General features: G+C 49.7%; 2 protein-coding genes across 2 annotated transcripts in view; one reads left to right on the forward strand and one right to left on the reverse strand.

The window, feature by feature from the left end:
- The window catches only part of GIPR (gastric inhibitory polypeptide receptor), a gene marked incomplete at both ends in the record, with an annotated part of 9,963 nt that extends 7,474 nt beyond the window's left edge, over positions 1–2,489 (reverse strand). Inside the window, 4 exon segments of the mRNA XM_080704265.1 lie at positions 58–161; positions 1,069–1,176; positions 1,675–1,774; positions 2,412–2,489. Of these exon segments, the coding sequence (XP_080560391.1) occupies positions 58–161; positions 1,069–1,176; positions 1,675–1,774; positions 2,412–2,489 (390 nt within the window).
- A 15,465-nt stretch (positions 2,490–17,954) lies between these two features.
- EML2 (EMAP like 2) lies at positions 17,955–43,692 on the forward strand (the record flags this gene model as incomplete). The annotated part of the gene is made up of 22 exons (XM_080702761.1): positions 17,955–18,102; positions 20,555–20,773; positions 20,866–20,989; positions 21,159–21,263; positions 23,248–23,276; positions 24,367–24,496; positions 25,570–25,719; positions 26,531–26,600; positions 26,681–26,791; positions 28,454–28,549; positions 29,522–29,656; positions 30,861–30,960; positions 31,874–32,028; positions 32,146–32,271; positions 35,519–35,650; positions 39,462–39,529; positions 39,798–39,886; positions 40,089–40,186; positions 40,708–40,795; positions 41,476–41,571; positions 41,911–42,041; positions 43,321–43,692. 22 exons carry the CDS (start codon positions 17,955–17,957, stop codon positions 43,444–43,446), a joined length of 2,526 nt encoding a protein of 841 aa, XP_080558887.1. The 3' UTR covers positions 43,447–43,692.
- Positions 43,693–61,572: the final 17,880 nt, after the last annotated feature.

Here is a 61,572-nt window from a genome sequence, read left to right on the forward strand (position 1 = left end):
CTCTGCCTCCCAAATACTAGGATTACAGGTGTGTACCATTACACCCGGCCTGCTCACCTGAAAGGCACCGCTTTTCTCTGGATCCTCACACTGAGTGTGGTCCCTCCAAGGTCCCCACTGGCCATCGCTGCCACACTGGCGAAGCACAAAGCCTGCAGCCACTAGGGGGAAATAAGGGAGGAAATCAGAGGTGCACAGAAAGAGAGGGAAGGACAAGACTGTGAGAGGGTCAAAGCGATGATGGTGATAGCAATGATAATAACCCCTTCTATGGCATTCTATGTGTATTAATTAACATGATACTCTTATGAGCTTATCAAAGTGGTCCTTTCATCTAACCCCATTTTACAGATGGGGAATCAAAGCATAAATAATTTAAATAAACTCTGCCTAAGGCTACGTAGCTAGTTAGGCTAGGAAGCTCACTCAGAAAAAAAGAGAGAATGGCAGGGCGCGGTGGCACACGGTTGAAATCCTAGCATTTGGGAGGCTGAGACAGGAAGATCCAGTTTCGTGGACAGCCTCAGCTAAGTAGTGAGGCCCTCTGCAACTCAAACAAACAAACAAAAAAGAATAACAAAAAATAGGGCTGGGGGTGTAGCTCACAGGTACAATGCCCCTGGGCTCCATCCACAGGACAGCAAAAAAAAAAAAAAAAAAAAAAAAAAAAGAGAGGAAATAAGAACCCCCATAATCTTTATTTTTATTTTTTGTGATTCTGGGGATTGAGCCCAGAGGCATTCTACCTCTGAACTATCCCCTCAGCTGTGTCTTTTCTTTTGTTTTGAAACAGGATCTTACTAGATTGCCGAGAGCCCTGCTAGGTTGCTGAGGCTGGTCTTGACCCTGCAACCCTCCCGTCTCAGCCTCCTGAGTACTGGAGTTGCAGCACCTGTACCCCCACGCCCAGCTCCCCGCGGACCTTAGAGTGGTAAGGAGACAGCCAGGGCTAGACACGCCAGAGGCGGCCAGCCCAGCAGGAGGGGCAGGTTCAGCGGGGAGCAGAAGGATGCAGATGGGTTTCCTGGGAGTGGCATCTGGAAAGAAAGGGTCCCAAAAGCACCTCACCGTGGCGGTGCCAGGGCAGGTACCAGGGGCAGGACGCGCGGGCAGTGGCGTTGGGTGCAGCGTAGTCCCAGCAAACATACATGTCAAAGGACCCATTACAGGCCAGGCCTGCGGGCAGACAGAGGAGCCAGCTGCTGAAAAGACCTACCGCGCCTGCCCAGACCAAACCAGGCCCCGCCCATCCGCACCTAGCCCCGCCCGTAGATCATGGCCCCCGCCCCGGGAGACCAGAATCCCCGCCCCCAGCCCTCCAGGCCCCGCCCACCCTCCGAACCCCAGCGGCGCTCCTCCCAGCCAGGGGTCCCAGCCCCTGATTCATCCCATCCCCAGAGGCCCTCCCTCCCCAGGCTCCACCCAAGCCCCGCTCCTCGAGCCAGGCCACGCCCAAGACCCCTCGGTTGGAAGCTTCTTCGCAGGCTTCTGGGGCTTACCAGGCCCCCACCCCACCCAGGAGTAGGGTCCTCCCGTCGAGGGGAGGCCAAGCTCACCCACTTCCCCGCCAATCCCACGTGTCTCCCTTTTCGGGCCCCGCCGCAGACCCCGCCTGCCTGTCAGTCCCACACCGCCCAACCCACCCCTCTCAGCCCCGCGCCCTCCCCGGCACACCTGAGGGCGGCCCCGAGGCCTCCAAGGTCTCCTGGCACTCTCTACGGTACCGCTCCCAGCGCTGGTACAGCTCCCTCGACGTCTGCCCCTCAGAGCCTGACTATGGAAAGAGAGAAGGAAGGACCCCCAGACTGACCCTGGCCTGGCTACTGAGGGCCAGGAACATCTTAGTCTTTGGAGGGGCGGTCGTGTTTTGCCCAGTCTTGGGTGGCCTAGAAACCGCCTTGAAGTCTTTTTTTTTTTTTTTTTTTTTCCACTACTGGGGATGGAACCCAGGGCCATTCTACCTTCGAGCTACACCCCAGCCCTGTTTTTTATTCTTTATTCTGAAACAGGGTCTCACTGAGTTGCAAAGGGCCTCACTAAGTAGCTGAGGCTGTCCGCGAACTGCGATCCTCCTGTCTTGGCCTCCCAAATGCTGGGATTACAAGCGTGCGCCACCACGCCCGGCTCCTTGAAGTCTTGACAGGGGAACGAACGGGTGCCTAGAAGTCGCCAGGAGGTTTGCCGTGGGAGACTGCAAACCTTTAAGAAAATTGAACAGGGGTGTCTGGACCTAATCAGGAGGGTTTGGTGGGGAGGGGGGGGAGAAGGAGGGACTGGAAGTCGATATCAAAACTTAATTCTGAACCAGCGGGGGGGGGGCAGTCTTAAAACTCTCTTTGAGGCAGAGGAAGACTTAAAACCGTCCTCAGACCTCCCTCCAAGCTTTGAACTTGTGTCTCCTGGGTCCTCACCTCCGCCCTCCGGAGCGGCAGTCCCCATAGCCAGAGCAGCAGCAGCAGCAGCACCCTCAGGAGCGGAGAGTGGGGCATCCTGAGGGCGGCGAAGGATGTGGCCACCCGGGGGGCAACTGGGCCTGGAGGGTCCCAGCGTCGAGTCAGCACCTCTGCCCTCCACCCTCGGACTCCAACCCCAGGGCCCGCCCACCTTAAAGATTCCTGCAGAGGCCTGGGAGGGCGAGCCCGGGCAGCCTGCGTGCGAGGACTGAGGGCGGGGCCCAGGGGCGCGAAGTGGGCGGGGCCGGGTCGCAGGTCCGGCGGAGGCGGAGGTGCGTGAGTGATTCCCTGACGCCCCGACTGTTGCTGGGGCAGCCGGGGTGGAAGGGAGGGGTGTTTGCGGAGAGGGCGGTTGCCCTAGAGCTGCGCGGGGCAGAAGCGTCAGTGTCACCCAGAGTCTGGACCTAGAGACTCCGGGGGTCCTGGGGGCCGCCTTGGAGGAGCAAGTAGAAGCTGTCAGCCAAGCTTGGAAAGGAGCCTGAGACGCTCATCCGAGTTCCCACTCTCCCAGCTGGAAAAAAAAGGTGTGGGAACATAGAATCGCAGGTTCGGTTCGAGGACAACCTCAGCAACCTAGCGAGACCCTGTTTCAAAAAATAAAATAGGGCTGGGGGTGTAGCTCGGAAGTGGAATACCTCTGGGTCTAATCCCCAGCACACCCCCCACACACACACACACACAACACACACAGGTTTTCGAATTGCAGATAGGAATCAGACCTTATCAAACTCTCCCTCCCCCCTCCCGTGGGTAGATAAAGCCCAGAATCAATGGGACAGCCCTTTCCCACCATCCAAATACTTAGGGACTAGAGAGGCGTTAGAGCCTGGGCTTATGTCTGCAGGGGCCCAGACACCTGAAAACATCCTCCCTTCTAACCCTCCACACCCACCTGTCCCCAGCCGCCCTAGGCGCTGACAGAGACTCCAGAGACGGAAATACAGAGGCGGAGAGTCAATGACCAAGGAACAGAGACCGAGGAACAGAGAAAGATGTGGGCTGGGGGACAGAGAAGTTAGACGACGTGGAGACACGAAGAATGGGGGGGGGTGGAGAGAGCTAGGGGTGCAGAAATAAAGCAATCTACCGGCTGAACAGAGACCAAGAGACTAAAGGCAGAGAAACCGAGAGACGGGATGAAGACTAGGTACAGAGACAGAACGAGACAAAGGAGCCGACTCGGAAACAGAGAATCCGGGCAGGGGGCGCCGCGAGCGGAGAGATGCGAGGAAGGGGAGTGGGCCGGGGTTGGGGGGCCGTCACCTGTCCCCGCGCGGGTGCTGAGCCCTGCTCGCCGCCCTCGCCGGCGTCTGGTCGAGGTCCCGGCGCCGCAGCCTGGGGCGGGGGCGGGGGCGGGGGCGGGGGCGGGGGAGGCGGAGCGAGGGAGCGCGAGCGCTGGGGCGGGTTGGGGTGCCGCAGGTGGCTTTAGTCCCCAGGCCCCGCAGTGTGCAGTCTCCCACTCTCAGAGCACACCATCCCATCCAACACCCAAGCCAGTCGCAGTGTGTCATACGCTGGAGGGGCACAGTCCTAGAACCTCACACACAGAGGGGCAGAGTGGCCCACACCTGTAATCCCAGTACTTGGGAGGCTGAAACAGGAGGACGGCAGGTTGAGGTCAGCCTCAGTAATTTTTTTTTTTTCTTTTGGCGGTACTGGGGATGGAACCCAGGGGCATTCTACCTCCAAGCTACACCCCCAGCCCTATTTTTTATTCTTTATTTTGAAACAGGGTCTCGCTCACTGAGTTGCAAAGGGCCCAAGTAGCCGAGGCTGTCCACAAACCAAGATCCGTCAGTCTCAGCCTCCCAAATGCTGGGATTACAAGCGTGCACCACCACCGTGCCGGGCTCAGCCTCAGTCATTTAGTAAGACCCTTAGCAACACAGCAAGACCATGTTTCAAAAGAAAAAGGAAACACACACTGTTATCCACAGAATCACATGTTCATTCATATTTGTGCCACCCCAGACCACACCTGGAGAGCCACAGGTCTCTCACCCACAGGTTGGCAGTGATACACGGCCACGTGCCCGGAGGCTGTGTGTAGACTCCTATACAAACACAGGAACAGAAGTCCCAGTTCCCCACAGTCTCAGTATCTGTCAATGACCCACGGGTTCACACACTTGCTGGGTCATGGCACAAACACCGCGTGTCTCCCCCCTTTAACCTGTGTGCCCCAGGAGGACAGGACCAGGAATGTCTGCCGCCCCTGGGTCCCCAGCATTGCCCAGTGATGGGGCTCAGGGCACGATTGTCGATGAAGTCAAGGGGCAGTTACCTGGTGGCCCACTGTGGCACGATCCTTCCATGACAAGCTGAGTCACACGGCGTTGGCAGCCTCACCGCACAGCCCTGCACACTCCACCTAACCTCCACACACACCCTCACACCCCAAGGCACACATTCTGCAGGTGTCACGCTCACAAGCCCTCGGTGACGTGGCCATACAGACACACAACTCTCCAGACAGCCTTGCGGTGCTCACAGGCCAAACGTTCCAACCTGAGCCACATACACCTCACACGTTCACGCAACTGTCAGACGCCGTGATCCCGCAGCCACATGCGAGCCCGCAGCCGCACGCCGCGCTGTGATCACCCGGACGCCGAAGCACACGTGTCCGTACGATCTCAACTTTTCAGTCTCTTCCTTTGCCTGGACGTGAGGAAGGTCCACACATGGGGGCGGAGGCTGCGAACCCAGTCCCAGCTCCCACCGCCCTCCTCTCCCTTCCCTACACACCGCACATTAATTATCCTATTAACAGCCGAGAGCATGTCTTCCCCTGGGACCTACAGATAAGTGGGACAGAGGCCAGTCTGCCCATTTTGCAGGGGAGAAACTGAGGCGCAGAGGCCCTAGGAGGGGCAGGGAGTGAGGGCTGGTGTGAGGTCAACACCCAGGCTGAAGTCTCGGGGTGGGGGTCCTCTCTGCATGGCCTCTGGTCACCCTCCCTGCTCTCTGCCCCACATTCCTGGCGCCCTCGGGGTCCTGGGAAAGTCTCCAGTCCCTGGAGTGGAGGAGGAGAGGGGTCTGAGATGGCCCCGGCACCTCGAGGAGAGGCTGGGGCTGGGAAGGAGCCTCCTGAGCCCCAAGGGGCCTTGAGAGTCACTCCACTTTGGAGAGGGGGAGGGGGAGGCTGGGAAGGAAGGAGAGCAGTGGAGAGGGACTGAGGTGGTGTGAGAGACAGGAAAAGAAACCACGGAGATCTAGAAAGATCTAGAAAGATCTAGAAGGGGGGGGGAGAGAGATGCTGAGACCAAAGGAGAGAAAATGGGGTTCAAGCCAGGGACTGAGGCAGAGACACAGATCCTAACTGAGAGATGGAGAGATTGGCAATGCTGGTGTTATGGGAAAAGCCTGGCAGATGGACCCTGAGGAGGGAAATGGTCCTCACCACCCTCTCTAAGAGAACACGGGTGGACGTGGAGGACCGGACGGGAGGCAGGAGGGCAGATGCAGGGAGGGCCCCTGACTGGCGCCTGCCTCTCCCGGCCAGCCTGTGTCCTCTGCAGTCTCCCGGGGGCTGGGCGGGAACAGCAGGGCTTCAGGGTGGCCACACACTCCTTTCCAGTTCCCAGGCTCAGGGCTTCAGGAAACATCAAGTGGAAAAGCAGCCACAGCGCCTTCCTGGCCACCCGGCCCCTTCCCAGCAGCCATGTGCTTCTTCGTGGCCCACCCCAGGGGACCCAGGCCCCTGTGCCTCTCACCCCTCTCCCGTCCAGTCTCCACGGTCCTTTGCTATTCTGGTCTCTAAATTTAGCATATACTGGACGTGGTGTCGCACACCCATAATCCCAGTATTTGGGACACCAAGACAAGACAATCCAACGTTGGAGGCCGGCCTCAACAATCTAGTGAGATCCCCTTCCTTCCTTCCTTCCTTCCTTCCTTCCTTCCTTCCTTCCTTCCTTCCTTCCCTCCCTCCCTCCCTCCCTCTCTCTCTCTCTCTCTCTCTCTCTCTCTCTCTCTCTTTCTTTCTTCCTTCCTTTCTTTCTGCAGTACAGGGGATGGAACCCAGGGGCATTCTACCTCCGAGCTACACCTTCAGCCCTATTTTTTATTCTTTATTTTGAAACCAGGTCTCACTGAGTTGCAGAGGGCCTCACTAAGTAGCTGAGGCTGTCCAAGAACTGGGATCCTCAGGTCTCAGCCTCCTGAATGCTGGGATTACAAGCGTGTGCCACCACGCCTAGCTATAAAATTATTTTTAAAAGGCTGGGAATGTAGCTTGGAGGTAGAACGTCCCTGGCTTCAATCCCCAGTAACAGTAATTAACTAATTAATTAAATGGTTAATTTTAGCATGCTCTGTCCCCAGCCTTCTCTCCTCCTTTTCTGCTGTGTCTCTTTCCCCCTGCCCCTGCTCATGTGCTCACTTGCTTGCTCGCTCGCTCTCCCCCCCCCCCCCGCCCTCCTTCTCATCTTACCTTCTCTTTTTCTCTGGTCTAGTCTCCCCACACTCCGTCCTTTCCTGCCGGCCAGGGCTCTTTTTCCCTTCACTCTTCCCTTGCGCTGCCTTTCTGATCTTTTCTCTTGCCCTCTCTGTTCTTGCCTGTCTCTAAATTTTCTCCTTCCTCTCTCTTCCCTTCTCATCTTCTCTCTGGGTGTCTGTCTGTCCGTTTCTCTCCATTGTCCCTGGTCCTGGGTCTCCTGTCTCTTCCCTGTCACCCTCCCTGTCAGGATGTCATGGTAGGGAGGAAGCCGGAAGGCCTGTGTCTCCCCCCATGGGGCTGCCTGGCCAAGCAGAGCCTGTGGGGAGCAGGCAGGGGCCTGGGGTGCTAGCAGATGGTACAGGAGAAATGAGGCAGAGAGATATGGGGAGAGGGGTACCCCATGGGGACTGAGGCCAGGAACAGGAGGCCAAGATGGCTCCCTGAGATTCAGGACTGCAGAGATATGAGGCCTGAAAGACAGAGACCCAGAGAGAGACACACAACACAGAGACAGACAGATAACGCCTGATGGAGGCACAGGCCACCAACATGGGGACCCAGAGAGAGGCAGAGACCTGGAGAAAGAAAACAGAAAACTCAGGAGATAGAGTCAGACAGGCTGTGATACTGGAACACAGTATCCAGGAAGACAGGAACCCAGAGATAGAAAGGTACTGATATCCAGGGGCAGAAGTCTGAAGAGAGAAACACACAAAAAATTGGGAGTCCAGCCAGGTATGGTGGCACACTCCAGTAATCCCAATACTTGAGAGGCTGAGACAGGAAGATCTCGGGTTCAAGGCCAGCCTCGGCAACCTAGTGAGTCACTCTTTCTTTCTTTCTTTCTTTCTTTCTTTCTTTCTTTCTTTCTTTCTTTCTTTCTTTCTTTCTTTCTTTCTTCTTTTTTGTGGTACTGGGGATGGAACCCAGGGGCATTCCACCTCTGAATTACACCTCCAGCCCTATTTTTTAATCTTTTTTTTTTTTTTTTTTGGGTGGTAGTGGGGGTGGAACCCAGAGGCTTTCTATCTCCAGGCTATACACCCAGACCTATTTTATATTTTATTTGGAAACAGAGTCTCACTAAGCTGCTGAGAACCTCACTAAGTAGCTGAGGCTGGCTTCGAACATTTGTGATCCTCCTGTCTCAGCCTCCCAAGCTCGGGTATTACAAACGTTCGCCACCACACCCAGCTCTGGCTTAATCTTTATTTTGAAACAGGGTCTCACTGAATTGCAAAGGGTCTCACTAAGTAACTGAGGCTGTCCATGAACCACGGTCCTCCTGTCTCAGCCCCTGAATGCTGGGATTACAAGCGTGCGCCACCATGCCCGGCTCCCCAGCCCTGTTTTTTTATTTTTTATTTTGAAACAGGGTCTCACTAAGTTGCAGAGGGCCTCACTAAGTAGCTGAGGCTGGCAGCGAATCATGATCCTCCTGTCTCAGCCTCCCATCAATTTAGAGAGACTCTGTTTCAAAAAAAAAAAAAAAGGTTAGGGTGTAGCTCAGAAGTAGAATGCCTCTGAATTCAATCCCTAGTTCAAAAAAGCAAAAAAAGAAAGGAAAAGGAAAGAAAGAAAAGCCGAGACAGAGAGGGAGACTTGGAGAGCAGGGAGATGGGGCTGGGGGTCTACTCTCTTGACACAGAGAGATGAGGCAGAGAAGCTCCCGTGCCTGAGGGGGGTGCCCGTCTCCATAGCGACCGCCTCAGATCCTGAGGACAAATATTGTCCTGGTCAGAAGCAGCGGGGCTATGTTGACATAATCTCATGCTGGGAGAGGTGGGGGCACCAGGGACCCAGAATATAGGATGGGAGAGCTGAAAGGCAGCGGGGGCCCTTAGCTGGGGTTTTACAGACTGTGCCTTTCCCCCACCTCCAAATGCCAAATGTTCTCCCTGCATGGAGCAACTGAGAGTCAAACCTGTGGGGCCCCTGGTGGCAGTGAACCATTCCTGTGCTTTCTTTTTCTTTTCTTTATTAATTAATTTATTTTAATTTTATGGTACTGGGGATTGAATCCAGGGAAATCTACCTCCGAGCTACATCCCCATCTCTATTTTTTATTTTTATTCATTTAATCAATTTATTTATTTTTGGTACTGGGGATTGGACCGGAAAACATTCTACCTTCAAGCTATACCCCCCAGCCTGATTTTATTTCTTATTTGGAAACAGTTTCACTAGGTTGCTAAGAGCCTCACTAAGTTGCCAAGGCTGGCTTTGAACCTGTGATCCTCCTGTCCCAGCCCCTCAAGTACTGGGATTACAAGTGTGCACCACCACGCCCAGCTAATTTTTATTTTTATTTATTTACTTTTTGTGTGTGGGGGGGGTACTAGGGATGGAACCCATGGACTTCTACTTCCAGGCTACACTCCCAGACCTATTTTATATTTTATTTGGAAATGGTATCACTAGGTTGCTGAAAACCTCACTATGTAGCTGAGGCTGGCTTCGAATCTGCGCAATCCTCCTGTCTCAGCCTCCCAAGTACTGGGATTACAAACTTGCGCCACCACGCCCGGCTCAGCTAATTTTTATTTTTGAAATAGAGTCTTGCTAGGTTGATGAGAACCTAACTACTTGCTGAAGCTGTCCTGGAACATGCACTCGTCCTGTGTCAACCTCCCAAGTACTAGGATTATAGGGTAGGTCACCACAACCAGCTCCTAAATCCTCTTTCTAAGCATCGGAGATAGTAGGCTGACCTAAGGATTTTCCTTAAGGATTTTTTTTTAATAGTACTGGGGATTGAACCCAAGGACATTCTATCTCTGAGGTACACCACCAGATCTATTTTTATTCCTTATTTATATTATTATTATTATTATTATTATTATTATTATTATTTTGGTGGTACTGTGGGTGGAACCCAGGGGCCTTTCTACCTCTGGGCTATACTCCCAGACCTATTTTATATTTTATTTGGAGACAGGGTCTCATTGAGTTGCTGAGGGCCTCACTAAGCATCTGAGGCTGGCTTTGAACCTGTGCGATCCTGCTGTTTCAGCCTACCAAGCACAGGGATTACAAGCATGCGCCACCATGCCCGGCTCTTATTCCTTATTTTGAAACAGGGTCTCACTTAGTTGTGGAGGGCCTCACAAGTGTCTAAGGCTGGCCACAAACCTGAAATCTTCCTGTCTCAACCTCCCAAGTACTGGGATTATAAGCATGTGCCACCATGCCCAGATTCCTTCAGGATTTTTTTAACTTGGTCTCATCTACCACCATGACCCCTCCTGGTAGGGCAACCAGGCAACCAGAGGGCTCATACTAAAGCAAAAACCTGCTTCTTCTCCTCCTCTGTTCAAAACCTGCCGTGGCTCCCCAGTATCTTCAAAAGAAGTCTTTGAGACAGGTGTGGCCCATTTCAAAATAAAAAATAAAAGTCAGGCATGGTGCTGCACACTTGTAATCCCAGCATTTGGGAGGCAGAGACCAGAGGATCGCAGTTCATGGACAGCCTCAGCTACTTAGTGAGGCCCTTTGCAATTCAGTAAGACCCTGTTTCAAAAAAATAAAAGCATTTGGGAGGCTGAGACAGGAGGATCGTGGTTTGCAGACAGCCTCACTACTTAGTTGAGGCCATTTGCAACTCAGTGAGACTCTGTTTCAAAATAAAGAATAAAAATAGGGCTGGGGGTGTAGCTTGGAGGTAGAATACCCTTGGGTTCCATTCCCAGTACGGCAAACAAACAAACAAACAAATAATAAAAAGACTAAAAATTAGGACTAGGGGTGTAGCTCAGAGGTAGGATGCCCCTGGGTTTCATCCCCGGTACCGCAAAAATACATACATACATACATACATAAAAGGGCTGGCTGGGTGTGGTGGCACATGTTTGTAATCTCGGTACTTGGGAGGCTGAGAAAGGAGGATTGCAGGTTTACAGACAGTCTCAGCTACTTAATGAGGCTTTCTGCAATTTAGTGAGACCTTGTTTCAAAATAAAGAATAAACCAGACATGGTGGTACAGGCTTGTAATCCCAACATTTGGGAGGCTAAGACAGGAGGATCAAGGTTCACAGACAGCCTCAGCTGCTTAATGAGGCCCTTTGCAACTCAGTGAGACCCTGTTTCAAAATAAAGAATAGAGCTGGGTGTGGTGGTGCATGTTTGTAATCCCAGCATTTGGGAGATTGAGACAGAAGGATTGCAGTTCTTGGACAGCCTCAGCTACTTAGTGAGGCCCTTTGAAAATCAGTAAGACCCTGTTTCTAAATAAAATAATTTAAAAAATAGGGCTAGGGGTGTAGCTTGGAGGTAAAATGCTCCTGGGTTTCATCCCTAGTACCGTATAAATAAATAAATAAATAAATAAATAAATAAATAAATAAATAAATAAATAATAGGGCTGGGGGTATAGATCAGAGGTAGAATGCTCCTGGGTTCTATCGCCAGTACCACAAAAAATAAAATAAAATGAATAAAAATAAAAAGGGCTGAGAGTATAGCTCAGAGGTAGAATGCCTCTTGGTTCAGTCCCTGGTATAAAAGGAGAGGAAGAGAGAGAAAGAGAAAGAAAGAGAGAGAGGAAGAAGAAGAAAAGAAAAGAGAATCCAGGTGTGGTGGCGCACGCTTTTAATCCCAGCATTCCGGAGGCTGAGACTGGAGGATCCCGGTTCACGGACAGCCTTAGCTACTTAGTGAGGCCCTCTGCAAATCAGTGACACCCGGTTTCAAAATAAAGAATAAAAGCCGGGAGTGGTGGTGCACACTTGTAACCCCCCACTTGGGAGGCAGAGACAGGAGGATTGTGCAGGTCTGAAGCCAGCCACAATGGCTTAAGAGACCCTGTTTCTAAATAAAAATATAAAAATAAGTCTGGGAGTGTAGCCCGGAGGTAGAAGGGTTTCCAGGAACTCAGTACCACAAAATAAATAAATAAATTAATTAATTAAATAAAAATAAAGAATAAAAAAGTAGGGCAGGGGGTGTAGCTCGGAGGTCGAATGCCCCTGGGTTCCATCCCCAGACCGGAAAAAAGAAAAAAAAGAAAAGAGAGAAAGAAAGAATAGAGGCTGAGAGAAATAGCTTGAGATCAGTAGTAATAATAATATAATGATGAGTACCATGTATTTGGCACTTGGCATGTATGTATCTTACTCCTCATAAAAGACCTATAGCAGAGATATTACCTCATTTTCCAGTTGAAGGAGCTGGGGCTGAGAAAGGGGAAGTAACTTACTCGAGGCAACACAGCCTATAAATAATGAAAGGAGGGCCCTTAGTGTCCAACTTCAGAGCCCAATTTCCAGACAGAGGCATAAAGAGAGACGGAAACAGAGGTGAGGAAGAAAAGTATCGCACAGAAGGAAACCTGGAAGCAGAGGCAGGGGACCATGAGCCCAGCTATCCCTAACCGTCCCTTCCAGCACAACGCCCGCCGCTCCCACTCCTGTTGGCCAGGCCCTTGACATCTCCCTGTGAAAACACTTGAAATAAAACTGGCTCCATTAACTGTACCCAAAGCCCGTGTGCTGGAACACTTCACAAGCATGAGCTCATTCGGCCTGCTCTTTTCCCCTGGGAAGTGGGATGGCTCCCATTTTGCTGAGACAAGCCGTGCAGCTGAGCCAAGGTCACATCAGTTGTTTTGTTTTCATCCTGGGAGTTAAACCCAGGGGCATTCTACCTCCGAGCTACACCTCCAGCCCTTTTTTGTTTTGTTTTGAAACAGGGTCTTGTTCGTTTGTTGAGGGTCTAAGTTGCTGAGGCTGGGCACGATCCTCCTGTCTCAGCCTCCCAAGTATTGGTATTACAGGTACACACCAACATGCCTGGCTTCCAACAACCTAAGTTCTTCCACCTGCTGTTTCTTTTCTTTTCTTTTTTTCCTTTCTTTTTGGTGGTACTAGGGGTGGAGCCCAGGGGCTTTCTTTTCTTTTAATATTTAAAGAAGTTTATTAGAAAGATAGAAATACAGAAAATAGAAATACAGCTCCATACCAGACTGGCATGGAGGGGTGACTCGAAATGAATATACCCAGCCCAGGGGCTTTCTACCTCCGGGCTATATTCCCTGATCTATTTTATATTTTATTTGGAAACAGGGTCTCACAAAGTTGCTGAGAGCCTCACTAAGTAGCTGAGGCTGGCTTCAGCCTGTGCGATCCTCCTGTCTCAGCCTCCCAAGCCTGGGGATTACAAGTGTGCGCCACCACGCCCAGCACCTGCTGTTTCTTAGGATAAGAACTCTTCTGCCTTCCGCAGTCTTCTAGGGAACCCTGGTAATGGCCCCTAACCCAGGACAGCCTGACTTCCTAGTTCTGTATGTAAAAGCCTGAATTTTAGAATCTGGGGATGAAGAGTTTGAGAAGCTGAAGTCTGGGAGGCAGAAAAACTGAATTATAACTTTGTTTCTCTTTCCTTCCTTCCTTCTTTCCTTTTCTCCTTCTCCTCCTCCTCCTTCTTCTTTACTAGTGATCAAACCCAAGAGTGTTCTAGTGTTCTATCTTGAGTTACACCCTAAGCCCCATTATTATTATTATTATTATTATTATTAATTATTAATTGCTGGTAGTTGAACCCAGGGGCATGCTACCTTTGAGGTACACCCCTGGCCCTATTTTTTTTAACTTTAATTTTATTTATTTATTTATTTATTTATTTATTTATTTATTTATTTATTTTGGTGGTACTGGGGATGGAACCCAGGGGCCTTCTACCTCCGGGCTACAACTCCCAGACCTATTTTTTTTTTTAATATTTTATTTGGAAACAGGGTCTCTTAAGCCAGCTGAAGCTGGCTTTGAACCTGCGCAATCCTCCTGTCTCAGCTTCCCAAGCGCGGGGATTACAAGTGTGTGGTACCACGCCTGGCTTTTATTTAGTTTTATTTATTGTGATACTGGGATGAAAACCAGATAGCTTCTACATCCAGGTTACAATCCCAGTTTACAACCATATATATATATATTTAGTGGTACTGGGGTTCCTGGAAGCCCTTCTGCCTCTGGGCTACACTCCCAGACCTATTTTTATATTTTTATTTGGAAACAGGGTCTCTTAAGCCAGTGCTGCTGGCTTTGAACCTGCGCGATCCTTCTGTCTCTGCCTCCCAAACGCGAGGATTACAAGCGTGCGGCACCATGCCCGCAACAACCATATTTTGTTTTTTATTTGGAAACAATATATCGCTATGTTACTGTGCTCAAGAGCCTTATTAAGTTGCTAAGGCTGGCTTCGAACCTGTGTCACGTCTCAGCCTATCAAATACTAAAATTACAAGCGTTTGCCACCATGCCTGACCTATTATTTATTTTTATTTTTTGTGGTACTGGGGATAGAACCCATGGGCATTCTATCTCCGAGCTGCACCCTAGCCTTATTTTTTATTCTTTATTTTGAAACCAGGTCTCACTGAGTTGCAAAGGGCCTCATTAAGTAGCTGAGGCTGCCTGTGAACCGTGATCCTCCTGTCTTAGCCTCCTGAATGCTGCGATTACAAGCGTGTGCCACCACACCTGACTATTTATGTTTTGAAACAAGGTCTCATTATGTTGCTTAGGGTCTCACTAAGTAGCTGAGGCTGGCCAGGAACCTGTGATCCTCCTGTCTCAGCCTCCAAATGCTGGGATTACAGGTGGTGCCCGGCTCCCTCAGGCCCTTCACACTTGCTGCTGTTTCTGCCTGGAAAGGTTTCCCCCAATCTCTAACCATAATTGCTTCCTTCCTGTCCTTTGCATATCAGCTCTAATGTCATTTCTCGGAGAGCACTTCCTGGTTTCCACAGTTTTTAAATTAGCTCCATCCTCCCATCCTTCTTTCATTGTTTGTAGTGCTTATCAAGACCAGAAAAGATTTTCCCAGCTTCCTGTCTGTTTTTTCCTTAGTACAGTGGTGATGGAAGTGGTACCTGTGGTAAGGACAGCTGAGGACTCGGCGCATAGTAAGTGCTCAGTACTCAGTAAATGTCAACATGTGTGTGTGTGTGAGTGTGTGTGTGTGTGGCTTCAGGCATGGTACTGGGAATTGAACCCAGGGACATTCTACTTCGGAGCTGATTTATTTATAATTTTTTTTTTTTTTTTTTTTTTTGTGGTACTGGGGATGGAACCCAAGGGCATTCTACCTCTGGCTGACATCCCCAGCCCTAATTTTTTATTTTTGAAACAGGGTCTCACTGAGTTGCAAGGGGCCTCACTAAGGAGCTGAGGCTGTTTATGAACTGCAATCCTCTGGTCTCAGCCTTCCAAATGCTAGGATTACAAGCATGTGCCACCACACCCGGCCCCCAGCTGATTTATTTTTTTATTTTTTATTTTTAGCAGTACCAGGGCTGGAACCTGGGAGCATTCTACCTCCAAGCTACACCCCCAGCCCTGTTTTTTATTCTTTTTATTTATTTTTTGTGGTACTAGGGTTCCTGGAAACCATTCTACCTCCGGGCTACACTCCCAGACCTATTTTATATTTTATTTGGAAACAGGGTCTCACTAAGTTGCTGAGAACCTCACTAAGTAGCTGAGGCTGGCTTTGAACCTGTGCGATCCTCCTGTCTCAGCCTCCCAAGCACTGGGATTACAAGCGTGCGCCACCACGCCCAGCTTTATTCTTTATTTTGAAACAAGGTCTGAGTTGCAAAGGATCTCACTAAGTAGCTGAGGCTGTTTGCGAACCCCAGCCCTTCTGTTTTAGCCTCCTGAATGCTGGGACTACGAAGGTGCGCCACCATGCCCAGTTCTGTTTTTTATTGTATTGAAACAGGCTCTCACTAAATTGCTAAGAGCTTTTGCTATATTGCTGAGGCTGTCCTCAAACCTGCAATCCTCCTGTCTCAGCTCCCAAATACTGGGATTACAAGTCTGTGCCACCACAATTGGCATTAATTAGTGCTTCTTTGGCTTGTGGTAGTTTACCTCCTCCATTAAACTTCAAGACCAATGCTCGGTGTGGTGATGCATGCTTGTAGTCCCAGTACTTGGGAAGCTGAGACAGGAGGATTGCAGGTTCGTGACCAGCCTCAGCTACTTAGTGAGGCCCTCCACAACTTAGACCTTGTTTCAAAATAAAGAATAAAGGCCAGGTGTGGTGGTGCAGTGGCGCACACATGTAATCCCCGCGCTTGGAAGGTGGAGACAGGAGGCTCGCGCAGGTTCGAAGCCAGCCGCGCTGGCTTAAGAGACCCTATTTCTAAATAAAAAAGGATAAAATAGGTCTGGGAGTGTAGCCCGGAGGTAGAAGGGTTTCCAGGAACCCCAGTACCACTAAAAAAATAAAAATAAAAATAAAAAATAGCTGGGCATGGTGGCACATGCTTATAATCCCAGCATTTGAGAGGTTGAGACAGGAGGATCACGGTTTGCAGACAGTCTCAGCTACTACTTATTGAGGCCCTTTGCAACTCAGTAAGACCCTGTTTCAAAAGTGAGAATAAAAAATAGGGCTGGGAGCCGGGTGTGGTGGCGCACGCTGGTAATCCCAGCATTCCGGAGGCTGAGAAAGGAGGATCGCAGTTTGCAGACAGCCTCAGCTATTTAGTGAGGTCCTCTGCAACTCAGTGAGACCCTATTTCAAAATAAAGAATAAAAAATAGGGAAGGGGGTGTAGCTTGGAGGTCGAATGCCCCTGGGTTCCATCCCCAGACCCGTGGAAAAGAAAAAAAAATAGGGCTGGAGGTGTATCTCCTAGGTAGAATGCCCCTGGGTTCCATTCCCAGTAACACACACACACACACACACACAACTGCAAGACACGAGAGCAAACTCAAAACTAAACCAATCACTACTGAAACTTCAGCAATAGTAGGCCTGGTGCTAGGGATTGAACTCTGGGGCATTATACCTCCAAACTACACCAGCAGCCCTATTTTATTTTAATTAGTTAATAAATTAAGCCAGGCGTGGTGGCGCACACTTCTAATCCCCGCGCTTGGAAGGCAGAGACAGGAGGATCGCGCTGGTTCCGAGCCAGCCTCGCTGGTTTAAGAGACCCTGTTTCCAAATAAAAATATAAAAAATAGGTGTCTGGGAGTGTAGCCCGGAGGTAGAAGGGTTTCCAGGAACCCCAGTACCACACTAAGTAGCTGAGGCTGGCCGCGAACCTGCGGATCTCTTGTCTCAGCCTCCCAAATACTGGGATTGCAAATGTATGCCACTACACCCGGCCCAATACTCTCTCTTCCTTTACCCCCCAACCCCCGCCCCCAACTTCCGAGCCAGCTCGGAATGGCACCGCCAGCTGGTCCAGGCTTCACAACTGGGCTTCTATCAAAACCCGGACTGGATAATGCAGTTGTGAGAGATTAGGGCTCTAGGGGCGGAGCTAGGAGCGCGCGGGAGAAAGTGGAAGAAAGGAAGGTAAGGGAGGGGCTAAAAGCCTGGGGGAGGGACCTAAATCCAGGGGGCGGAGCTAGTGCAAATCGAAGGTCCGGTCCTGGGCTCTGGGCTCTGGGCCAAGGATTACAATCCTTCCAACGTTAGGGGGAGGTGCTAATGGCTCTGGGGGCGGGAATAGAACTTTAGCGCTCCCAAGATTCCGGGGGTGGAGCTAAGTGGCCTGGAGGTGGGTCTAGATTTAATAAACAAGGACTAAGGGCAAGGCTAGAATGAGTTCCAGGGCGGAGCTAGTGGTACCTGGGAGAATTTGAGGCTCTAAATCGGGCGCTGGTTTTTGCAAAAAGGCTTCTGGGAAACGCAATAAAAGATTTAGGAGACCGTTTGGGGGCAAGGGGAACGTCCACCTCCACTCGACCCCCTCCCAAAGCTTGGGGCTACGCTTCAGGCTGAAAAGCAGAGACGGCCCTGCCCCTTCCAATCCTTCTGCATCCCTATTGGCGGAGGAGCCTGCGCGACAGGCTCTCATTGGTTCCAAATAGGCGAGGAGGGGGTCTAGAGAGAAAACACTCTGCTTGTGGGCGGGACCAGACAGTATCTAGGGAGACCTGGTCATAGCCAATCCCGGCCTGAAGATTGTGTTGGGGGGACTAGTAGAGGGTGTCCCGACCCTCCTTTCTGGGCATCCTGGGGGATGACCCCAGTGCCAGGCCCAGCGCCGGCCGCCTGATGCTGGGCTGGCCGAGCCGGGGATGCTGGAACGAAGGGCGTTGCTATGGCAACGGGAGGCAGGGCCTGGGGAGGGGACCGGGCCCGGGCTGGGGCTGGGGGGGCCGGCGGTGGCTGTGGCGGTGCGATGGCGGAGCGTGGCCCAGCGTTCTGCGGTCTCTACGACACGTCTTCTCTGCTACAGTACTGCAACGGTGAGACCCCTCCTCAGTTCTGACCCTAGACCTGCTCAGAGCTGGACCCATCTCCTGCCCCAACCTCCTTCTTCCAAGTCTCTACCTCCCGCCCCTTGCTGAAGACCCCTCCCCTTCAGCAAGATTACGCTTTTAGAATAAAGTTCCCATCGCCAGAGCCAGGACCCCCCCCCCCTTTTCCCCTGCCGCCGAGGTGGCTGGACGCAGGGAGGGAAGGGGATGGATCCACAGGAATCTGTGGTTGGAGGGAAGGAAGGCCTGGGGTTTGCTGAGCCTGGAATGCTCTCCTCCATCTCCCACCTCAAGTCTCTGGTACCCTCCCTGTTTCCCTAGCAGACAGGCAGATAAATTAGAGGAGGGGTGAGGGTGGGGTTTGTTGTTGAGTGGAGGGTAGGGTGTGGGGCTGGTAGGATGCCAGAGGACTTTTCCTCCAGGATAGCTCCCCACATCCTAAGCCCTGCCCTTCCCACCCATGAAGACCCCCTCCCTCCTCCCTAGTCAAATGTGTATGATACCAAACGGGCCTTTGGGGGTGTCAGGCCCAGATGAGGGGAACGGGTAGGGGGGAGGAGGAAGAGGGCAGGGGAGAGAGGGAAGAGGTCTCAGCAAAACAGTGGAGGCAGGGAATGCAGGGGAAGCCCAGAGCCTGAGTCATGGGGGTTGGGCTCCTCGGGGTGGGGGCTGGCTGAAGTGGCAAGGTGATCGTGCCTCTCTGTCACTCAGGGAGCCCTGAGAAAAGGCCATCTTCCAGCTCAGAGCCCCCCCCCCAGCACACACCCGACACACGTCCATGGACCACTGGAGTTGGTAGAGGACCCAGGGGGTCATTTTGCCCTCTTCTGTCCCTCTAAGAGGCAGGAGGACAGGGTGCTGGAACCTGGCAGAATCCACCGAAAGGCTGTGTGCACAAGTAGCTTCTTCAGCCTTCTGGGCTGCAGTCTTCTTCCTCTCCTAAAACGAGTAGAGGATAACACTAGAGTTCCTGAGAGCATTAGCTACCATAAAATGATAGCTAAGTCTATTCTGGATATATTCAGCGCATATCATGAACCGCGACCCAGGCTAAGTGTGTTGCATAGCCATGTCTAGCACAGGTAAGCTCGCAAGAGCAAAAACCATTTTTGTGGTGGCAAGTAAGAAGGGGCTCCTCACTAGGAAGTAATCAGGCTCCTCTACCCCACCCCCAGCTGTGTGACCCTTTTGCACAACTCTGCACACTCCTTTCCTCATTTGGAAAAGGTGTTGCCAATAGGATCCTGAGATTATACACACACACACACACACACACACACACACACACACACACACACACACACACTTTAGGGGTTCCAGGTCCCGATTGCTACCTCGGGAGGCCCCCACCTTCCTTTGCAGGTCCTGGCACAGACCTGAGAAGTCCTGCATGGGGGGGCTGGGCCGCGAGGCCGGGCCGGCGATTGGGCCGCAGAGGGAGGGGGGAGGGACCCACGGCTGCACTGCGGAGCCCAGCGGGCAGGCGGGGCGGCCCGGGACGCGGGATGGCAGGTGCGACCTCCGCGCCCCGTCCCTGTTTACGCTACTACCATCTTGACTTCCACCGGGCTGAGAGGCAGAGCCTCCTCGGCTGTGGCCAGCAATGAGTCTGGGTATGAGTGGACTGGGAGGGAAAAGGGGGAGGGGGGCCAACTAGGATCCTCTCCTTCGGGAAAATGGGTGGAGGTAGGGAAGATAGAGGAATCATCTTGGCTGTCCCCCGTGAGTTGAAGGGAAAGGGGAGAGCCAAATCTGGGGTGTGGAGTCCAGAGGCCAAATTAAGGGGAGCAGAGGAGAGGAACTTGGGCTGGGGAGGACAGGTTGGGGAGTCACCTCGGTCTGCGTCTCCCTTGGTTCTCTGGGGTGCACTGTGCTTGCCTGCAACCCCCGAGTCTGCCGCCAGGGGGCGCAAACGCTCCGTCCTTCCCGCTGGCCAAGCTCTGGGCGAGCGGAGGAGGGGAAGGGGAAGAACAAGGTATGACTTTGGGTTCCTGAAGTCTTAGAAACCGCTAGTACCCGCGATAAGAACAGCGCTGTTCGCCAGAGAATGTTGGGGGATCCGTTCTAGAACGTTGGTGTCACTATCATTAGGCTGACGTCATCTTCCCAATGTTATCACTCATAGACATTTAGCATCTTAGTCATAGAATCTTAAAATTAAAGCGAGAGGCTCCTGGGTTAGTAGAATCGGGGAAGAGGAAGGGACCTCCCCAAGGTCACACGGCCAGGGCGCTGGGGCAGAGAGGAGGTGGAGAAGGGCCGCGCATCGCTGGGGATTTCCTTCCCGCTGCGGAGCCCCGCTTCTTGGCCCATCTCCAAGCATCCCAGCCCCAGGTTGCGGGAGAAGCAAGGGGCGTGGCTGCTCCCCCCCTCCCCAGGCCTAGGAAGGCGGGAGGGAGGACCTCCGGGGCCCCACAGCCCGCGCTTCCCCGCCTTCCAGATGACAATTTGTCGGGCACGAGCGGCATGGAGGTGGACGACCGCGTGTCGGCGCTGGAGCAGCGGCTGCAGCTGCAAGAAGACGAGCTGGCGGTCCTAAAGGCGGCGCTGGCGGACGCGCTGCGGCGCCTGCGGGCGTGCGAAGAACAGGGCGCGGCGCTGCGCGCCAGGGGCACCCCCAAGGGCCGCGCGCCCCCGCGCCTGGGCACCACCGCCTCGGGTATCCCGGTTGGCTGGAGGGGTGAGACGGGAAGGGCGCGGGACCTGGACCTCACACTCACTCTCTCCCGTCCTCTGATCCCATGGCTCCAGTGTGTCAGCTTTTGAAAGGCCTTCCCACCAGGACACCCCTCAATGGCTCGGGACCCCCGCGGCGCGTGGGCGGCTATGCCACGTCCCCATCTTCCCCCAAGAAGGAGGCGACCTCCGGGCGCAGGTAAGGCGCGGAAGCCCAGGTGTCCAGTCTTCTTCCACGACCTGTGGAATACGAGGCTGTTTGTACGGGGCGGGAGGGACTCGAGCTCGCGAAGCGGGGGGCGCAGGGAGGGTTGGCTGCAGGCGGCACTCGCGGCCTCTGCCCCCAGCCCTGTGCCCTCTTCCCGCAGTGGCCGCCGCTACTTGTCACCCGAGCGCCTGGCCTCGGTGCGCCGCGAGGACCAGCGCAGTCGCACCACCTCCTCCAGCAGCAACTGTAGCGCCAAAAAGGAAGGGTAAGTGTCGGGGCGGGGCGGGGCGTGTCACCGAGGGTGGGGCCGGAACCCCGCGTAGACTGGGGGGAGGAGTGGGGGGGGGAATTCAGCATCTAGACCCCGGCCGGTCTTAGAGTGGGGTGAATTGGCTCAGAATTTGGGTGTAGAGCTTGAGCCTGGTCGAAAGGAAAGACTGGGGGATCAGGACAAAACTGGGACACAGAAGGCCTGATGGTCAGGGTCTACAGGGTGAGCCAGAGAAGTCAGGGAGGACCCAGGCTCATGGGCGTGACTATTAAGGTACCAGAGCGTCCCCACTGACTCCCAGGGTGGAGTCAGGGCTGAAGCCTCGGGGTTTCTCTAGGGAATGGAGGAATCAGGCGTTGGGATATGGTTTAAGATTGAGGATGTGGCCCGAGTGTTAGCCTGGGTGGAATTAGAACCTGGGGCTGGGGGTTCAAGGGGCTGAGACCAAATGGGAACCTGATTCCAGATTCCTGGAGCCCTGGAATGGCATCAGAGTGGAATCTGTGGGCACCAACGGGCTGAAATGGGCGTGATGTGAACTTGGGCAGGGCCCTAGGTGGGCGTGGTCCCATCTCAAGAGGCAGAGCTAACTTGGGGTCCTTCAAGGGACTCAACTCTGGGACCTGGCCACGTGAAAGTGGATGTGGTCAGAATCCCTGGCGGGGCAAGTGGAGAGCGGCGGGGACTTGGAGAAGGCCTTTAATTAAGACCGAGTCAAGGTGGGTGCGGTGGCTGAGCCTGGAGGATTGCAGGTTTGAGGCCCACCTCATCAACTTAGCGAGACCCTGTTTCAAAACAAAAAGTAGGTCTGGGGTGTAGCTCAGAGATAAAATGCCCCTGAGTTTCAGCCTCAATACCGGAAAAAAAAAAAAAAAAAAAAAAGCCTGAATCAACCCAGGGGCCAGGGTTAGGAGGAGAGGGCGGGTGTTGGGCGTGGCTAATTCTAGAGGTGGGGCCATGCTGGACATGTGGGCGGAGACAAGATATGTGGGTGGAGTCCCGGTATAGTGGGCGTGGTGAGGTACTTAACTGAGTTGAGGCGGGACCAGGGTCCAAACCCGCACAGTTCAATTCCACCGAAATCATAGCTAACACATTTGTGTGGGGCTGTTACTCCAGGCGTTTGCATGAATTAACTAATGTCATCGTCGCAACCACCCGGGAAGGAGCAAGGGGTTACCCCCATTTAAAAAATGGGGAGCCCAATATAGAGGTTGGACAGTTTGTCCACACTGCAGGAAAGAGGTCAGGCGGGCGCGCTCCGGAGCCCTTGTTCTCAACCACTCTCCCCACCCCGGAAAAAGAGCCTGGTACCGGGACTCCGCTGCCCAGGCCGTGGGGGCCCGCCCGGGGGTCGGCCGCGGAGGGCTGGGCAGGGCGGCGGCGCCGGCGCCTCCCAGGGCCGGAAGCGGCGGAGCCGGGTCCCGGCTCCTCCCCCGGCCCCGAAGCTCCGCCAGCCGCCGCCATGAGTAGCTTTGGAGCCTGGTGAGACCCTCTCGCCGACCCCCTCGTCCCCGCGCTCCCGGGGTCTGGATCCCAGGCCGACTTACCCCCAGCGACCCAGATCTGAGCCTCGCCCCCTTTCCGCCGGCTGAAGGAGTGTGCAGACACGCCCCTTCCCCTAAACCTTGCTTGAAGTTCGGGCGCTGGGGCGCACGGGCTCGGGAGCACCGAGCTGATTAGGAGGGAGGGGGCACAGGGGACTCCCGTCTTCCAGGATCGCGTCCCTGCCGCTTCGTGCTGTGTGATCTCTGGCGATCACTGCCTCTCTGGGCCTGTGTCTTAGGCTCTGCCAGATCAACCGAGCAAAGCACACGGCCTGCAGAGAGGTAGCGCTCCGCTCCTTACTCGGCCTGCATAATTCGTCAGAATCGCCCGGGCGCCGGCGGGGGTGGGGGGTGGGTGGGGGAAAGGTTCCTCCCCTTTTGTGACCAGCAGCTAAAACACTTCTTTTCTTTTCTGCATCGTTTCCTGGCAGCAAAACTAAAGAAGTTATCTTCAGCATGGGTGAGTAGGGAGAGCGGGAGGGGCTTGGCTGGAGACTTGTGGTGACAGGCCTGAGGTGGAGGTCAGAGCTACTGGACCTTTGACTCTCTGGCCTCAGTTTCTCCACCTAGTTTTGTTTTTTTTAAAAAGTGACCCCCCAAGGCCAGCATGGTAGTGCACATCTGTAATCTCAGTATATGGGAGGCTGAGACAGGAAAATCGCAGATTTGAGGCCAGCCTCAGCAACACAGTGAGACCCCCTCAGCAACTTAGGGAGACCCTGTTTCAAACTAAAAGTTACCCTGTTGTGGCCACACACACCTGTAATCCTAGGACGTGAAAGGCTGAGATAGAACAATGGTCCACAGGTTTGAGGCCACCCTCAGCAACTTAGCAAGGCCCTCAGTCACTTAGTGAGAACTGTTTCAAAAAAAGAAAAGAAAAGAAATAGTTCTGGGGTATATATAGCTCAGAGATCGAATGCCTCTGGGTACAATCCCCAGTACCACAAAAACCAACCAACAAAAACAGACAAATAAAGAAGGGCTGAGGGTAAGGTCAGAAATAGAATGCTCCTGAGTTCAATCCCCAGTACATATATATATATATATATATATATATATATATATATCAGCCAGGTGTGGTGGCACACACTTGTAATCCCAGCATTTGGGAGGCTGAGACAGGAGGATCACGTTTGCAGACAGCCTCAGCTACTTAGGCCCTTTGCAACTCAGTGAGACCCTGTTTCAAAATAAAGAATAATAAATAGGGCTAGGGTAGAATGCCCCTGTGTTCCATCCCTAGTACTGCAAAAAAAAAAAAAAAAAAAAAAAAAAGCATGGGTATGGTGGCACATGCTTGTAATTGCAGTACTTGGGAGGCTGAGACACAAGGTATAAAGCCAGCCTCAGCAATTTAGTGAGGCTCTCTGCAACTTAGTGAGACCCTGTTTCTAAATAAGACATAAAATCGGGTTGGGGGTATAACTTTGAGGTAGAATGCCTCTGGGTTCAATCTCTATTACCCTCCCCCCCCAAAAAAAAAATGCCCAAGAGTAATAGGAATAGGACTGGGTGTCCATGCCTGACCTCTGGGGGTATCTTGGCAGAGGAGGGCTCTGTGAAAATGTTCCTGAGGGGCCGCCCTGTGCCCATGCTGATCCCGGATGAGCTGGCACCCACCTACAACCTGGACACGCGCTCGGAGCTGCCATCCAGCCGGCTGAAGCTAGACTGGGTGTATCCTTTGGCTGTAATTCTCCCTTGGGGCTCTAGGCCCCCCTCAGGAGGAGATGGACCCAAGTCCTGGCGAGGGACGAGGGACTTAGTGCTGAGACTGTGGCTTCCCAGGCCTCTAGCTGAGGGTGAGGGAGACCATGGCTTAGACCTTTCTTGGGCTGAGAATGTAGTCAGTAGTAAAGACCTTGCCTAGCGTGGGTTAGACCCTGGGTTTAATCCCTAGTCTCCCCCCCAAAACCAAATTAACCTGCATGCTTGTGTGTGTGTGTGTATGTGTGGTATTGTGTATTGAACCCAGGGGCATTCTATCTTCAATCTACACTGCCAAGCCTTTACTCTTTTACTTTGAAACAGGGTTTCGCTAAGTTGCTGAGACTAGCCTTGAACCTTGTGATCCTCTTGTATCAGCCTCTCAACTATTGGCGATTACAGGCATGCACCACTGTACCTGGCTTGTTCTGTACCTTATAAGGACACTTGCCATTGGACTTAGGTCCCACATAGAATATCCAGGATGATCTCATCCTGAGAGCCCCAATTGTATCTGCAAAGACCCATTTTCCATATAAGGTCACAATCAAGTTCCAGAGAATAAGAATGGGCCTAATTTTTTGGGAGGGAGACCGTCATTTAGCCCACTCTGGGGGTAAGAGCGAAAGCAGGAAAGCCTGATTTCTATGGCCTTGCTGAATGCTGGCCAGGAAGGGCGCAGTGCAAAACACATTCTTTAGCTGGCTCTGGTGGTGCATGCCTGTCATCCCAGTACTTGGGAGGCCGAGACAGAAGGATCACAGGTTTGAGCCCAGCCTTGGCAATATAGCAAGGCCCTCAGCAACTTAGTGAGACCCTGTTTCAAAAATAAAAAGGCCTGCCGGGCGTGGTGGCGCACGCTTGTAATCCCAGCGCTTGGGAGGCGGAGACAGGAGGATCGCACGGGTTCCAAGCCAGCCTCAGCTACTTAGTGAGGCTCTCAGCAACTCAGTGAGACTTTGTTTCAAAATAAAGAATAAAAATAGGGAAGAAAAGAAAAGAAAGAAAGACAGGTTCCTTAACTAGCCCCTGGGTGTCTCCAGCTATGGCTACCGTGGCCGAGATTGCCGGGCGAACCTCTACTTGCTGCCCACAGGGGAAATAGTGTACTTCGTGGCCTCTGTGGCTGTGCTGTACAGTGTGGAGGAACAGAGACAGCGACACTACCTGGGACACAATGATGACATCAAATGGTGAGGCCTGGCAGACAGGGGACAGGACCGTGCTGAGGCCTGGCTGGAGAGCAGTCTCTTCCACCCTCCTGGGCCTCTTTCCACATGGCTGCCGCTGTGGGGGCAGGGCCTAGCTTTTGCCCTGTCTCAAAGCCACCAGCTGTGCCAGGAGGAAGTCCATGAAAAAATGTGGATTGCTTTCTTTCTTTTCTTCCTTTTTTTTTTTCTTTTTTTTTTTTTTCTTTTTTGCAGTACTAGAGATTGAACCCAGGGACTTTTACCTCTGAGCTATACTCCCAGCCCAATTTTTAAAAAAATTTGAAACGGCATCTCACTAAGTTGCTGAGGGTTTCACTAAATTGCTAAAGCTGACCTCAAATCTGCAATCCTCCTGTCTTAGCCTCCCGGATACTGGGATTAGAGGCATGTGCTGCCACAAACGGCTGGCTGATGAGCAGTATTTTAAATGTTGGGTGATGTCATGCTATGCTTGGATTTTTTTTCTTTCTTTCTTTTGAGAAGCCTGAACTGTTATTTCAGACGACAGGGCAGTGGGGTGTGGCATTGCAGATGATGGAGCGCCAGATGGAGGCGCCCTTAAGCCCGTGTGCTTTCCTGGTCATTATTTGGAGTGCAGGCCCGAGTGCTGTGAGCTCAGGAGGTCCACTCAGGCCTGGGTCTCCCTTCTCATATCCCTTTACTGCTATCGAAGTCACTGTTTAGTCCACTGGTTTGTGGGATGAAGAGTCTGACATTCTGACTTCAGTGTGCTCAGGGAGGGGATCCTGGGTCCCTGTTAGCCCTGTGTCCATTTGTATCCCTGTCTCCTCAGCCTGGCTGTCCATCCAGACATGGTCACCATCGCCACAGGGCAGGTGGCAGGCACCACGAAGGAGGGAAAGGTAAGGAGGGAGGGGGCAAGTGGAAAAGAGGGGAGGAGGGGAGCCGGGGCCCCCAAGTAACAGACTTCTCTTTCCTGCAGCCGCTGCCCCCCCATGTGCGCATCTGGGACTCAGTTTCCCTTTCTACCTTACACGTGCTGGGACTGGGCATGTTTGATCGAGCCGTGTGCTGCGTGGGCTTCTCCAAATCCGTAAGTCCTTGGTCCACCCTGAGCCAGGCCTCACCTCTAAATGCGAGGTGAGTGTGGGCCCCCGTCAACCCAGTCGCCGGGCTTGTGGCCACGTCGCAGCATGACGTCACAAAGGAGACCACGCCCCCTCGTCCATTCTTGCGGGGGGGGGGGCCCAGACACCTGCCTGGTTATGCCTTATGAGGAGCGCCTTAGCCCGAGCTGTCTGAATTGTCATCGTTCCTTCATGGATCATTTGATGCCTCTCTGCTATTTTATGCATCCCCTCCTGCTCTGGAAGGATCTGGCATTTTAAATACAGTGTGCAGCTCCCTGTACAGTCCAGATAAGCCTAGAAACTGAGAGTAAGCTTTTAGGAATTTTTAGAGCCACTGGACATTTTCGCAACACCGTGTGTGATGCATGGGCCTTTTTCCCCCTCCCTCCCTATCATTTTTTACATTTTAATCATACTTTTCAAAAATTCTGCAGTGGATTGGGAAGCAAAAAACAGGTAGTTGCTGGGTGCAGTGGCTCAAGCCTATAATCCCAGTGACTCAGGAGGCTGAGGCAGGAGGATGGCAAATTCAACGCCACCCTGGGCTACTTAATGAAACCCTCTCTCAGAATAAAAAAAAAAAAAAAGGGTTGAGCCAGGCAGGGTGACGCCTGTTTGTAATCCCAGCATTTGGGAGGCTGAGACAAGAGGATCGTGGTTCATGGACAGCCTCAGCTACTTAGTGAGGCTCTCTGCAATTCAGTGAGACCCTGTTTCAAAATAAAGAAGTAAAAATAGAGATGGGGGTGTCGCTCAGAGGTAGAATGCCCATGGGTTTCATCCTCAGTGCCACAAAAAAGAAAGAAGGAGGGTTGAGCTGGGCGTGGTGGTGCATGCTTGTAATCCCAGTACTTGGGAGGCTGAGACAGGAGGATTGTGTAGGTTTGAAGGCAGCCTTAACTACTTAGGCTCTCAGCAATTTAGTGAGACCCTGTTTCCACATAAAATATATATTAAAAAAAAATAGGTCTGGGAGTGTAGCCCGAAGGGTAGAAAGCTCCTGGGTTCCATTCCCACAAAAAATAAAAAATAAAAATAAATAATAAGTAAATAGGGTTGGGGGTATAACTCGGGGATAGAGCATTTCTGGGTTCAATCTTCAACAGCAAAGCAAAGCAAAACAAAACACCAAGCAGCCTTCCCTATAGATAGTTCAAGAAGCACCGGGAGACAGATGTGGAGGTTCACACTTGGAATCCCAGGATTTGGAAGGCTGAGACCGGAGGATTACAGGTTCAAGGCCCGCCTCAGGAACTGAGCCCACTGGGGGCTGTGTTTTTTTTTTGTTGTTGTTTTGTTTTTTTTGGTGGTACTGGGGTTTCTGGAAGCCCTTCTACCTCCGGGCTACACTCCCAGACCTATTTTTATATTTTTTTATTTGGAAACAGGGTCTCCTAAGCCAGCGCGCGCAGCTGGCTTTGAACCTGCGCGGTCCTCCTGTCTCCGCCTCCCAAGTGCGGGGATTACAAGCGTGTGCCTCCGCGCCCGGTCGGGGGCTGTGTTTTAATGTGTTTCCTGTGGTGTGGGCTGGGGCCTAGAAAAAGGCCTTTGTGACACATGCCCCCAAGTGGGAGTGGGTTTTGGAAGAAATGGGTCCTGACCCACCTGGCATCTCTCCTCCGCAGAATGGGGGCAACCTGCTGTGTGCAGTGGACGAATCCAATGATCACGTGCTGTCCGTGTGGGACTGGGCCAAGGAGGCGAAGGTGGTGGACAGCAAGGTTGGCATCCCCTCCCCTAGGATGCCCTGTGGGACTGGCCTCATCTCTGGGTAGGAGCTGGGTGTCAGGCCGACTCATGGTTCAGTCCTTCAGTGCTGCCATCTGCTGGCTGGTGACTTGGAGCCGGTAACTTGGCCTCAGCTGCCTCTTCTGTGAGAGTGACAGCATCCTCCTCCCGGGCCTTGGTGAGAAAGTCGGGATATGGGGTGGAGCAGCCCAGCACAAGGGTTTGCGTGAAGTGGCTCCTGGCTCTCTGGTCCTGTGATAGCTGAGATTTTACTTTGCCTCTATGTTTTATGGGTGAGACATGGTAGAGAGAAGGAAAGAGATAGTGCCCAAGGTCACCCCGGAAACCTGGGTCCTAGATTAGGGCATGCTGCTGCTTGGGGAAGGAGAAATGGAGTTAAACTTAGGTAAATTGAATTCCCGACACGTGTGTGCTTAGCTGTGTGGCCTTAGGTCATCAGCTTGCCCTCTCTGAGCCTTCTTTCTTCTACAATGGGGGGTACTTACAGGGTGCTCTGGGGGTTAGGTGAGTTAGTGGGTGTACAGTGCTTAGCCCAGAGTGGGGTCTCACAAGGCCTCTGCTGCGATGCTGGTGATGAAGGCGATGATGCTGTACTGCCTGGGGCTACCCCATGGGTGCCAGTGTGCCTTTTAGGAAGGGTTCAGATGAGTCGGGTACACCGTGAGTGCACAGTACGATGGCTAGGGAGGTCCTGTGTGGAGTGGGTATGGTACCCCTGGTGGCTTTGAGATGCTCACTCAAAATCTCCCATGGCCTTGGGAGGCTGAGACAGGAGAATTACAAGCTTGCAGCCAGCCTTAGCTACTTAATGAGGCCCTCTGCAACTTAGGCCCTGTTTCAGAATAAAAAATAGGGCTGTGGGTGTAGCTCGGAGGTAGAATGCCCCTGGATTTTATCCCTAGTTCTGCTAAAAACAAACAAAAACCCTCCTATGTCCCCCAAAGTGCTCCAGTGAGGCTGTGCTGGTGGCCACCTTCCACCCCACCGATCCCACCCTGCTGATCACCTGTGGGAAATCCCACGTCTACTTCTGGAGCCTGGAGGGGGGCGCCCTGAGCAAGCGGCAGGGTCTCTTTGAGGTAAGTGCCTGGGGTGCAGAGACGGGCTGGCCCTGAGGCAGGCAGGACACCCACATAGACACCAAGACAGCCCCCAAAATCCCAGCATCTTGGCAGCCCAGTGATGCTACGCTTTTGTCTGCCTGGGCCTCAGCACCCTTACCTGTCACCATGGGAATGATCCTGAAGCAGGGAGGATTCAAGGGGATGAAGAACATAGCAGCTCCTAGCAGATAGTAAGTGCTCAATACATGGGCGCTGCAGTCCTCATGATGGATAATCACAGGAAGTCGGGCTGACTGGCTGAGGGAGGCATGGGCCCAGACTGAAACTGAACAGGACGCAGCAGGCCCGAGAAGGAAGATGCAGGAGAAGCCCCGACAGGGCTCCCCTGCCTTTTCCTCAACGGGGGCCCTAGCCAGGGAATGGTAGCACACGCTTACAATCCCAGTACTTGGGAGGCTGAGACAGGAGGACTACAAGTTTGAGACCAGCCTCAACAACGTAGCAAGATCCTGAGAAACTTAGTGAGACTGTGTTTCAAAATAAAAAATAAAATAGGGCTGGGGGTGTAATTCACAGGTTCCGTGTCCCCAGGTTCAATTCCTAGTATTGTTAAAAAAAAAAAAAAAGGGGGTTTGGGGGTGGCCTTGAAAACAGAGATATTGAGAAGGTGAGTAGAGGCAGGGAAGGGGATTGAGAGAAAAGACAGAAGCTGAGCTGGATGTGGCGGTACACTCCTGTAATAGGAGGCTGGGACAGGAGGATCGCAGGTTCGAGGACAGCTTCAGCAAGTGTTGACACTCTCATCAACCTAACAAGACCCTGCTTCAAAATAAAAAATAAAATAGGGCTGGGGTATAGCTTGGAGGTAGAATGCCCCTGGGTTCAATCCCGAGTAACACACACACACACACACACACACACACACACACACACACACACACAAAAGACAGAAGATGACAGGCAGGGAGGGAGAAGGGGGCAGAAAGCAGGGTAGACCGGGGACAAATCAAAAGGGGACAGAAAGACCAGGCAGGAAGTGGGTCAGACACACGAGGTGTCCTGAGTCCTGCAGGTGGGAGGCAGGTGAGAGATAGGAACACTCTGCCCAGGGCCTCACACCCAGAATCATAGAGGGGATCACGATTTAGGATGCCAGCGAGAGCTCGGGGCCGCCTGCTTCAGCGACACTCTTACACCTTCCCCTCCTCCTCCACCTCAGAAACACGAGAAGCCAAAGTACGTGCTGTGTGTCACCTTTTTGGAGGGCGGCGACGTGGTCACTGGAGACTCTGGGGGGAACCTCTATGTCTGGGGCAAAGGTTAGTGTCCTCCCGTGTTTGGTCCATAATCTAGTCTTCCCAAACGCCCCACTGTTTAATCGCCCTTTCTTTAATCCTGCTCATGTGAAATAAAGAGCACAAAGGAAGAATTCCTGGCTTGTCTAACACCCCCATCGAGGCTGTGCTCAGATGCCCCACCTCTGTGAAATCTTACGATTACCCCTCCTTGGCAAATCCCGTGTTAGGGATCCAGCCCGAGTTGTAAATGTACAGGCTAACTTGGTTGTAAATGGATGCATGCATGGACGAGTGGATGAATGGACAGATAGGTGGGTAGATAGGCCGATGGTTTGTTCCAGCCTGTGCATCAGTGCATGAATGAATAAAATAATGGATAAAGGGCATGGTGGCACATGCCTACAATCCCATTACTTGGGAGGAAGATCATAGATTGTAGGACAGCTCGTTCAATTTAGTGAAACCCCTAGTAACTTAGGGAAACCCCGTTTCAAAACAAAAGATAGCTTGGAGGTAGGACTCCCCTGGATTCAGTCCCCAGTGCCCCCCCCCCATGCACAGACATACACAAATAGTTGGATGGAAGAGGAAATCAGGGGCTGGATGGATCAGGAGATAGACGGGTGGATGAATGGATGGTGGACTGATGGGTGGATGTGTGGACAGGGGAGGGGAGGGACAGACCATTCGGGGAGTGAGTGGACCAAGGCACGGGTAGATGGGTGGGTGGACAAGTCAAAGGGTAGTGGGTAGGGGTTAGCCCGGATGGGTGGTAAAGTACCTGGGTCCACAGTGCTGGCGAGGCTGACAGGTGGCTGGGAGGAAGGGCAGATAGAAGGATGGAAAGCTGGAAGAGCAGGTGGATGTAGGCTTGCGAGGTGACAGAGCTTTCAAGACGCTTCCCCGTGCTGACCCCGCCTCCAACCACCCTCAGGTGGGAACCGCATCACGCAAGCAGTGCCCGGCGCCCATGAGGGCGGCGTTTTTGGGCTCTGCGCCCTACGGGATGGGACGCTGGTGTCCGGAGGGGGCCGCGATCGCCGGGTGGTGCTCTGGGGCCCTGACTACAGCAAGCTGCAGGAGGTGGAGGTGAGAATGACGGCTCTCGGGAGGGGGGAGGCCCCCCAGCAGGGTGGGAGCACAAGCCCCGCCTCCAAGACAGGTCGCCCCGCCCCTCCTGTGTCCTACTCTCACCCGTGCACACAGGTCCCGGAGGACTTTGGCCCGGTGCGCACTGTGACAGAGGGCCGGGGAGACACGCTGTACGTGGGAACCACCCGCAACTCCATCCTGCAGGGCTCCGTGCACACAGGCTTCTCGCTGCTCATCCAGGTAAGGGTCCTTCTTCCAGACCGTTATGCACCATGCATCGCGTCCACTCCCGTTCACCCACACCTGCCTGCCCCATCCTGTGGCCTGGCAAACACCACCCACCTGCTCCACTTGTCCTGTTCCCACCCCATAAACCCACCCTGTCCCCAGAACTACCTGGGATCCAGCAACTAATGCACTGCCTCCTGCCTAGATCCTATACACACACACACACACACACACACACACACACACACACACACACCCTACGCTGCCCGCCTTGCTGACTGGGGCAGCATCCTTCCATCCTGTTGGTAAATGCCCTGGAAGTTGTCACCCTGTCACAGGGCCACACACCTCCCAGGACTACAGCTGCGGCTCCAAGGGTGGGCGGGTCCTCCTGGGGTCTGCCAGATTGTTTTTTTTTTTTTTTTGGTGGTACACTGGGTGGGTGGAACCCAGGGGCTTTCTACCTCCAGGCTATACTCCCAGGCTTATTTTATATTTTATTTGGAAACAGGGTCTCACTAAAGTTGCTGAGAGGCTAAGTAGCTGAGGCTGGCTTTGAACCTGTGCAATCCTCCTGTCTCAGCCTCCCAAGCGCTGGGATTACAAGCATGTGTGCCACCATATCTGGTTGCCTGATTTCTTTTTTTTTCTCTCTCTCTCTCTTTTTTTTTAGCTTGTGTTTGGGGGATACTAGGGGTTGGACACAGGCATGTTCAATCCCCAGCCACATTTTATTTTTTTATTTTTTTAAATTTTTTAAAATTTTTTTATTTTTTGGTGGCACGGGGTGGAACCCAGAGGCTTTCTACCTCCGGGCTATACTCTCAGACCTATTTTATATTTTATTTGGAAACAGGGTCTCACTAAGTTGCCTGGAGCCTCACTAAGTAGCCGAATCTGGCTTTAAACCTGTGCGATCCTCCTGTCTCCACCTCCCAAGCGTGGGGATTACAAACAAGTGCCACCACGCCCGGCTTTTTTGTGTGTGTGTGGTACTGAGGATGGAACCCAGGGTCATTCTAACTCTGAGCTACACCTCCAGCCCCATTTTATTTGTTATTTTGAAACACGATTTCACTGTGTTGCTGAGGCTGGCCATTAACCTTCAATTCTCCTGTTTCAGCCTTCCAAGTACTGGGATTACAAGCATGCACCACCATGCCTGGCTATTTTATTTTTTATTTTGTTTTTGTGGTGCTGGAGATAGAACCCAGAGGACATTTTACCTTGAAACTATATCACCAGCCCTGTTTTTTAGATTTTTAAATGGAAACAGGGTCTCATTAAATTGTGGAAGACCTCACTAAGTAACTGAGGCTGGCTATGAACCTGCAATTTTCCTGTCTCAGCGTCCCAAGTACTGGGGTTGCAAGCATGCACTACTATGCCCATCTTGAGACCTAGTTTCAAAATAAAAAATAAATCGAGCATGGTGCTGCATGCCTGTAATGTCAGTATTTGGGAGGCTGAGACAAGAGGATCACAGGTTCGAAGCCAACCTCAGAAACTTAGGCTCTCAGCAACTTAGTGAGACCCTGTTTCCAAATAAAAAAATTTTAAAAGAGGGCTGGCCATGTAGTTACAAGGTAAAACATCCCTGGGTTCTATCTCCAGCACACAAAAACAAAACAACAAAATAAAATAGCCAAGTGTGATCATGCATGCTTTTAATTCCAGTACTTGGGAGGCTGAGACAAGAGGATTGCAGGTTCAGGACCAGCCTCAGCAAATTATTGAGGCCCTCTGCAACTTAAAAACTTTGAAACTGTGTTTCAAATTAAAAAATAAAATAAAATGGGGCTGGAAATACAGCTTGGATGTAAAATGCTCCTGGGTTTAATCCCCAGTACAAAAAAAAAAAAAAAAAACACCAAAAAAAAAAAAATGATGGTAGTAAGTGGCTACTCTCTGAACTCGCCTCAGGCTTACCACTTGCCATCCATGTTTTGAGTAAGCTCAGCAAAGTTAGGAGGCACCCAAGGTAATTGGCCCTATTATTTTATTTTAATTTTTTTTTTTTTTTTTTTTTTTGGTGGTACTGGGGGTAGAACCCAGGGGCTTTCTACCTCTGGGCCTTACTCTCAGACATATTTTATATTTTATTTGGAAAAAGGGTCTCACTAAGTTGCTGAGAGCCTCATTAAGTAGCTGAGGCTGGCTTCGAACCTGTGTGATCCTCCTGTGTCAGCCTCCCAAGCGTGGGGATTACAAGCGTGCCACCATGCCCGGCTGATTGGCCCTATTTTACAGAAGATAAAGTTGAAGTTCCAAGGAGAAGTGGCCTGCTTAGGTGATTGGGTGCTGTCAGTGGTAAGAGAGAGCTGAGCTGGGTGTGGTGGCCCACGCCTGTAATTCCAGTACTTGGGAGGCTGAGATAGAAGGATCACAGGTTCAGGACAGCCTCAACAATATAGTAAAGCTCTTAGCAATCCAGCAAGGCCCTGTTTCAAATAAAGGATTGGGAGTATATCTCAGAGATAGAATGTCCCTGAGTTCAATCTGCAGTATCAAGAAAAGAAAAAAAGAAAGAGAAAGAGACACAGAGAGGGAGAGAGGGAGAGAGAGAGAGAGAGAGAGAGAGAGAGAGAGAGAGAGAGAGAGAAGAAGAAGAAGAAGAAGAAGAAGAAGAAGAAGAAGAAGAAGAAGAAGCAGCAAGAACCAGGATCAACAGACTGAGTGCCTTCCATAAGGTCCCAGACTTCTGGGCTCTGTCTTCCTGGCTCCAGGAGGCCCATCCCAGATCCATAGAGCTGGAGACCTGGGAAATGTATGGCCACGGTTGATATGGCCTGTCTGACTCATGAGGTCAAGTTCTGAGCCCCCACACTGTCCTGCCTCCCATTGGGCAAAGAAGGAAGCAGAGCCTGGCACAATGGCTCACACCTGTAATTCCAGTTACTCAGGAGGCTAAAGCAGGACAGTCACATTTTGGGGCAGCCTGGGCAACTTAGCAAGACCCTATCTCAAAATAAAAGTGGCTGGGGGTAAAGCTCAGTAGTATAGAGCACCTGGGTTCCATCCCTAGAACTGCCAAAAGAAGAAAAGAAAAGCAGAGACCTGGGGAGGTGGAAAGGGGCTCCTGCCAAACACTGCCACCGGGGTCATCCGATCCTGGGGGCAAGGTCTTCCCTGGGTCATCCTGGGCAGGGTGGGATACTGGGAAGCGTCCAGCACTCCTTTTGGGTATTGAGGGTGGTAAAAAAAAAAAAAAAGGGCTGGGATTACAGTTCCCATTCTGTCATCTTCCTTTCCCCACCAGGGCCACATGGAGGAGCTGTGGGGCCTGGCCACACACCCAAGCCGTGCACAGTTTGTGACCTGCGGGCAGGATAAGCTGGTGCATCTGTGGAATTCAGAGTCTCACCAGCCCCTGTGGAGCAAGGTCATTGAGGTGAGGGCACAAGGGACCAGACACCATTCTACCAGAACTGCCTTTTTCCATACCTCAGGGCTCAGTGCATCAGACGAAAATAGCACAAGGTCTTTTTAAGATGAAAGATAAGCCAGGCATGGTGGCATGTGCCTGTAATCCTAGTACTTGGGAGGCTGAGACAGGAAGATCACCAGTTGATGGTCAGCCTCAGTAAACTAGTGAGACTCTTGTTTCAAAATAATAGCTGGACATAGTGGCACACATGTGTTATACCAGTACTTGGGAGGCTAAGACAGGAGGATCTGGGTTCAAGGCTGTGGAGATTCCTCTTTCAGGTCTCTCCCTCCCAAGTCCCGGAGAGGAATCTCCACAAATTCCTCTCCGGGACTTGGGAGGGAGAGTCCTGAAAGGGGACTCTCCAGACAAGGCCAGCCTCAGCTACTTAATGAGACCTTATTTCAAAATAAAGAATAAAAAATAGGGCTGGGAGTGTAGCTTGGAGATAGAATGTCCCTGGGCTCAATTCCTAGAACTGCAAAATAAAAAAAGCCAAACAGAATAAAATAGGGCTGTGTGTGATGGTACACACCTGTAATCCTAGTAGTTGGGAGGCTGAGATAATAGGATCGTAGGTTTGAGGCCAGCCTCTGCAACTTTGTGAGACCCTGTTCCCAAATAAAAAAATAAGGGGTAGGGAAGCAGCTCAGAGGTAGAATGCCCCTGGGTTCAATCCTCAGTACCACACACACAAAAAAGATGAAGGGTATTTAATACAGGGATTTGGAGGCAGGTGTGTTGGCGCATGCCTGTAATCCCAGCATTTGCGAGGCTGAGACGGGAGGATCACAGTTCTTGAACAGTCTCAGCTATTACTTAGTGAGGCCCTTTGCAACTCAGTGAGACCCTGTTTCAAAATAAAGAATAAGAGCTGGCGTGATGGTGCACACTTGTAATTCCAGCATTTGGAAAGCTGAGATGGGAGGATTGTGGTTCAAGAACAGCCTCAGTTACTTAGTGAGGCCCTTTGCAACTCAGTGAGACCCTGTTTCAAAATAAAGAATAAAAAATAGGGCTGGGGATGTAGCTCGGAGGTAGAGTGCCCCTGGGTACCATCCTCAGACCCGCAAAAAAGAAGAAAAGAAAAAAATAGGGCCGGGGGTATAGCTTGGAGGTAGACTGCCTCTGGGTTCTATTCCTAGTACAGCCCCTTCCCCCCCCAAAAAAAAAACTTGTGCAATATCACAGTGTAGTAACAGGCATAGCTAACCTTTATTAATTTTTAAAATTTATCTTTGAGCTGGGCATGGTGGCACACGCTTGTAATCCCAGCGCTTGGGAGGCTGAGACAGGAGGATTGCACAGGTTCACGGCCAGCCTCAGCTACTTAGTGAGGCTCTCAGCAATTTAGTGAGACCCTGTTTCCAAATAAAGTATAAAATAGGTTTGGGAGTCTATCCCAGAGGTAGAAAAGCCCCTGGGTTCCACCCCCAGTATCCCCCCCAAAATATTTTTGAAATAAATTTTATTGATTCATTTCTTTTTTAGTTCTGAGGATTGAACCCAGATATTACAGGCATGCACCATAACGCCTGGCTATTTTTGTAGTGCTAGAGATTGAACCAGAGGCATTCTACTGCCAAACCACACCCCCATCCCTATTTTATTTTTTTTATTTGGAAACTGGATCTATCTCGTTGAGAGCTCACTAAGTTGCTGAGGCTGGTTTTGAACCTGTGGTCCTCCTGTCTCAGCCTCCCAAGTACTAGGATTATAGTTGTGTGCTACCATGCCTGCTTTTACAGCTCACTTTTCATGGTCTTGGAAAGTGTGTATTTGCCAGAGGAAGCAAGTTTGAACAGGGCAAGTTATTTATTTATTTAAACATTTAGCCGGGCGTGGTGGCGCACACTTGTAATCCCCGCGCTTGGGAGGCAGAGACAGGAGGATCGCGCAGGTTCGAAGCCAGCCACGCGTGCTGGCTTAAGAGACCCTGTTTCCAAAATAAAAAAAAATGTAAAAATAGGTCTGGGAGTGTAGCCCGGAGGTAGAAGGGCTTCCAGGAACCCCAGTACCACCAAAAAAAAAAATAAATAAATAAAAATAAAAATAAAACATTTATTTTTGATACTGGGGGTGGAACCCAGGTGTATTCTATGTCTAATCTACACTCCTAGACCTATTTTATTTTTATTTTGAAACCAGCTTGCTGCTGAGGCTAGCCTTGAACCTGTAAACCTCCTATCTTGGCCTCCCAAGTAGTGGGATTACAGATGTGAGTCACCACACCTGGCTGGCAGACCGAGTTATGTGTCGTCAGCCGGGTCTGATTCTGTGGTGCTTTATTGCCTGTGCACTAGACAAATGTCCTAAAACAAAGCTTAAAAAATTATAATGTCCAGTGTTGCTGAAGATGTGGGGGAAGAGGCATTCTGACACCACAGTTAATAAACTGATAAACCTTTTTTTTTTTTTTTTTGGCAGTACTGGGGATGGAACCCAGGAGCATTTTACCTCCACGCTATACTCCCAACCCTATTTTTTTATTATTTTCTTTTCTTTAATTTTACAGTACCGGAGATGGAATTTAGGGGCATTCTACCTCCGAGCTATACCCCCAGCCCTATTTTTTATTTTTTATTTTGAAACAGGGTTTCACTGAGTTACAAAGGGCCTCACTAAGTAGCTGAGGCTGTCCGTGAACCTGTGTCTTCCTGTCTCAGCCTCCCAAATGCTGGGATTACAAGCATGCATCACCATGCCCAGCCTTTATTTTGAAACAGGGTCTCACTGAGTTACAAAGGGCCTCACTAAGTAGCTGAGGCTGTCCGCGAACCAGGATCCTCCTGTCTCAGCCTCCCAAATTCTGGGAGTACAAGTGTGTGCCTCCACGCCTGGCTTCTGATAAACTTTTATAGATGGCAAATTGGCATTATATATCCAAAGTTCTTAAAACTATGGATACCCTTTGTCCTAACAGTCCCACCATTAGGAGATCACCTAAGGAACTCATCTTTTTGTGTGTATGGTACTGGGGATTGAGCCTAGGAGCATTCTACTTCTGAGCTATACCCCCAGCCCTATTTTTATTTATTTATTTATTTTTATTCATTTTTTTTTTGTGTGTGTGTGTGGTACTGGGAGTAGAACCAGGGGCTTTACTACCTCTGGGCTATGCTCCCAGACCTTTTTTTTTATACTTTATTTGAAACAGGGTCTCACTAAATTGCTGAGAGCCTCACTAAGTAGCTGAGGCTGGCTTGGAACCTGTGCGATCCTCCTGTCTCAGCCTCCCAAGCTCTGGGATTACAAGTGTGGACCACCACGCCTGGCTTTATTTTTATTTTGAAACAGGATCTTGCTATATTTTTATTTTGAAACAGGATCTTGCTAGGTTGCTAGGTTCACTTTTTACTGAAGTTGGCCTCTGCAATCCTGTCTCAGCCTCCCAGGTACTGGGATTACAGGTGTGTGGCAGCACCCCCCACCCCAGGGCGAGGTTTCTGAAACACAAATCTGATTTTTCTTGCTTCAGCCTCCTCAATATCATTTCATTGTTAAGGATCCAGTTTAAACCTTTAAAGTAGCTTTAACATCCTTGCCAGCCTGGCCTAACGATCCTCCTGGCTCAGCGCCTCAAGCACTGGGATCACGGGTGTGCGCTAGCTACCTCGCAGGGCAAGGCCCCCATCTTGGATGAATAAAGAGCCTTGGGAAGGTAGATGAGGTGTGGAAAAGGATTGGGAAGGCAGCAGGGAGGAGCTGAGAACCAGCTCTGACGCCCAGTGGCCCAGTACATAGCCCTGAGGCCTGCCTGTCTCTCCCTTCGCAGGACCCCGCCCGCTCGGCTGGCTTCCACCCCAGCGGCTCTGTACTGGCCGTGGGCACCGTGACTGGCAGGTAAAGCTGAGTGGACATTCGGGGAAGCTTCCAGCTCCTTGGGGGGAACTGGCCAGTGTTCCCCTTACCTTCCCAGGTCCATAGAGATATTAATTGGGCACCTGCTGTTTACCAGGCCCTTCTCACTCAACCTTCCTTAGAATATTGACCCCTCCCCGGCGCCCCTTCACGTGGCCCCGCCCCTAGGCCCCGCCCCCTGAGCACACCTGTGTGGCCCTACCCCCCCCCCTCGTCAGCTCACCCCTCCCACCGTCCCTTCCGCTTAAAGGTGGCTGCTGCTGGACACAGAGACGCACGACCTGGTGGCTATCCACACAGATGGCAACGAGCCGATCTCAGTGGTCAGCTTCTCCCCTGGTAAGGCGCGGGCCTGGGACCCTGGGGACGGAGGTTCAGAGTCACTGCCGAGGGAGGGAGGGAGCCCGGGGCGCAGGCCTTGCTTCTAGGCCTGGGGGGATTACAGTGCAGGTGGGGCCAGGGGCTGCTGAGGAGGGCTGAGTCTGGGAGGGGAGGGGGCGGAGCCTGGGTGCCTCCTCACTGCCCCGTCCCCCTCCCCCAGACGGGGCGTACCTGGCCGTGGGCTCCCACGACAACTTGGTGTACGTGTACACGGTGGACCAGGGCGGCCGCAAGGTCAGCCGCCTGGGCAAGTGCTCGGTGAGTGGGCAGTGGCCCCCAGCCCGCGCCGCCACCCCGCCCAGAGGGTGCACAATTAACCAATTTTCTACCTCAAGGGAGCACAGCTTTAGCACTCAACTGACTCTGCCCTGGCCACATCCAGGAAGACCTAGTCCCTACCCAGCCATTCCCCTCCTATGTTCTAAGCCCTCCCCTTCGTGTAGCCCCACCTTCAAAGCCAAATCCACCCCTTTGTGGCCCCGCCCCTCGCCTTCTGTGTGGCCCCACCCCCTGGACACGAAGCCCGCCCCCGTGTCTAGCTCCGCCCACACGGTCTAAATTGCCTTTGTCTTCTGAGTGCCTCTCGTCAGCCCTGCCCATCACAGTCTGGCCCCGCCCCATGGTAGTCTGGCCCCGTCCCTACCCCAGAGGCCTGTGTACCCTCCCCCTAGACCCTTGTGTTCTCACCCAACCGACCTCGTGTTTTGCCTTCTCCCTCGTCCTGCCCCCTCTTAGGTTCTGCCCTCTCCTGCTCTAACCCTACCCTTGCGTCCCCCCAGGGCCACTCCAGTTTCATCACCCACCTGGATTGGGCCCAGGACAGCAGCTGCTTTGTCACTAATTCTGGAGACTATGAGATTCTCTACTGTGAGTTCTCCGGGACCCAAGCCATCCCTTCCCCAGCCTCATATGCATGTGTGATTTTTTTATGTATGCATATTATTATTATTGTTATTGTTTGGTACTAGGAATTGAACCCAGGAACATTCTACCTCTGAGCCACACTCCTAGCCCTTTTTATTTTTTAATCTTAAAATGATGTTGCTAGGTAGCTAAGAGTCTTGCTCAAGTTTCTAAAGCTGCTCTTGAACCTGTGATCCTCCTGTCTCGGCCTCCCAAGTACTGTGATGAGAGGCCGGGCTGCATGTGTGATTTGCATGGGCCTCCCAAGTACTGTGATGAGAGGCCGGGCTGCATGTGTGATTTGCATGGGCCTCCCTGAGTTCTGGAAGGGAAGGCAGGGGCATTAAGTCTTTTTGGCTTCTAAGTGTTCAAGGACTGCTCTGCTTTGGAATTCAGGGGTCCTTGGCTTCTGAGTTCTTCTCTGGTGGCCCTCACTCGAACCGATTCCTCCCCTTTCTGGTTGGATGGATGGAGTACAGGTTTCCCCTGTTTGGGCTCTGGGATGTCTGGAGCTAGAATTTAGCCTTCAGCAAATCCCTGAGACCGTCCCGTCCCCTCTCTTGGGCCTCAGTACCCACTGTCTGTGAAGCAGATGGGTTTCAGCTGACTTCAGGCTCTGAACATCTCCTCTGATTTCTGTCCAGGGGACCCGGCTACCTGTAAGCAGATCACCAGTACAGACTCTGTGAGGAACGTGGAATGGGCCACAGCTACTTGTGTGCTGGGTTTTGGGGTGTTCGGTAAGTTCTAGAATGAGGGAACGCTCCCCTGAGGGTAGGCGTTCAGAGGAACATCCCAGCCTGGTAGTTTTTCCCATCTCTTATTGGTTACCTCTAGGGTTGAGGAGCTCATTCCTTTGCTCTATTTGTGGGTTCTCCTGGGAGCACTGGGGAAGCCTTGGAAGGGTTCTGAGCAATAGACGGACAGAGACGTATTTGCCTCTTTAAAAAAAAGTCACTCTGAGTCCTGTCCTCGGTAGAGAACAGGGTAGGAAGGAAGAAGGACAGGATGCTGGAGGCCAGGGTCTGCTTTTTTGGGGTCCCCTGGCCCCAGCTGACATCTTCCCATCCTGTCTACAGGGATCTGGTCAGAAGGGGCAGATGGTACTGACATCAACGCCGTGGCCCGCTCCCACGATGGCAAGTTGCTGGCTTCAGCTGATGACTTCGGCAAGGTCCACCTGTTTAGCTACCCGTGCTGTCAGCCTCGAGTGAGTCCCTCTGGAGGGCCTTGGGACCAGGGTAGCAGGCAGAGGTGGAAGCGAGGTTCAAGCAGCTCTGGTCCAGCCCCACTCATATCCAGGCCTCAGTTTCCCCATCTGTACAACAAGGACAGTGGACTTGATCTCCAATATCTATCTATTTATCTATCTTTCTTTCTTTTCTATTTTTTTTTTTTAACCTCTGAGCTACACCCACAACCCTATTTTTATCTTTTTGTGGTTCTGGGGATTGAACTCAAAGGCACTCTACCTCTGAGCTACACTCCTAGCCCTATTTTATTAAAACAAGGTCTCACTAGGTTGATGAGAGTCTCACTACTTGCTGAGGCTGTCCTAGAACCTGTACTCCCAAGTACTGGGGTTACAAGTGTGCCCCATCAGGCCTGGCTGTTTTTTGTTTGTTTTGTTTTGTGGGTCTGGGGATGGAACCCAGGGGCATTCTACCTCCAAGCTACACCCCCTGCCCTATTTTTTATTCTTTATTTTGAAACAGGGTCTCACTAAGTTTCTGAGGCTGTCCGCGAACTGCGATCCTCCGGTCTCAGCCTCCCAAATGCTGGGATTACAAGCATGCACCACCATGCCCAGCTTAGTCCTTTTATTTATTATTTATTTTTTGGTAGTACTGGGGATAGAACCCAGGGGCATTCTACCTCCGGGCTATTTTATATTTTATTTGGAAACAGGGTCTCTTAAGCCAGCTGAGGCTGGCTTCAAACCTGCGTGATCCTCCTTGTCTTAGTTAGCCTCCCAAGCGCGGGGATTACTAGCATGCGTCACCACACCCAGCTTAGTTCTTTTATTTTTGAAATGGTCTCACTGAGTTGCGAAGGGCCTCGCTCAGTAGCTGAGGCTGTCCGTAAACCAGTCCTCCAGCCTCAGTCTCCCAAATGCTGAAATACTTACAAGTGTGTGTCCCCCAAACCCCCATGCCCCGTTGGTTTTATTTTTTGGGAGGGGGGTCTGGGAATGGAACCCAGGGGCATTTGACCTCCGAGCTACACCCCCTGCCCTAATTTTTATTCTTTATTTTGAAACCGGGTCTCACTGAGTTGCAGAGGGCCTCACTAAGTAGCTGAGGCTGTCCGCAAACCGCGATCCTCCAGGTCTCAGCCTCCCGAACGCTGGGATTACAAGCCTGCGCCACCATGCCTGGCGCCCCGTTGGTTTTTCTAGGAAGGATTTATTAATCAGAAAAGGGGTCAAGACAAGAAGACCTCTGGTGGTGTGTCCTCTGACCTTTTCCTTACTTCTCCCCCTATCACAGGCCCTCAGCCACAAATACGGTGGACACAGCAGCCACGTGACCAATGTAGCCTTCCTGTGGGATGACAGCGGGGCCCTGACCACAGGGGGCAAGGACACCAGTGTGCTGCAGTGGCGGGTGGTGTGAAGCAGGGGCCTCAGGGACTTGGGGCCAGGGTAGAATCAGGTGGCAGGGCTGGAATTCTATTTTCGGGAGATGTCTATTGCCGAGTAGAGTAATATATACCCAGAGAATGTCTATAGCAGAGGGGGTTATGGGTGCAGAAGGGTGAACAGACAGAAGTCTCTATTTATCGGGGTGGGGAGAGGGGTCATAATGCTTTGGGGGAACCATTGATGTTTGGTTTGGGGTGTTGTTTTTTTTAAGTTTATTCTTTTATATCATCCAGAAATAAAGACACATGCACTGAGCTGTGGTGTCAGGGTCCGTGTGTTTGTTTGGTGTGTATATAGATTATAGTGAGTCTATCAGTGTTTGTGTGTGTTACAGTGTTTGTAATAAGAACTGTTATTACTTAGGTTTATACTGGGTGCAAATAACAGAAATCATCTTGCTCTAACTTGGGCCCAAAGACAACATGGTTGGTCCTTGTAGCCAAATACGGAGGTGAAGGGCAAAGGTGCCTCTTGATTTCAAAGTCTTCAAGTTACCATTTCTTTCTGGGACCAGCGATCTCTACACAACGGAAATATGTCACCCATTCATTTCAAAGTTTCTATCATCAGCTTTGTGCCCAAAGTCTAAAAGTTCTAGAGAAGGGCTGTGATTGGTCCGTCAGTGGATCAGTTAACATGGCCTGCAGAATAGTCTACTATGATTGACTCCACAGGGGAGGAAGAACCAGCCCTGGACGAATGAACACCACCAGGGAGGTGGAACTGTCTAAAAACATAGAAGTTGCCATCTGACCCCACAGGATTGGAGTAAGAGAATTAATTTTTTTCTGAGAAATGAGCTGGTGATATAGATGTCTAGGAGTAGAAATGACATAAATCCATAGCTGAGCGTGGTGGTGCATGCTTGTAATCTTGGGAGGCTGAGACAGGAGGATCCCAGGTTCAAAGCCAGCCTTGGCAACTTTTCGAGGCTCTCAGCAACCTAGTGAGACCCTGTTTCCAAATAAATAAAATCGGGCTGGGAGTGGTAATACATGCCTGTGATTCCAGTACTTAAGAGGCTGAGACAGAAGGATCACAGGTTTCGCCGGGCGTGGTGGCGCACGCTTGTAATCCCCGCGCTTGGGAGGCAGAGACAGGAGGATTGCGCAGGTTCGAAGCCAGTCGCGTGCGCTGGCTTAGGAGACCCTGTTTCCAAATAAAAAAATGTAAAAATAGGTCTGGGAGTGTAGCCCGGAGATAGAAGGGCTTCTGGGAACCCCAGTACCACCAAAACAAAAAAACAAACAAAAAAAAAAAAAAGAAGAAGAAGGATCACAGGTTTAAGGCCAGCCTGAGCAACTTAGCAAGGACCTCAGGAACTTAATGAGATCCTTTTTTAAAATAATAAGAGCCTTGGGGGCCAGGAGGTAGTTCAGTGGCAAAGCGCCTGCTTTGCAGGTGTGGCATTCTGGGTTCGATCCCTGGTTCCAAAAAAAGACAAAATAAATAAATAAATAATAATAATAATAATAATAATAATAGCCAGACATAGTGGTGCACACTTGTAATCCCAGTACTTGGGAGGCTGAGACAGGAGGATCCAGGTTCTCAGCCAACCTCAGCTACTTAGTGAGGACCTCCACAACTTAGTGAGACCCTGTTTCAAAATAGTTAAAAATAGGGCTAGGAAAGCCAGGTGTGGTGGCACACACTTGTAATCCCAGCATTTGGGAGGATGAAACTGGAGGATCTGACTTCGCGGCCAGCCTCAGCTACTTAGTGAGGCCCTCTGCAACTCAATGAGATCCTATTTCAAAATATAAAATAAAGCAGGGTGTGGTGGCGCACGCTTGTAATCCCCGCACTTGGGAGGCGGAGACAGGAGGATCCCGCAGGTTCAAAGCCAGCCATGCTGGCTTAAGAGACTCTGTTTCCAAATAAAAATATAAAATAGGTCTGGGAGTGTAGCCCGGAGGTAGAAGGGCTTCCAGGAACCCCAGTACCACCAAAAAAAAGATAATAATAATAAAGTAAAAATAAAATAAGCCGGGCATGGTGGCGCATACTTGTAATCCCAGAATTTGGGAGGCTGAGACTGGAGGATCGCGGTTCGTGGACAGCTTCAGCTACTTAGTGAAGCCCTCCGCAACACTTAGTGAGACCCTGTTTCAAAAAAAAAAAAAAATACGGCAGGGGGTATAGCTTGGAGGTCGATTGCTCCTGGGTTCCATCCCCAGACCTGCAAAAAAAAAAAATAATAATAATAATAATAATAATAAATAGGGCTTGGGGTGTAGCTTGGAGGTAGAATGCCCCTGGTTCCATCCCCAGTACTGGGGAAAAAAAAAAAAAGGCTGGGAGTGGTGGTGCATGCTTGTAATCCCAGCATTTGGGAGACTGAGACAGGAGGATCGCAGCATGAGAATAGCCTCAGCTACCTAGTGAGGCCCTTTACAACTCAGTGAGACCCTGTTTCAAAAAACTTGAGAATAAAAAATAGGGTTGGGGGTATAGTTCGAAGGTAGTTTCAATTCCCTGTACCACAAAAATATAACTAACTAACTAAATAAATAAATAATAAAAAGGCTGGAGGTATATTTTGGAGGTAGAATGCCCCTGTGTTCAATCTTTAGTACCAAAGAGGGTGGGGGGAGAAAAGAAATAGGGTCTCACTAAATTATCAACACCTGCCTCAAACTTCAAACTTGTCATCTTTCTGTCTCTGCCTCCTAAGTACTGGGATTGTAGCCATGTACCATCATGTCTGGCTGAGGCTGGCTTTGAACCTGCAATCTTTCTTTCTCAGCCTCCTCAGTAATGGGATTAAAAGTATGTACCACCATGCCTGGCTCCTATTTATATATTTTATTTTAAGTAGTAGAGGTTGAACCCAAAGGCATTCTACCTCCAAGCTACATGCTCAACCCTACTTTATTATTTATTTTGAAACCGAATCTCACTGACTTGCTGAGGCTGGCCTCGAACCCACAGTCCTCTTGTTTCAGTCTCCCATGAACTCGTATTACAGGCATCTGCCACCATGCCTGACACTATTTATATATTTTATTTTTATTTTGCAATATTGGGGATGAAACCCAGAGACTACCTCTGAGCTACACCCCCAGCCCTATTTTTTATTCTTTATTTTGAAACAGGGTCTCACTGAGTTGCAAAGGGCCTCACTAAGTAGCTGTGGCTGTCCTCGAACCGCGATCCCCCGTCTCAGCCTCCCGAATGCTGGGATTACAAGCGTGCACCACCACGCCCGGCCTTATTTATGTATTTTAAATTAGAGGTTGGCAAACTTTCTGCCACGAACCAGATAGTAACTATTTTTGTTTTGTCAGCCAATGCAGTCTCCATCATACTAACTGTAGTGGTGAGAAAGAAACCCAGACTGTGTACATGAATGAGCTGGGCTCTGTCCAGAGAGAGCTATTTATGGATACTGGAACTTGAATTTCTCATAATTTTCATATGTCTTGAAATAGTAATGTTTAGATTTCTTTTGAATCCATTAAAAATATACACCACATTCTTGTGAGCCATACAAAAGCAAGCTGCAGATAGATTGGGCCCACCGTGGTAGGTGGCACACTCTTGCTTTAAATAGAAGGAATCGGGCTAAGTGTGGTGGTATAGGACTGTAATCCCAGTGCTTGGAAGCCTTAGGCAAGAGGATTGCAGGTTCGAGGACAGCCTCAGCAAGTAGAAAAACTTCTCAGTAACCTAGGAAGACCCTGTTTCAAAACAAAACAAAACAAAAAGGGATGTAGCTCTGAGGAAGAGTGCTTCAGGGTTCAGTTCTCAGTATCAAACAAAAAATAAATAGAGCCGACATGGTGGCGCAGGCTTGCAATCCCGGCATTCAGGAGGATCTCAGTTCACAGACAGCCTCAGCTACTTAGCGAGGCCCTTAGCAACTCAGTGTGACCCTGTTTCAAAAATAAAAAGACTCGATGCCGGGCGTGGTGGCATACGCTTGTAATCCCAGCATTCGGGAGGCTGAGACCAGAGATCGTGGTTCACGGACAGCCTCAGCTACTTAGTGAGGCCCTCTGCAACTTGGTGAGACCCGGTTTCAAAATAAAGAATAAAAAATAGGGTAGGGGAGGTAGCTTGGAGGTCGAATGCCCCTGGGTTCCATCCCCAGACCCGCAAAATAAATAAATAAATAATAAAATAAAAAGCCTAAAAAATAGGGCTGGGAGTGTAGCTTGGAGGTAGAATGCCCCTGGGTTCTATCCCCAGTACCGCAAAAATAAATAAATAAATAAATAAATAAATAAATAAATAATAAATAAATAAAAATAAATAGATATATAGATGGATAGAATCAGTCTGCACAGTGGCAGATGCCTAAAATCCCAGGGACAAAGGAAGCTGAGGCAGGAGCACTACACGTTGGAGGCCTCAGCAACTTAGCAAGAACCTCAACTACTTAGCCAGACACTATCTCAAAATTTTAAAAAAGGGGGCTGGGAATATAGCTAGGCAGTAGAATGCCTCCAGTTCAGTCCCCAGTACCAAAACAACAACTGTAACAATAGTAACAACAACAAAGGCTAGAGTTGTAGTTGGGTGTGATAGAGCACCCCTGGTTTCAGTCCCCAATTTTCAATCGGGCGTGGTGGGACACGCTTGTAATCCCAGTACTCGGGAGGCCGAGACAGAAGGGACCCAGGTTTGAAGCCAGCCTCAGCAATTTTGTGAGGCCCACCCCAACTTTTAGTCCTGTTTCAAAGTAAAAATATAAAATAGGTCTGGGGATATAGCTCAGAGGTAGAATATCCCTGGGTTCAATCCCCAGTACCCCCCCCACACACACATCCCAATTTTCAATCACCAGTATCTCTAAAGAAGTAGATGGAATCACATTAATTATATAGTATGAATGCCTTGGGGTCTGTCTATTGTGTGTTTGTGATACTGAAGATTAAACCCAGGGGCTTCCTGCCTGGGATTAATCCCCAGCCCTGGGATACCCCCCCACACACCCTATTTCTTCATTTTTTATTTGGAAACAAGATTTCCCTAAATTGCTGAGGGGCCTTACTAAGTTGGTTAGCTTTGAATCTGCAATCCTCCTATCTCAGCCTCCTAAGTACTGAGATTATAGGTATCTGGTCACCATCGCTATGCCTAGCCTGCCTTCTTTTCTACTCTTTTTTTTTTTTTTTTTTTTTTGGTACTGGGAATGGAACCTAGGGGCATTCTACCTCTGAGCTACACCCTCAGCCCTATTTTTTATTTTTTGTATATATTTTTTGAAACAGAGTCTCACTGAGTTGCAAAGGCCTCAGTAGCTGAGACTATCCTCAAACCTATGGCCCTCACACCCTTCCAAATGCTGGGATTACAACCATGTGCCACCACGCCTGGATTTTCTTTTCTTTTTTTGGTACTGAGGATTGAGGTAGATTGAGCATTCTACCTCTGAGCTACACCCCCCAGGCTTATTCTATTTTTATTTTGAAATAGGGTGCTAGGTTGATGAGAGTCTCACTACTTGCTGAGGCTGTTTTCTTTTTTCTTTTTTTATTCGGGTCTGGGGATGGAACTCAGGGGCATTCGACCTCCGAGCTACCCCCCCCCATGCCCTATTTTTTATTCTTTTATTTTGAAACCAGGTCTCACTGTGAGGCTGTTTTCAAACCTGTGATCTTCCTGTCTCAGCCTCCTATGTATTAGAATTACAAATATGCGTCACCACACCCAGTTTGCTTTCTTGAGCAATTTTTTTAAAAATTTAGGGCCTCAATGTCCCCCATATTTAAGATGGGATTGAGAGCACATGCCTGTTAGACGCTTGTAAGAATTAAGTGACTTAGGGCCGAGCGTGGTGGCGCACGCTTGTAATCCCCGCGCTTTGGGAGGCGGAGACAGGAGGATCGCGCTGGTTCGGAGCCAGCCTCTCTGGCTTAAGAGACCCTGTTTCCAAATTTAAAAAAATATATAAAATAGGTCTGGGAGTGTAGCCCGGAGGTAGAAGGGCTTCCAGGAACCCCAGTACCACCAAAAAAAAATAAAAAAGAATTAAGTGACTTAAATATATGCATTTAAGACTATGTCGTATATCAGGCACTCTAAAAATGTAAGCTATGACTATGCTACATCGCGTTCACTAGCATTCCAACAGGCCATAACATTAAGCAAGAAGAGTTTTTCCCAAGGTATGGAAAAAATCCCAAGGTGAATCTGATTGGCTCAGCTTTGGTCACGTGGCTACCCTTCACTCAATCTCTGTGGCCCCGGGCAATGGAGTCATCTGATTGGTCTGGCCTGGCCTGGGTCATGTGCCCAATTTTTTCCTAGGGATGAGTTGGTATTGACAGCCCCACCTGAGATTCAGAGAGTGGGCAGAGGACTTCCCCCAAAGGAAAGAGGATGGAAAAGGGTGTAAACAGGCAACAGGGGTTACAAGAGACCTCAGCACAGTGGTGTCCAATGAATGAAACCCTAAATACAGTTCGGAGTCAGCGATGAATGCCTCCGGGACTGTGAAGATCCCTCATCCTATTACCTATTGCTAAGGAACAATCCAAGGATTCTTTTTACTCACAAATGTCATACATTTATTGTTTCATACATTTACTTTCTTTCCCCTAAAAAAACCTTTGATAAACATCTAAATTGTGGGGTTTTTTTTTTTTTTTTGTGGTGGTGGTACTGGGGTTCCTGGAAGCCCTTCTACCTCTAGGCTACACTCCCAGATCTATTTTATATATTTTTTTTATTTTTAGAAACAGGGTCTCTTAAACCAGAGCGGCTGGCTTCGAACCTGCGCGATCCTCCTGTCTCTGCCTCCCAAGCGCGGGGATTACAAGCGTGCGCCCCCACGTCCGGCTAAAATTTTTTTTTTTTTTTGATACTGAGAATTGAACCTAGGGGTGTTCTACCTTTGAGCTACACCCTTGGCCCTACTTATTTTGAGACGGGGTCTTGCTAAGTTACTACAGGCTGGTTTCCAACCTTTGATCCTCCGGTCTCAGCCTCCCGAGTACTGGAAATACAGGCCTGTGCCACCACACATGGCTTAAATCCCAAAATTCAGTGGAATAAGAGCGGGCACTTAAGGTTCTCTGTTCATCCATTCACCACCCACTGATGGACATTCTGGCAGGCCCCAGGGAAGAGTCAATGGTACCATTCAAGTGTGAATGCCTTTGCCAGCTGAGTTGGCTAAAGACAGTCAGACTTATTTATTCCAGGCCTTCAACTTGAAACCGAATTCCGGTACCTGCCCCATTCTAACAAATCAAATAATTGGAGCAAGCCTTGGGAAGAAGGAAAAAAAAATTATTGATTTGCTAGCCAACCGGAGAAGCCAGTGAACTTGAGTTCAAAATCAAACCCTGGATTCTTCCCAACAAAGGAATCAAGTCCCTTTTAAGAATTTGCCCTCAAGGGTCATTGGGTTTGTCAGAAGAGACAAAATTCAGCCGGTTTATGGTAGGATATACTTAAAATCCCAAAACTTGGGAGGCTGTGATAGAAGGATCGAAGGTTTAAGGACAGCCTCAGCAAGTAGTGAGACTCTCATCAACCTAGCGAGACCCTGTTTCAAAATAAAAATAAAATAGGACCAGGGGTGTAGCTTGGAGGTAGAACACCCCTGGGTTCAATATCTAATATCAAAAAGAAGAAGAAGAGGAGGAGGAGGAGGAGGAGGAGGAGGAGGAGGAGGAGGAGGAGGAGGAGGAGGAGAAGAATCACATCTAAGTCATCCTTGAGATGGTTCTGCCTCAGACTCACAGGTGCCAGGTGTCTGGTCTTCCACACTTGGTCAGTAAACTGATAAAAGCCTGTTATTTGTTTGCAAGGGAGAAGGGGAAGGGCAGGAAGAAAATAGGAAAATGTCAGCTTTGAAATGGACCATCTATTAGCTGCCAGGATAGGAAGCTGGCCACCTTTACATTTCCCCAAAGTCAATATCTAACTTTTATTGTTTGTTTTGTGGGTTTTTTTTTTTTTTTTGGTGTGTGTGTGTGTGGTACTTGGGATGGAACCCAAGGGCCTTCTACCTCTGGGCTACACTCCCAGACCTATTTTATATTTTATTTGAAAACAAGGTCTCACTAAGTTGCTGAGAGCCTCATTAAGTACCTGAGGCTGGCTTTGAACTTGCACGATCCTTCTGTCTCAGCCTCCCAAGTACAATATGTAACTTTTAATTCTATGAAATGAGCATCCAGAGGGATTCTTAGTATGATAGTTTAACTTCCATTGCCTTTATTTATTTATTTATTTATTTATTTATTTATTTATTTATTTATTTGGTGGTACTGGAATTCCTGGAAGCCCTTCTACCTCTGGGCTACACTCCCAGACCTACTTTTATATTTTTATTTGGAAACAGGGTCTCTTAAACCAGCAAGACTGGTTTCAAACCTGCGTGATCCTCCTGTCTCTGCCTCCCAAGCTCGGGGATTACAAGCGTGTGCCACCACGCCTGGCTATTTTATTTATTTTTTTGAAATAATACATTTGTCTTTGGTTATACTGTTCTACCTGGTGTTCAAGACCAAACAGATAACCCCATGTTGGGCAAACATTCTTTTTTTTTTTTTTTAATGGAACTGGGAATTGAACCTAAGGATATTCTACCTCTGTGCTACACCCCCAGCACCCTATCTCTTTTTTCTTTCTTTTCTCCCCCCCCCTCTCTTTCTCTCTCTTTCTCTTTTTATTTTGTAGAACTGGAGATTGAACGCAGGGGCACTCTTCTTCCAAGCTATACCTCTAGCCCTATATTTTATTCTTTATTTGGAAACAGGGTCTCACTGAGTTGTGGGGGAGCCTCACTAAATAACTGAGACTGGACGTGAACCTGCAATCCTCCTGTCTCAGCCTCCCAAATGCTGGGATTACAAGTGTGTGCCACCATACCTGGCTTTTTTTTTTTTTTATAGTACTGAGCTGGAACCCATGGGCCTTCTAGATTTTGGCTATACCCCCAGCACTATTTATTTATTTATTTATTTATTTATTTATTTACTTTTGCAGTACTAAGGATGGAATCCAGGGGCATTCTACCTACGAGCATCACCCCCAGGCCCCCAGCCCTATTTTTTATTCTTTATTTTGTTTTATTTTTAATTTTTTTTATTTTTATTGGTGCATTGTAATCATACATCACATTGGAATACAAGACTTGAGAGAATATACAAGCACACATCATCCAATTAGCCCTCATCCAGTCCCCATCCCATTCCCTCCCCCTCCCTGGATCCCATGCTTGTTTGGTGATTAACTTTGATACATATGTTTATGTACCTCCTGCTTTTTAAAGAGGCTCCAACCTCCCCTATTCCATACCCTCTGATTGGTCACCTTAATTGCTTCACTATAGGGCCCTTTCTATAGCGCGACCACTTCCTGTTGCCCCTTTCCTCCTAGTTATTGCTGATTAGGGCAAACATATAGTTTTAATTTTCTGTGATATTTCTCTGTGCATGCCACGTTGCAAATACCGATCTCACTCTTGATGGCCCCAGTTGTGGCCTGGCTACCTGGTGGACTGATCCAGACCTCGCTGGCTCAAGCAGCAGCTTTGCCTCATGGAAGGCCCCGATTCTGGTCTTGCTGGCCCCGACACTGGCCTAACCCCTCAGCTGGCTCCGATCCCGGCCTCGGAGGCCCCAGCACCGGCCTTCCTCACAGCAGGCTCGGATGCTAGCCGATGGCCCCGGCATCAGCCTAACTCCTCGGCAAGCTCTGATCTAGGCCTCGGAGGCCTCAGTAGCGGCCTTACTTCACAGAAAGCTCCGATGCCAGCTGCTGGCCCCGGCACTGGCCTAACCCCTCGGCAAGCTCCGATCCCCGCCACGGAGACCCCGGCACCGGACTTGCCTTATTCTTTATTTTGAAACAGGGTCTCAATGAATTACAAAGAGCCTAAGTAGCTGGGGCTGGCTATGAACCTGGTTCCTCCTGTCTCAGCCTCCCAAATGATGGGATTACAAATGTGCAACACTATGCCTGGCTATTAAGAAATTTAATAATCAGAAATAAGTGGGCGTGGCGGGGCACACTTGTAATCCCAGTACTTGGGAGGCTGAGACGGGGGATTGCAGTTCGCGGCCAGCCTCATCTTCTTAGTGAGGCCTTCTGCAACTTAGTGAGACCCTGTTTCAAAATAAATAATAAAGCTGGGCGTAGTGGTGCACGCTTGTAATCCCAGCATTTGGGAGGCTAAGGCAGGAGGATCACGGTTCATGGACAACCTCAGCTACTTAGTGAGACCCTTTGCAACTCAGTGAGACCTTGTTTCAAAATAAAGAATAAATAGAATATAATAGGACTGGGAGTGTTGCTCGGTGATAGAATGCTGCACCTGGATTCCATCCCCAGTACTGCAAAAGAAGAAGAAGAAGAAGGAGGAGGAGGAGGAGGAGGAGGAGGAGGAGGCGGAGGAGAAGAAGAAGAAGAAGAAGAAGAAGAAGAAGAAGAAGAAGAAGAAGAAGAAGAAGAAGAAGAAGAAGAAGAAGAAGAAGAAGAGGAAGAAATATGGCTAGGTTGTAGCTTGGAGGTAGAATGCCCCAGAGTTCCATTCCCAGTACTGAAAAAAAAAAAAAAATCAGAAATAGACCTAAGTCAGGCATGGTGGCGCATGCTTGTAATCTCATTTGGAAAGCTGAGACAGGAGAATCGAGGTTTGCAGACAGCCTCAGTACTTAGTGAAACCCTTTGCACCTCAGTGAATCCCTGTTTCAAAATAAAGAATAAAAATAGGGATAGGGGTATTGCTCAGAAGTAGAATGTCCCTGTGTTCAATCCCCAGTACCAAAAAAACAGACATATTTGGTATACATTGTATTTTACTTATACAATATTAGAGCATTTATTTAGTTAAAAACACACAGATGTAAACCAGGTCTTAATTTTTTTTTTTTTTTTTGCAAGTCTGGGGATGGAACCCAGAGGCATTTGACCTCTGAGCTACACCCCCTGCCCTATTTTTTATTCTTTATTTTGAAACAGGGTCTCACTAAGTTGCAGAGGGCCTCACTAAGTAGCTGAGGCTGTCCACAAACTGCGATCCTCCGGCCTCAGCCTCCTGAATGCTGGGATTACAAGCGTGCACCACCACGCCCGGCTAGATGGTAGAAATTTCAAAATTTCCATTAATCATTTTATATGTTTAAGGTTTAGACACAATGCATATTGTTTAACAGCAGTTTACTATTTGCTTACCTTGAATGTACTGAACCTATATATCCTTAAATTTGCAAACCTTTATATAACATTTAGATTAAGCTCATATACACAGCATAAGTATCTTCATATCACAAGAAAACACAATAATTCTGTGGCATTCTTGGCTTCCATGACAAAAAGAATCTCAACACGCACCAAAGACAGGAGTTTAATTCAAGAAAAAAGTAAAGATACACATTCAAGGGAAAATGTGGGGCTACACTCAAGAGTGTGAGAGTGGCCTTGATATTTTTACAATCCTTTTTTTATAGGGCACCTATAGAAGGGTAGATAGGGGCACATGGCAACATGGGATGGTGTTTTCCTTCTTTTGAATTTTTATTTATTTATTTATTTTTATTTTTGTAGTACTGAGGATGGAACCCAGGGGCATTTTACCTCCAAACTACACCCCCAGCCCTAATTTTTAGTCTTTATTTTGGAAGAGGGTCTCACTGAGTTGTAAATGGCCTCACTAAGTAGCTGCGGCTGGCCACAAACCTGGATCTTCCTGTCTCAGCCTCCTACTGCTGGGATTATAAGCGTGTGCCACAAGTTCAGTTTCTTTTGAGTTTTTAGGGTGATAAAAGGTGAAAATTCCTTTGAGATAAGAATCCCAGGGTGTGGAGTCATGAAGCCAGGATGCCAGGCAAATATGTGATTTCCTCCAGGGTCATCCTAGGAAATTGAGGTGAACGGAACAAATGGGGTGCAAGGCTTTTGACAAAAGGTGAAACTTTACTAATAATATCAGGAATTTTAGGTGTAAAGCTAGGCCATTATGATTTAAAAAAGTGTGGTTCATTCAATATTCTCTATAAAGTGAAACTAAAGATTAAGAAGTTTTTTATTTTAAAACTATATTTTTATCAGCGAGGAGTGGTGGTGCACACTTGTAATCCCAGCATTTGGGAGGCTGAGACAGGAGGATCACAGTTTGCGTACGGCATCAGCTGCTACTTAGTGAGGTCCTTTGCAACTCAGTGAGACCCTGTTTCAAATTAAAGAATAAAAAATAGGGCTGAGGATGTAGCTCAAAGGTAAAATGTCCCTGTGTTCCATCCCCAGTACCCACCCCCCGCAAAAAAAAAAAAAAAAGGCAGTGTTCATAATCTGGGCTGGCCATAAGCAAGTCATTCACATATTACAAAAGAACCTCATGGTTCAGCTACAGTTCTCTCAAGTCCTTTTGTTTGGCTGAGCCCTCAGCTCAGGAACGCAGGATCTGCAGGGTCCTTGGCTTACGTGGTAGAAAAGAATTTCAGCATGTGCCAGTCAGAGACATGGGAAGAGGTTTATTTGGGGAAGGGGAGGAAATACACATTCAAGAGAGAATGCGGGCTACCTCAAGATGAGGAAGGCATTTTAGAGACTTCAGTTCTTTCTTTCTTTCTTTCTTTCTTTCTTTCTTTCTTTCTTTCTTTCTTTCTTTTTTTGCAGGTCTGGGGATAAACCCAGGGTCATTTGACCTCTGAGCTACACCCCCTGCTCTATTTTTTTTTTTTTTTTTTTTTTTTTTTTTTTTGGTGGTACTGGGGTTCCTGGGAGCCCTTCTACCTCTGGGATACAATCCCACGGGCTACACTCCCAGACCTATTTTTTTTTTACTTTTTATGTGGAAACAGGGTCTCTTAAGCCAGCAAGGCTGGCTCCGAACCAGCGCGATCCTCCTGTCTCCGCCTCCCAAGCACGGGGATTACAAGTGTGTGCCACCACGCCCGGCTTATTTTTGTATTCTTTAGTTTGAAACAGGGTGTCACTGAGTTGCAGAGGGCTTCACTAAGTAGCTGAGGCTGTCCGCGAACCACGATCCTCCGATCTCAGCCTCCCGAATGCTGGGATTACAATCGTGTGCTGCCATGCCCAGCCAGAGTTCTCTTCTTATAGAAGACTTCCGTGAGGGGTGGGCTGAAGAAGGTATGTGAGGATGAGCTCAGTTCAGTAGTCTTGAGGCAATTTACAGTGAGCAGGAGGTTTGGACAGTCTTAGGGTGGATGATCTCAGGTTGACTGGGGTCCTTATTAGCTGATTGATGAATAAGCTAGAATATCCTAAATTATAGTTTTCTCAGAAATGTTGTATCTGTCTTGTTATTGATGCATGGGGCAATTATAGTTTCTTTTAGTTAACTCTAGGATCTACAGGTCTCCTAGGAATTTTTGGGAGAGTCAAGCCTAGGAAAGAGAACTGGTTTGTGGACTAGAGGCTGAAGCACTTCGGCTCCAGGTTCTTATATTAAAGTTCTATTGTACTTTTCCTTCTTGTCTTTCTACCTACTAATTTCTTCTACCCTACATTACTTTATTAGGCTTTTATTAAGCAGAGTGGGGAGAGTGTATTAAATACCTGCAATAAAACAGTTCAGCAATACTGGTAAGTTATTGAGGTCCTGTCATTTTTTTTTCTTCTGGGGATTGAACCAAGGGCCATTTTACCTTTGAGTTATACCCTCAGCCCCCTTTTTTGTTTCTTTTTTTGAAACAGAGTCTCACTAAGTTGCAGAGGGCCTACTTAATCTTAGGCTGGCCATGAACCTGTGATCTTCCTGTCTCAGCCTCCCAAGTACTGGGATTACAAGTGTGCGCCACCATGCCTGGCTGGATCCTGTCATTTAAAAGCAAACAGCAGGTGGGTGTAGTGGGACATGCTTATAATCCCAGCATTTGGGAGGCTGAGACAGGAGGATCGTGGAATGAGGACAGCCTCAGCTACTTAGGCCCTCTACAATGTAGTGATATCCTGTTTCAAAATTAAAAAAAAAAAAATAGGACTGGGTGTGTTGCTTGGAGGTAGAATGCCCCTGGGTTCCATTCCCAGTACTGCAAAAAAAAAAAATAGCAATAATAATAATTAAAAAAATAAAAGCAAACAGCAAACCAGGTGTGGTGGCACATGCTTGTAATCCCAGCATTTGAGAGTCTGAGACAAGAGGATTGTGGTTCGTGGACAGCCTCAGCTGCTTAGTGAGGCCCTTTGCAACTCAGTGAGACCCTGTTTCAAAATAAAGAATAAAAAATAGGGCTGGGGGTGTATCTTGCCCCTGGGTTCCATTCCCAGTACTGAAAAAAAAAAAAAAAAAAAGCCAACAGCAACTGACATTTTATTTTTAGTGGGATGCAGAAGAATACATCTTTTAAGTCCAGTACTATAAACCAGCCATAATGACCTGGCATCACAGTCGGGAAAATGCAGAGGGAATGGATAAAGCTGAATGAATCAATATTTTAAAACATAGAGGCTGGATCTCTGCCGTATTTGCTTCCTAAGGAGGTATTTTATCCTCTTGGGAAAGGCTATTTCTTCTTTACATAAATCCTGATTGGTATAGTGTTGATCATCCTTCCCAGGGTCCCATTGGACCACATAGCCCTACTCACACCTTTTTTTTTTTTTTTCAAAGATCTCCCACAAAGTGAGCCATTTTTTAAAATTCTGTTTAGCAAAGGACAGTTGGGACCATTTTCCAGTAGTACCTGCAAATAAATCCACTGCTTTTCAGGTGAAAAGGTTAGATGAGCATTTATTTATTTATTTATTTATTTATTTATTTATTTATTTATTGTGGTGCTGGGGTTCCTGGAAGCCCTTCTACCTCCGGGCTACACTCCCAGACCTATTTTTATCTTTTTGTTTGAAAACAGGGTCTCTTAAGCCAGCGAGGCTGGCTCCGAACCAGCAAGATCCTCCTGTCTCCGCCTCCCAAGCGCGGGGATTACAAGCGTGCGCCACCACACCCTTAGAAGAGCATTTAACTTGCACAGGTTTTGTCATATGAGAAGGATCAGAGGGGTCCCACTGTCAATATCTGTCCAGGGTTGCAGTGGGGGCTCTTTTTTTTTATATATACCTTTCGAGATGCAGCCAACAACACATGATGGCTCTCACGTTGGTTTCTTCCAGGTATCAGTCACCTTAAAGGTAACACAAATTAGCTGTGAGGATTAATGTCAATTTCCCCCTTTTCTCACTGAAAATAAAAAAAAATTCCCCTGAATGTTTAAGTGCTCTGTCCAATTAGAGTTTTTTCGGGGGGCAACTTTATATCAGAACATGCCTGGAAAATATGCTCTAGAGATCTGGAGCACACCTCACAACTCTTAGAATAGTTTAAGAATGTTGTTTCACAATCTATACTATTACTGAGCTTCTTTTTCTCCCTATAGATACTGGTAGGGCCAAAAGACAGGCGAGGACTGCCAAGTGCCTAGAGGCCCTGTTTTTATTTGATAATTGAGGCAAAATGCAAATGCAGAGCCCTAGTCAGAAGTGTCTGCCGACAAGCTTTATATGCAGGAGGAGAGCCACACAGATGACCTTTTGTGTGTGTGGTTTGGGGCAGGGGTATTCACCCTCTGAGCTATACCCCAGCCCTATTTTTTTTTTTTTTTTTTTTTTTTTTTTTTTTTTGGCGGTACTGGAGTTCCTGGAAACCCTTCTACATCTGGGCTACACTCCCAGACCTATTTTATACTTTTTTTTTTTTTTTGAAACAGGGTCTCTTAAGCCAGCATGGCTGGCTTCGAACCTGCGCGATCCTCCTGTCAGCCTCCCAAGTACTGGGATTACAAGCGTGCGCCACCACGCCTAGCTTCACAGATGACCTTTCAAACTGTAGGCTGGCTTTCTTCCTTTCCCCCTACTATTAGGGTAGAGCAATTTACCTTTCCCCTGCAAACTGGCATTTTCCCAGCCAAATGAATCTTAAAGGGAGAGACTTTTCCCAGTCTAGGGCTGTCCAGATAGAGGAGACTGCTGCCTGTCTTTGCCTCTTCAGGCACTGGGCCTGCAGCTAGGAGAATGTGGGGGAAGGGAGCAGGGCTGAGGTACCTCCCTCCACCCCCCAACTCCCCACACACATATGGCTGCTGGTCCTTGGAGATGGGAGCCAGGCAGTTCTCACCTATACAACTTTCACTATTGGCACAGATGGGAGAAGACAAGACCAGGCAGGAGATGACAGCCCAGCCCTAGGTCTGCAGGGCAGGGAAGCAGCTCTCAGTCCTTGAAGACAGGGAAGGAGGTACCACATATTAGCACCAGGACCAGAGAGGACCATGGCCTGGGGGAAGCCACCTGGCTGTGCTGCACCTGGGGCCAAGGTGCTGGCAGGGAGTGACATTGTCAAGGCACACCGCTGCCGTTGCCATCACTGCTGAAGGCAATGGAGCTGCCGCTTTGATGGCAGATGCCGCTGCCCCCAAAGCCACAGCAGTGCAGCAGACAGGACAGTTTTACATCAAGCTTGTTAATTCTTGACTTTTTTTCAGCAGAGACACCAGAGGTGATGCTGTTCTCTGCACCATTATCTTAGATCCAGGTTGTTCAGACTCCCCATCCTGCAACTGCGTAGATGCTCACTAAAGGACACTGGAATCTCTTTCCATTCAACCTAACAATTCCAACTGTAAGATAGCACCACACCCAGAATACTTTATATATCATCAGCCACAATTTTTTACATACATCCACCAAATTATGTCACTGTAAAAAAAATTACTTTTTTTTTTTTTTTACGTTTACCCCTACAGTCATAAACGACATTTAGCTAAAACCCTCACAGAGCTCCCACGGGAGCCAGGAGCACCACAGCGCTGGCGTCTCACAAAGGGAAAACAGATAGACACTTACAGACAAAGTCAATCAGATGGGCCCCTAGAGAGATGGATGGAAATCTCCAGACAACAGATAAGTCGGCAGGACAAGAGCCCACACTTACAGATGAAGACGAGTCCCCCAGATGAGATGGCCTGGCTTCCACTTAGCTGTGATTCCAACACGAGAGGCACCCCAGAATCCCCACAAAGGGAACCAACCGAATGCCCCCACACCAATGAGGGGGGCAGGTGTGAGGAACTGGAGGGCTCGGCAGTGCACTCCAAGGGGAGCTTACCAGATGGCCAAGGTTGTCACGACTTAGTACGTTCAGTTTCCTTCCTCCCAAATCAACCCCATTGGCAAAGCGAGCTGCGCCTACTCAGGGAGAGTAAAGTGAGAATTCCCCAGGGTGGAGAGAAATCTTGGCAGCTGCTGGGAGTCTCCGATCTCCCCTGCCCCTCGTGGGAAAGTACCCGGTTCTTTTTATTTTTATTTTTTCCCAGTACTGAGGATGGAACCCAGGGGCATTCTACCTCCGAGCTACACCCCCAGCCCTATTTTTTATTCTTTATTTTGAAACAGGATCCCACTGAGTTGCAGAGGGCCTCACTAAGTAGCTGAGGCTGTCCGCGAACCGTGCTCCTCCTGTCTCAGCCTCCCAAATGCTGGGATTATGAGCGTGCGCCACCGCGCCCGGATTCCAGAAAGTCTTCCTTTGTCTCCCAAACGCAGAGCAGCCAGCTCTCTACAAGCGTTTCCACCACACCCACTCACAGTGAGAGGGTCCGCGGAGCCTCTCAGAGTGGCCTTCTAGGAGCAAGGAGGGCACTCAAGTCCTGAGGCAGTCGCCAGCTTTGCAACCGAATTCCGGTACCTGCCCTAATTTGCCAAATCAGATAATTGGGGCTAGCCTTTGGGAAGAAGGAAAAAGTAATTTATTGATCTGCTAGCAAACCGGAGAAGCCAGTGAACTTAAGAGTTCAAAATCAAACCCTGGATCCTTCCCAACAAAGGAATCAAATCCCTTTTAAGAGTTTGCCCTTCAGGGTTATGTGGGTTTGTCAGAAAAGACCTAATTCAGCTGGCTGTGGTGCCACAAGCTTGTGATCCCAGTACTTGGGAGGCTGACACAGGAGAATCACAGATTTGAGGATGACTTGAGCAAGTAGTGAGATTCTCATCAATCTAGCAAAACCCTGTTTCAAAATAAAGAATAATACCAAAATAATAAAAATAATATCCAATTCAAAAAAGCACGCACACACACAACACACACAATTTATATCTCGTCCTTGAGTTGGTGCTTTCTCAGACGCACAGGTGCCAGATGTCAGGTGTTCACTCCTTTGGTCCATAAGCT

This window comes from Muscardinus avellanarius (assembly GCF_963383645.1).
Source record: "Muscardinus avellanarius genome assembly, chromosome: 10".
Lineage (NCBI taxonomy): Eukaryota > Metazoa > Chordata > Mammalia > Rodentia > Gliridae > Muscardinus > Muscardinus avellanarius.